The sequence below is a fragment of the Mixophyes fleayi genome, chromosome 2 (genome assembly GCF_038048845.1).
Source record: "Mixophyes fleayi isolate aMixFle1 chromosome 2, aMixFle1.hap1, whole genome shotgun sequence".
NCBI classification, from domain to species: domain Eukaryota; kingdom Metazoa; phylum Chordata; class Amphibia; order Anura; family Limnodynastidae; genus Mixophyes; species Mixophyes fleayi.
Window position 1 is genome coordinate 273,545,492 of NC_134403.1, and position 72,089 is coordinate 273,617,580.

Sequence of the window (72,089 nt, forward strand, 5' to 3'; positions counted from 1 at the left end):
TTTTGCCAGAAAGAGTCCGGCGGCAGAGAGAGAAGGACGTCGTGGGACGTCCAGAGTGGAAGAAGACAAGAAGCTGGTGTAGCGGAGATCGTCGGCGGGGAGCCCTTGTAAAGGCTGAGAGCGCCCCCGCCTCCAGAGAGGGCAGAAGACCCGCGCCGAACAGGAGAAGAGGCGCCGCCGGCTGGAGGGTCTGGAAGACCCGGAGAAAGAAGGCAGAAGACGGCGTGACAAGTTGAGATTCCTGCGCAGAGCAGGTAAGTAGCCTCAACATTAAGTCGGACACTAGGCCCGTGGCCACTGTCGGGCACAAGGCCCGTGGGGACAGTAAATTAGGGGCACAAGGCCCAGGAACCTGGGCACTAGGCCCCTATGAGTTAGTGGGCCAGTAGGCCCCAATATTGTTAACGGGCACAAGGCCCTGTTAGAGGAGTCAGGGGAGGCTCAGAGCCCCCAGGTACAAGGGCACAAGGCCCTTAGGTAGGTAGTGGCCTAGAGGCCATAGGAAGGCAAGGGCTAGAGCCCCTAGGTAGCAGGGCACAAGGCCCTAGTTAGTGGGCTCAAAACCCTGAGTTAGAGAGGGGGCTGAGGCCCATAATCAGAGCACAAGGCTCTGTGTGCAACTGGGCAAGAGGCCCATGGTGTGAAGGGCAGACGGCCCTGGTGGTCTGTGGTAGAGGTGTGAGAGCCTCGTGAGTGTAGGCGCGGTCCTGTGTGAGGTGAGCACACGGAGTTAGGAGGTACAGTGGAGCGGAGGCTCCTGTGGGTGCTGTAGCAACCGGCTGGTTGGCTAGCAGCATTGTGCTCGGGTGAGTAGCGTGTAAAGTACTGTATACTGCATTTATTTTGTCTGTGCGGCGAGTATTGTTTGTATTACGGTATTTTGGGGTGTGCTACATAACTGTGTCCAGGGGCAAGACGTCAGGCCCCCATTAAAGGTAGGCTCTTGTTCCTGTGTTTTTCTGTGCTAACCCGTGCTGTGGGGACAAGTGTAAATACCAGCGTACACATAGTCAGGGAAGAACACACATAGTTTTCCCGTCCCTTGGGTCCCTGGGGTCGCACTGGTTTCCAGAGGGGGTGACTGAGTGAGTCAGTGGCAGTACAGCACAGCTCAACGCAGTTCCAGGGGGCGTCCCGTGGTTCAGGTTGAGAGTCCCAGTCCTCAGTTCCGTGCAGGTTACCTGGCAGTTCCGGAGTGGGACACGTGTTCGATACCCGGGTGCAGACAGTCGGGCGGTTCAGTTTCGATCGGCTGTTTCGGGCGGCAGTCTGTACGCGGGTTAGCGTGCTGTTCCAGTGAGCCTCAGTTGGGCCTCGTGCAGCCGGTCCTTAGGATCCGTGGGTGACCCCATAGCAAGAAGGCAGCTTCTTGGTACGGCCTGGGTGAGGGGGTTAGGAACCGCCCTCCGGTATAGTCCGTGAACACCGGCTGGTGTTCCCCGTAGTGGTTAGTGAGCAGTTCTGTTAGTGCACCGCACCTAGGTAGTCATAGTTGTTTGACGTAGTTGTGTTGCCGACCAATAGAGCGTTGTTAGGGTCGGGTCGCTGTTGTAGTCAGTGTTGTAGTCAGTTTAGCGTTTGTGAGTGCACACCTTTAGTCTCATCGTTAGCGCAGAGGGAGGCTGTGTGTTCCTTGTCATCCGCAGGTGTCGGGGAGGTGCAGGAGAACCGGATCGGAAGTGGGAGTGTCCCGGTGAATATCACGCTTGATTCCCCCTTTCGGTTAGGCCCTCACCGACAGGTGTGCGAGGTATTTGAGGCGGGACTAGTCCTGGTCTCAAGTGTGTGTCACAGGCGTGACCTTAGTACCTGCAAGTATTGGCACTACTACACCAGGAGGCGCGGAGTCTAACACGCCGCTGGTGTTCACCAGGGACCCCCGCAAGGAAGTTTGGACTTAGCGGCAACGACGTGCAGGTCGCGGCCCTCCCAGGTAGCTACTTGCGAGATATAGAGAAAAGACGTAGTCAAACAGGCAGAGTCAGGAACCAACCGGGCAGATGAGGTACCGAATCAGAAGACAGAGAATGGTCAGCAGGCCGAGGTCAAACCAGAATATCAGGATGGGACAATGGAGAATCCGAAAGCGAGGTCAGGAAGCCGGGTCAAAACACAGGGAAGCAGTAGTTTAATATACAGGGACACTGAGACTAAGTAACCAGTTGCTCTGGCACCCTAATGGTGTCAGAGCAGGCTTTAAATAGGAAGTGAAGCTTCCTCATTGGTGGGCAGGGAATCGGCGGTCAGCTGTTCTGACCGCCGACAGGAACCAGGAGGACGCGTCCCGTTGCTATGGCGACGGGCGCGCCTGCGCACCTCGTCGCCGGAAGAGGCGTCCCCGTTGCTTGGCAACGGGGCGCTCTGCAGACAGACGTCCGTCCCTGCTCGAGGAGGAGGCGCAGGGACGGCGTCTGACAGTACCCCTCTCCTTACAATTGGGGGAATCACTGGGTACAGAACGATGTTTCAGGAAGTCTGCCAGTAGCCTAGGGGCATGCAAATCTTCTTTAAAGACCCAAGATCTCTCCTCTAGGCCGAAGCCTTTCCAGTGTACTAGGTATTGGAACCGACCTCGAACTTTGCGTTCAGCAAGAATTTGGCTAATCTCATATTCATTGCCCATAGTAGTGGAAATGGCCTGAGGGACAGTGGAGGTATGAACAAATTTGTTTAGGACCAGCGGTTTGAGGAGGGAAATATGGAAGGTGTTATGAATCTTCATCTGTGGAGGAAGTTGGAGTCGAACCGTAACTGGATTAATTACTTGAGTTACTGGGAAAGGACCAATGAAACGAGGTGCCAGTTTCATGGAAGGAACCCGTAATTTTAGATTCCTGGTGGACAGCCACACTTTGTCCCCCACTTGGAGAGCTGGCACAACTCTTCTATGCTGATCGGCAGAAGATTTATAATGCCGTCCGGATTTCAGGAGGTTCTCTTTGGTGGTAGCCCATAACTTAGCCATATCTTGAGTCATGGCATGGGCGGCAGGAACCGTGGAGGAGGTGGAAGAGAACGTGGGGAGGGTAGGATGCGTCCCATACACAGTGAAGAAGGGCGAAAACCCCGAAGAACAATGGACATGATTGTTGTGTGTGAACTCGGCCCAAGGTAGCAGAAGACTCCAATTAGATTGGTTAAGAGATGAGAAACAACGAAGGAACGCCTCCAGGTCTTGGTTTACTCGCTCCGTCTGGCCGTTCGTCTGGGGATGATATCCAGAGGAGAACTTGAGGGTAATACCTATATCTTTGCAGAAGGCTCTCCAGAAGCGAGACACGAACTGGACACCTCGGTCAGATATTATTTCCAGAGGGCACCCGTGGAGACGAAAGATTTCTTTGATGAAGACTTGTGCCAATTTGGATGCAGATGGAAGGCCTTTTAGAGGAACGAAATGAGCCATTTTAGAGAACCGGTCTACTGTGACCCAAATGGTGTCAAAGCCGCTGCTGGGCGGCAAATCAGTAATAAAATCCATCGAGATGCTGGACCATGGGCGATCAGGAATCGGAAGAGGTTGTAACAATCCAGCGGGGGATTGTCTAGGCACTTTGTTCTGGGCACAAACAGAGCATGAGGCTACAAACTCTTGGACATCCGTACGGGCCGTTGGCCACCAGTAGTGTCGTGATAACAGTGAGAGAGTCTTCTCAGTACCAGCATGACCGGCAAATCTAGAGGCATGAGCCCAACGTAACGCCTTTAAGCGTAGATGAGGTACTAGAAAGGAACAGCCCACAGGAGGAGTACGGGTGATGGCTACAATACAGGAGGGTTCAAACACTGGTGGGGGTACAGTAGTGGGTGAAGAATCGGAGACATCGAAAGAGCGGGAGAGGGCATCAGCTTTGGAATTGAGATAACCAGCACGATAAGTAAGAATGAGATTAAAGCGGGCGAAGAATGAGGACCATCTGGCTTGCCGGGGGTTGAGACACCGAGCATCCCGGAGATAGATGAGGTTCTTGTGGTCGGTGAATACCGTAACAGGATGACGTGCCCCTTCTAGAAGATGGCGCCATTCTTCGAGCGCAGACTTCACCGCCAATAACTCTTTATCCCCTATACCGTAGTTAGATTCAGAGGAAGTGAATCTCCTCGAAAAGAACCCACATGGCAGCAGTCCCCCTGAAATGGATTCTTGTGAAAGAACTGCCCCGACTCCTACTGCAGATGCATCCACTTCTACCAGGAATGGTTTATCTTGATCCGGTTGGACAAGTACCGAGGCGGAAGAAAAGGCTTTCTTGAGTGCTTCGAAGGCGTCGATGGCCTCCGTGGGCCAAACATGAGGATTAGCAGTTTTCTTAGTCAGAGCGGTAATTGGTGCGATGATAGAAGAAAATCGTGGAATGAACTGCCGGTAATAGTTGGCGAAGCCAATGAATCTCTGGGTAGCTTTCAGACCCATAGGTCTAGGCCATTTGAGGATGGCAGATAGCTTGACTGGATCCATCTGTAGACCGGAGCCTGACACGATGTAGCCCAGGAAGGGAATCTGTGGCTTCTCAAATACACATTTCTCCAGCTTACAATACAACTTATTGGCTCGTAGACGAGACAGGACCTCACTTACATGAACACGATGGCTGGTCAAGTCTGAAGAAAAGATTAAGATGTCATCCAGATAAGCTACTACGGAGATGTAGAGAAGGTCCTGGAAAATCTCATTAATAAAAGATTGGAAAACAGCGGGGGCATTGCACAACCCGAAGGGCATGACTAGGTATTCGAAGTGGCCTTCTTTAGTGCAGAATGCAGTTTTCCACTCGTCTCCTGAGCGTATACGAATGAGGTTATACGTCCCCCGTAGGTCTAGCTTAGTAAAGACCTTGGATCCTGCGATTCTATCAAAGAGCTCAGAGATGAGAGGTAACGGGTATCTGTTCTTTATAGTGATGGCGTTCAATCGCCGGTAGTCAATACACGGCCGTAGGGAACCGTCTTTCTTCTTGACGAAGAAAAATCCCGCGCCCGCGGGAGAGGCAGATTTCCTGATAAAGCCACGTTGAAGATTCTCAGCAATATAGGTGGTCATGGCCGTATTCTCAGGGAGAGATAGGGGATAGATTCTGCCCTTAGGAAGAGGTTTATCGGGTAGTAATTCGATGGAGCAGTCCCAGGGCCGATGGGGGGGCAGGACCTCGGCCGCAGCTTTGCAAAACACATCCTGATAAGCAATATATGGAAGTGGCAGTTCAACGTGTGGAGATATCAGAAGACAAGGAAGAGAGGTCTGGCTGGGTTTTAGACCAGACAAACAGGACTTAAAACATTGTGGGCCCCAAGAAGTAACCATCGCACGATTCCAATCCAATTGGGGTGAATGAAGCTTGAGCCAAGGTAATCCTAGAATGACGGTGTTGACAGAACGAGGAAGAACCAGGAACTCGATGACTTCAGAATGTAGCACCCCTACCGTCAGCCGAACTGGGGCGCAGGCGTGAGAAACAGACCCGTTGGAGATCCGATTCCCATCTACCGCGGTGAGGAATAACGGCTGAGGCAATTTGATGGTAGTTAATTGGAGTTGCGATGCCAGAGTGGCAGAGATGAAATTTCCGGCAGAGCCGGAATCCACAAAGGCTAAGGTCTCAAAGGGGCCGACAGAGGTATGCAAGGAGATGGGCATGAGGCAGTCGTTACTAGTAATGGTGTAGGGAGTAATAATTCCAACTCCTAAATCGGCCTCCCTTCCACCGATTAGGAGGGGGCGTTTCCCGGTCTCTTGGTACAAGATGAGATGGTATGACCAGGATCTCCACAATACAAACATAAGTTTTGCTTGAAGCGACGTTGACGTTCCTCGGCGGACAGCCGGGAACGGCCGATTTGCATCGGTTCTTCAGGAAGGACCGGGTTTTGAAACATGGGAGCAAGGCGAGTAGAGGACCGTCTGGAGGTGGCACGTTCCAGAGTCCGCTCACGGAAACGTAGATCAATGCGATTGCATAAAGAAATCAGGGAATCCAAATCAGCGGGAAGCTCACGGGAAGTTAACTCATCCTTAACTCGGTCTGAGAGTCCTTGCCAAAAGGTTGCTACCAAGGCTTCGTTATTCCAACTGAGCTCAGAGGACAGCGTGCGGAATTGTATAGCATACTGAGCGACGGTCAGGGATCCCTGGCGGAGGTTCAGGAGACTGGAGGCAGCCGAGGAGATGCGTCCGGGCTCATCAAAAACCTTGCGGAAGGTTTCAATGAAGGTGGTGACGTTGGACAGCATAGGGTCATCTCGCTCCCACAGGGGGGAGGCCCAAGCAAGGGCCTGTCCGGATAATAAGGACATAATAAACGCCACCTTAATGCGTTCAGAGGGAAAAGATGCAGGACTACACTCGAAGTGGATCAGACACTGATTAAGGAATCCTCTGCATCTTTTAGGCTCGCCATCAAACTTGTCCGGTGGAGAGAGTCTCAGGGCTGTAGAGGAAACCACTGCAGGAGAGGAGGAGGTGGCGGCGACTACCGCGGTAGTCACGGGGACATTTTGAGCAGAAGCCATGGAGACCTGGAGGGTCTCAAGACGAGTTGCGACTCCTTGGATACAGTGAAGTAACTGTGCCTGCTCTGCTTCTTGCTTCTCCACCCCATGAGCCAAGTGGAGTAGAAGGTCACGTGCAGAGGGTTCATTAGATGAGTCGGTTGACATGGCCAGAGCAAACTGTCACAGACGTGACCTTAGTACCTGCAAGTATTGGCACTACTACACCAGGAGGCGCGGAGTCTAACACGCCGCTGGTGTTCACCAGGGACCCCCGCAAGGAAGTTTGGACTTAGCGGCAACGACGTGCAGGTCGCGGCCCTCCCAGGTAGCTACTTGCGAGATATAGAGAAAAGACGTAGTCAAACAGGCAGAGTCAGGAACCAACCGGGCAGATGAGGTACCGAATCAGAAGACAGAGAATGGTCAGCAGGCCGAGGTCAAACCAGAATATCAGGATGGGACAATGGAAAATCCGAAAGCGAGGTCAGGAAGCCGGGTCAAAACACAGGGAAGCAGTAGTTTAATATACAGGGACACTGAGACTAAGTAACCAGTTGCTCTGGCACCCTAATGGTGTCAGAGCAGGCTTTAAATAGGAAGTGAAGCTTCCTCATTGGTGGGCAGGGAATCGTGCGCACCTCGTCGCCGGAAGAGGCGTCCCCGTTGCTTGGCAACGGGGCGCTCTGCAGACAGACGTCCGTCCCTGCTCGAGGAGGAGGCGCAGGGACGGCGTCTGACAGTGTGTTTTGTGCGTATTGTCGCTAACCAATAACGATTGTCGAACCTCGATTTGTGTTTCCAAAGCACAAAGATTTATTCGCAATAAGTAGAATAATATGCTCAAGCGAAGTAATAGTAAATACAGCCGTTACTTATCGCAGGCGCTCTGGATCCAGTTCAGTCATGCAATCCTGAAGTCTGGGGACAAGATGTCTGCACTCTGGATCACAAGCTGCTGCTTATATACACAATCAAATACAGTAATACAATGAAGATGGAATAGCTTGCATCTATTGGTCCAGGTCTCAGGAAGGTCCAAGGGGTCGTCATCATTGGCCAGTTCATACAAAGGAATCCAAAGGAGGGGGTCATCTCTGCGGGGGGTATGCTCTGCTCTTCCCGCCAAGATTCCTTAGTCTTAAGTAGTTCATAATTCCCTATCATTCATAACTTGTATATGCACTCTGCGATTCCCTCACAGAGTGAACCAAACAGTAGGATATGTAACGAGGTTCATTATGATACCACTCATGATGTGATTCCTTCAACCTGTTCAGTGTATTTCATTAATATACATGTAACTCTGATATAACATATAAATACTACTATATTTTGACATAACTGACTATGTGTTGCAACTACCATTAATGTGTGCTATTTTATAAGTGTGCGTGTTTGTGCGAATGTATGGTAAAAGACTGATTACTGTTGCTGCCACGTGTAGTGGATGCGTACGCCCTTTCACGCCGTGGTGTGCCCTTGCACGTCGATGCGTACCGTACGCATCTTTTCAGATAAAGACAGCCAAGTTTGCTAGACTTTAATTGAAATGACTTTATCCAATTTGCTGACTTCGACAGTTCCACCCTTTGATAGTGTAATAAACTATCACCCAATCACCGTTTCAAGTTCAGGATTATACAATACTTCTTCACAGACCATGATCTCGGTATCTGGTACCACCCTTTCAGTCTCTTTCTCAGTGTTACTCCTATGAGACCATTTTCCACACTTCAACACAGTAGGAACACATTTGACAACTAAACCAATTGCTAAGATGACACCCAGTATAAGGAGAAGGAGCTTCCCTACACTCGCAATCATTTCCTGTACCCACTCCCCCAGACCGGAGAACCATTTTGCTGGGTTCAACCATGAGAACCAACCCGCCACCTTTTCCCCGACCTCGTGTAACGAAGAATCATGGCTCTTTCGAAATTCCCATTTCAGCTGCAAAATTTCATCCATCTTCCGGTCTATAACCTCTTTAGGGTCATCCGTATTATTAGTAATGTACGTGCAACATTTGACACCGAACTGGGTGGCCAGTGTCACACAGTACCCACCAGTAATAGAGGTGAGATAATTTAGTACCAGTCTATGTTGCACCAACTCTTTCTTGTACGCTTGTAGCTCCCTTCCAGTATACCTGAAAGTGTCATCATACATCTCGGGGATATTATCTATTAATTTGGCTAGGTCTTGGAGATATTTAAAGTTTAATGTTCCCCGAGCGGTCCTGGTGAGATCTAGAGCAACCATAACTTGGAAACCAGCAGTTTCACTAATCAATTTTGTAGCTATGGGTTCCTTACCAAGAATCATATTTCTCTTGCCACGGTGTTCATACTGTGTGTGTATGTATGGTGGTGATGTAGTCTTGTGAATATCAACCATTTCTTCATGAGAAATAGTCATGATTTCAGGAACCAGTTTAGCTAGGAAACAAAAGCCCTTGGAACTCGCCCAGGAATAAGCTTTTCTTCCACAAACAAAATACACATCCTCAGGGAGAACATAAGGAACAGTATGCCCATGAATTATATCACACAGAGTTTTGATAAAACTACCCATGCCTAGTGTCTCCATCTGCTCTAGACACGTGTCGGCATTAATGACATTTTCACATTTATCTGTAGAGACTTTTCCAATGGATACCTTCTTATGTTTGGTTATACGCCCTAACTTGTGACTTCCATCAACATTCCTGCCTAGTAGTGACCTTGTGAGTCTTCCTCTAAAATGAGTGTGGCGAGCCATTGTCTGATCTGATAGGTCAGCCTCCCAATTCTCCAGGCGCTTTGCATGAGATATGTTTAGGCACAGCAAAGATCTGCCTATGGAGTATTGTCGAAGCGTCAGACTAGGGGACCTAGTGTTATTGTACCTCCCTTCTATGGGCCTCCCACCCCTCAATTCGAGTACTTCGGATATGTTTAGGGGGAATGGCACTAGTCCTATGTTATGCTGCCCTTGAGGCACGTGAGAGCACACCCAACACTCGGTTTGGTTTAGCACCTTACCCACCAGGGAGTGATAATCCTCCAAAGGATGCCCGCCTATATTCAGAGTACTGGGGGACTGGCATCGTTGGATGCACCTCTCTTCAACTAGGGAGTCGCAGAACTTGCAGATACAATACTCATCAGACAATAGCCCCTCACACTGCCTCCGAGTTCCTGAGCTAGCAGACCTTTTCATAACCCCTGGACCAAGTTTGATAATGGGCTGCTCAGAGTATCCTATTAACTTTTCTTCGGCCTCCATTTCATCCGTATCACTCCCAGAACTCTCCTCCGTCCTCCATCCTCCTTCACAAAAATAGAATGTCCTAGAAAAAGTAAAAATAGGAAAATCCTGGAACAAAAGAAAAACAAAAACCGCCACTCCATCGCTGGAAAGATAGTTCTGAGGCAACGTCTCTGGTTCAGGTGTCTCAACTGCAGGCTTTAGGTCTCCCGGAACAGGCTCACAAGTGACAGCTCTATGTCGTCGGTCTGAGTTTTGTCTTGCACTTTCTCCGGATTATGGACTCTCCTGCAGTGGGTGGAATGGACCCAAGTGTCTCTCTCTGCAACCTTCAGTGATGTAGTACTGGTCAGCAGCACTTGGTACGGGCCTTCCCAACGGTCTGTTAAACAACCTGAACGTAAGAAATTGCGGATCATAACATAGTCTCCAGGTTCAACATCATGACAGTTCGTCTCTGGCATACCAGGTGACAGCATTTTTAGTTTTTGTTGTTGTTGTTTCAGCTGTCTACTCATTCTTATAAGATATTGTACAGTCACTTCATTATTACACTTTAAGTCGTCTTGTGGACTCACGATCAAATGAGTTTGTTGTCCAAACAGTATCTCAAAGGGGGACAGATTAAGAGGAGGTCTAGGAGTGGTTCGAATGCTATGGAGGACCAACGGCAAAGCCTCAGGCCATGCCAACCCAGTTTCAGCCATTATCTTACCCAGTTTGTTTTTGATAGTACCGTTTACTCTCTCCACCTTACCACTGGCTTGTGGTCGGTAAGGGGTGTGAAGTCTGCTACTGATTCCCATGAGTTTACACATATTTTGGAAGATATCACCAGTAAAATGGGTACCCCTATCACTTTCAATGATTCTAGGGATACCGAACCTACACACAAAGTCTTGTACAATTTTCTTTGCAGTGAACACAGCAGTATTAGTGGCTGCCGGATATGCTTCTACCCAACCGGAAAACACATCAATACACACTAACACATACTTTAGATTCCTGCACGGTGGTAATTGGATATAGTCAATTTGTATTACCTGAAAAGGTCCGTCTGTAGGAGGGATGTGGGATGGCTCAGTTGGAATAGTTTTCCCAACATTTTTCCTCAAACAAGTAAAACATGACATTGCTTTCTTACCAGTTTGAGAGGAAAATCCGGGAGCACACCAGTATGCTCTCACCAGTTTGCACATACCTTCTTTACCCAGGTGAGTCAGGCCGTGTGCTGCTTCAGCCAGGCTTGGATAGTATGTTCGGGGAGCTACAGGCTTACCTTGTCCATCCCTCCAGAGTCCTGAGGACTCTTGACCACATCCCTTCGCCTTCCAGACCGCCTTTTCCTGCAGGGAACACAAATCTTGCATTTCAATTAATTTCTGCATGTCTAATGTCTGAAAAACCATCATAGTCTCGGTCGATACAGTCATAGGTTGCCCTGCTGCCCATTTAGCAGCTTCGTCTGCCCTGTTGTTGCCCAATGACACTGGGTCTTCTTCAAAGGTATGGGCTTTGCACTTTATGACGGCTACTGTTCTGGGTAACTGTATCGCTGTCAGAAGTCCTTTTATGTGTTGTGAATGTGCTACTGGTGTACCTGCTGCTGTCGTAAAGTTTCTAAGACGCCAAAGGGCCCCAAAATCGTGCACTACCCCGAAGGTGTACCTAGAGTCAATATATATATTGGCTGATTTACCCTCTGCTTATTCACACGCTCTCCTTAGTGCTACCAGTTCCGCCACCTGGGCTGAGTGAGGTGGACCAAGGGGTTCAGCTTCTACCACATCCTGGTAGTCTACGACAGCGTAACCAGTACATAGCTCTCCTGTCTCTGTCTGTCTATGGCAACTTCCGTCTGTATAAAACGTAAAATCTACATTTTCTAAGGGGGTGTCACGTATACCGGGCCTTGCAGTAAAGGTCTGATTCAGGTGTTCCATACAGTCATGCGTGTCAGTATTCTTGCCTAACTCATCATCAACCAGGGTCTCCTCACCTCCCACCCTTTGTGTCTCTAGAGACACATACGGAAGGTATGTAGCTGGATTTAAGGTGCTGCATCGTTTGATGGTGATGTTTGAGGGTGCCATCAGGGCTAGTTCCCATTTTGTGAATCTATCTGAAGAAACATGTCTGGTTTGGGCTGAATTTAACAGAGCTGATACAGCATGGGGTGTATAGATGGTTGAATTATGTCCTAATACTACATCCTCGCTCTTACTTACTAGAAGGGCCGTTGCTGCTACACTTCTGAGACATGTTGGGAGTGATCTTGCCACATTGTCTAATTGTGCACTGTAGTATGCTACCGGTCTGCTAGCGTCACCATGTTTCTGTGCGAGGACACCTGCTGCGCAGCCATCAGCTTCTGTACAAAATAGCTCAAAAGGCTTTTCATAATCAGGTATTCCCAATGCAGGTGCTCTTGTCAGACTATCTTTAAGATTAAAGAACGCTTGCTCTGACTCTTCTGTGTGTACAACATGTTCTGGTTTTGAAGAAGAGACTAGCTCCTGCAATGGTAATGCCAGAATAGAAAAACCTGGGATCCAGGACCTACAGTATCCACACATCCCCAAGAAAGTACGGATCTGCTTGTGGCTCTGTGGCAGGGTCATGTGTTGTGTGGCCTCAATTCTGTCGGTTGTCGGGTGTCTTAGCCCCTTAGTGAGGCAGTGTCCTAAGTATTTGACCTTAGTCTGACATGGCTGTAATTTATCCTTTGCCACCTTGTGCCCTGTTTGTGAAAGATGAAGCAACAACAATTTAGTATCATGTAAACATGACATAAAAGAATCAGAGCACAACAACAAATCGTCCACATATTGAATTAGAACAGACCCATTGTGGGGTTGAAAGGATTGCAAACAGTCATATAAGGCTTGGGAGAAAATACTGGGGCTGTCAATGAACCCCTGGGGTAGTCTGGTCCATGTGTATTGCACTCCCCTGTAGGAGAATGCAAAAAGGTATTGGCAGTCAGGGTGAAAAGGGACTGAAAAGAAAGCAGAACATAGATCAATGACAGTAAAATGACTGGCAGACGGTGGAATCTGCATGAGGATGACAGCTGGATTCGGCACTACGGGGAATTGGCTCTCAACAACTTTGTTAATTCCCCTTAAGTCCTGGACTAATCTATAGCCCCTCCCCCCACTCTTCTTCACAGGGAAAATGGGACTATTTGCTGTACTGGCTGTACGGATTAAAATCCCTTGTTGTAACAGCCTCTCAATAACAGGATATACCCCTAGTTCCACCTCCGGTTTTAATGGATACTGTGGGATTTTTGGAGCTACCCTACCACTTTTTAGATTGACCATGACAGGGGCTACGTTTGCCATCAGTCCAGTGTCCTGTCCATCTCTGGTCCATAGGGAACCTGGTATTTCCAGCAACATACCCTTTACTTGAGATGGACTTTGTTCTATAACAGGAGAGTGTAACATTAACCTTTGAGGGGTGTCCAATATGTCCTGTACCTCATGTGCAACCTTCTCGGGTATATCTAGGAACACACCATCTGAAGTGCAGTATATGACACATCCCATTTTACATAACAAGTCTCTCCCTAGCGAGTTAGTAGGAGCCGCTGCAGCTAAGAGAAACGAATGCTTAGTATGCAGAGGGCCAATAGTAACTTCAGCGGGTTTAGTTACAGGATAATGTAACACTTTTCCCGTTACCCCCACAGCTGTATTAGTTTTACTGGTCACCTCTAGATTGAAAGGAGAGGTTATCACAGATCGGGCCGCCCCTGTATCTACAAGAAAGGTTTGTTTCCTACCAGCTATGTCAACTATCATTGTTGGTTCTTTACTCTGACTCTCAGTTAACCTCACTGGCTGTAGACTACAGGTATGACCTGACCCCTAGCGCTGACTATTGATTTCCCGCGCAGCATTTGCTGCCGTAATATGCGCGGGTAGATGTGAGTCTTCTAGTCTATGTGAATCCTTCCTTGGAGGATATCTATGTGACCCACCCTTGTGTATTGAGTCTTTCCTTTTTACAATCTCTCCTGTAATGTCCTTCCTCGTTACAGTTGAAACACCTGATCACTTTAGGTTTCCTGTTATATGGGTTGTATGCTGGTGGTCGTGTATGCACCCCTTCTAGAGCCTATATACTTACCGTCATTAACTTATCACTTTTCTCTTCCCTTTTTCTAAAAAGGTTCTTGTCATGCTCCACAGCAGACTCCCTAAGAGAGTCTACAGTGACGCCTCTCCAATTAGGTAATGTGGTTTGTACTCTCGTCTTTAAATTTTCTCTAAGGCCGTCCATCAGTACTCCTACAGCTACCTCTCTGTGATGTGGATCCTCACTTATGTTGGATATCCCAGTAAATCGTGCGATCGCTGTTATAGCTCTAGCAAAGTAATCTGAGGCAGTTTCACTATCCTTTTGTTTAATGGTGAAAATCTTACTCCAATTTACTACTACTGGAAAACAGATGGCTAAGTGTTTGACAATTTGTTCTATATTCCGTTGGTTAATCTCATCAGTCAAGGTGTCATCTTCCTCCAACAAACAATCTTCAATAAATTTTTGTATGTTAGTATTGGGAGGAAGACACGCCCTCAACGCTACCCGCCAATCCTTACTGGTTGGTTCGTGAGCATTCCCTAAGTCTTTAACAAATTTCTGACATTTAGCTAACTCTTTTCTAGGATCTGGGAATTCAGTCATAATGGAACGTAATTCTGATCTAGTCCAGGGACAATGCATTGTAACATTTCTTAAAGGAACTATACCATCCTTATCCGGTTTCCCATTGGGAACCGATATTGTGCGGACCGGGAACGCACCCTCTGGTACACTGACTTCAGGGGACACTACAGGATTTACTGGTCCTAGATTTAGAACGCTTTCACTCCTAGTGATCACGCTACTCTCACCTATCTCAGCCATTTTCTCATACTTGCGCTGAGCCTCTAGTACACTAACGGCATGGGCAATGGCCGAAATCACAGTGAGTTTATCTTCATTTTCAGATACACTTGATTGAAACTGGCTTAAAACAGGGTACAATTTAGCAATTTTTCTATTTTCAGTTTTAACAACGGCTGTACTTACCCCTCCCGCCACATAAGGTGGCGGGGGCGCGCTTGCGCTGAGTTCGCCACGCTTCTCAACGGTTACATCCGCCTTGCGCGCACTTTTCGTCACGCCTACTTCCGGTTTGCATTCGCTGCTCTGCCACGTGTTGCCTTCCATTTGCCACAATTTTAAACAATCATTATGTCTATTTCTCTTTTTCATTGACTTGATCAACCATACTTTATCTTTTACAGTATTTAGTACCTCTGCATTAAAACTTCCTATTGTTGGGAAAGGCCTATCACAAGCTTTGGTCACCCCGACCCACGTGTCACAATACACAGTTGCGTATGCACCATATTTCTTACACATGAGAAACCTCGCTGAACCAATAGGGCCTTCCTTAGGCAGTAGACTGACCATCTCTAGGGAATGCTTAGCACCCACGTTGAACAATATACCTTCTACCCGGAACACAGACACACCGCAATGCTCTGTTCCTTCCGGCCAAATGTGAAATACAGACACACCGCAATGCTCTGTTCTTTCCACCTAATAATTTCAACTCTGTTGCTATACTCACCGCTAGAGATCTATAATGCTCGGTGAACGTATTTCCTTTAGCGGCGTTTACTCGCTTTTCTCGCACCAGGCGAGGATCCCTAATACAGAAATATCACTGTGGGCCCCAAGGGCTATCAGCTCCTCGATACCCTGGCTCAACCACAAAAATCTGCTGAGTTTATTATCGCTGGGAGCGCAAAGTCGATACAATCAACCTGCCTTTCCAGTATAATTCCTCCTAGCTGCTTTACCAATTCGCACTAACGGTGCGATCGGATCGCACTGCCTACCAATACCAATTATTAGCAAACCTTGCGATCTATTAGTAGCGCTTTGCGAAAAACACGTTTTCGCATTCAGTATACCTGCCCTGCATACCGTCCTTCAGTTGGGCAATCCGCCTCGTCAGACAGCAACTGAGAACCAATGAATAATAAACAGTGTATCTACGTTACAACTTCACACACTATACACCTTTTCTGCGCAGAAAATCAAAAGTTCCCAACAATAGTAATAATGTCTCAGAGGCTTTCACAAGTAATTATACTCTGCATGTATAATAACTATCAAAACGATTGTTTAACCACGTGGCAAATCTACCGGAAGTTCACATACGCTAAGCAGGAAGTACACATACGCTAAGCAATGCAATACAGTTAAAACGCACAATGACAGTAAAAAGAAACAGTTTTCTCTTTTGTCCCTAGGTTCTAGTTAGCGTGCCCTAGATAATGCAAAACGGACATTCGGTTTCACAACACAGAGTAAAATTCAGGTTTTGAACACCATGCGTTCTTACCCGTTTATGACGCGTCTCCACCCTTTGTTGAGGAACCGAAATCCGCTGGTCTTGCGTATCATCGGCAACGAAACCTCCAAAGCTCACGAGCCCCCAAATTGTTATGTGCGTATTGTCGCTAACCAATAACGATTGTCGAACCTCGATTTGTGTTTCCAAAGCACAAAGATTTATTCGCAATAAGTAGAATAATATGCTCAAGCGAAGTAATAGTAAATACAGCCGTTACTTATCGCAGGCGCTCTGGATCCAGTTCAGTCATTCAATCCTGAAGTCTGGGGACAAGATGTCTGCACTCTGGATCACAAGCTGCTGCTTATATACACAATCAAATACAGTAATACAATGAAGATGGAATAGCTTGCATCTATTGGTCCAGGTCTCAGGAAGGTCCAAGGGGTCGTCATCATTGGCCAGTTCATACAAAGGAATCCAAAGGAGGGGGTCATCTCTGCAGGGGGTATGCTCTGCTCTTCCCGCCAAGATTCCTTAGTCTTAAGTAGTTCATAATTCCCTATTATTCATAACTTGTGTATGCACTCTGCGATTCCCTCGCAGAGTGAACCAAACAGTAGGATATGTAACGAGGTTCATTATGATACCACTCATGATGTGATTCCTTCAACCTGTTCAGTGTATTTCATTAATATACATGTAACTCTGATATAACATATAAATACTACTATATTTCGACATAACTGACTATGTGTTGCAACTACCATTAATGTGTGCTATTTTATAAGTGTGCGTGTTTGTGCGAATGTATGGTAAAAGACCGATTACTGTTGCTGCCACGTGTAGTGGATGCGTACGCCCTTTCACGCCGTGGCGTGCCCTTGTATGTCGATGCGTTCCGTACGCATCTTTTCAGACAAAGACAGCCAAGTTTGCTAGACTTTAATTGAAATGACTTTATCCAATTTGCTGACTTCGACAAGTGCCTGTAGTCCCCCGTGCCTTGGCAAGAGCAAAGTGAGGAGGTGGCAAGTGAGCTTGGACTGACTGTGTCCTCGTTCTTTGCCGTATTCTCGGACAGCCCTTACCTGGTAGGCACGGCCATAATCTTTGTCTCTTTCTTAGAGGGATGTGGTTGGAGGTGACAAGGGTTGCGGCTGCGGATCTGCTGGGATTAAATCGCAGCTGGGATATCGGAGGCGGATTGGAGGTGACCATCGTTTATAAGGTAAGCTCTTTTAGGGTTGCGTCTGTCCTGTTCCCCGCAGGCGCTACATATTCTCAAAAGGACATCCTTTGACACTTCTTCTGACATGATTTTCAGATCAACATTGATGCATTGAGATTGGAACAATTGTTGCAAATATGCAGGAAGGGCTGACTGTAAAACTCCTCTGTCTGATTCTGCATTTCCTCTAATATAACTGTAAAATCTTCATGTATCTTCTAAATCAGCAACTGTATGCAATGCATAGTCAGTATTTCCTTGTCTTTAATTTGAACAGTTAGCAGGAGGGTATTTAAACCACTAATTCCTCTATTTTAGTGTCTAACTATGCTATATACTCTCCTCTATCAAAAATTTTTGCTCAAACATTTTTCAAAGACATAGTTAATGACTGTGTCATAGTTGCCTGTAATACTTGTAAAAGAGCCCTCATTTCTGTGGCAGTGATTGGGGTACCTGTGGCATAGCTGGATTGGTCAGTGTCTTCCTCCAAATCAGGCCCTGCTGAGAGTTAATTCTTATCGCTGAGGGAGTCACATCACCATCTAGAATTTGGCCAGACCTAGACGCACGGGGTTAAAAGAAGGTTGAACTTTAACCACCATATGATTTTTTACACATTTTGTAGCCCTGTCAATGCTCGAGGTATTCATACACCGAATCACAGTGTACAAACCTGGAGGCCCTTTCTCAAAAAAGACATAAATAACATAGAATAAATGGAATAGTCTCCCAGCTGAGCTCATGGCTGACTAGAAATGACGGGAGCCCCTTTAAAATGTTCCTAATGTGCAGTGTAATTTCTATGCCCCTCCTCATCTGTAAAACTCAAACTTTGATGAAGTTATGCGTGGCCACAAATGAAATCATTCTACCACACTAGCATGTGTGGCCAGCCTACAGATCTTGTAGAGTGGAGAATGCTCACAAACATAGATCAATGACACCATAATTACAATGATACTTGATATACAGAGGAGCTAATTTACAAAGTGCACTGAATGCACACCATATGACATCTTGGTTTTGCACTGGCGAGCCTAGATGGCCCAGCAGACTCCACATGAATCTCTGCTTCTCAATAAATGCTGCAAATTTTGCTCCACAAATTAATGCATTTTGATGGGAATCTAAATGTACATGCGCAAATTAAAGTGCACAGCACCACCAAAATTGGATTTTGCACTGGGTCTTTTTTTGTGCTATAATGATAGACAAAATATGTTTTTAATTACACCTAAGAGGTGTCAATGGCTAATACATAGTTTTGTTTTGTTTTTCTTTATAAGTTACACTCTTTGTCTTTGTAATTTTGTGTTTCAGCAAGTTTGAAGCCTATTTGTTTAAAGACTAAACATACTTTTTGTTTAAAATGTAAGATAAGCAGAGGTATTTTTTTTTTATAACTAAACCCTACTTAAATGCTCTCATTTAATTATAAGTCTTCTCTAAGGCTACACCCATAGAGATGAGTTTATCTGGTATGTAACAAGTGTGTAGAAGCATGTGGTACCATGTAGGAGTGTGGAAAAGTATGTTTATGTAATTTTCAAACTTCTTTACCCTTGAACATAGCCAAAATTCATCTGTGTGGCCTTATAGAGTGTGAAACTATTGTCAGCCATTCAAATTCTTTTTTATACATTCATTCACTTTATGCACTATGAGACACGCACGTCCCTAAAGTAATGAAGATTTAAATCTCCAGTGCCAATAGCTTGCCAAAAATGTGGGTGACCTAATTCTATCTGTTTTTGTGTCCCCACAGTAGGATATATGGCAATGGTTGCCACATGCAGGAGCAGTGGCTGATCCAGGAGGGGGGTGCTCGGGGCAAGTCCCTTCCCCAGCAGGACAAGCATACCTTTAAATTGCGGTCAAAACGGATGAGGGTGGGGCCAATTGGGGCCAGGGACGGGGTCAACCGGGACCAGCCAATCAGAATGAAGGTGGGGGTGTGACTATGCTAAATCTCCCACCCCTAACAATAAAATCTAGGTCCGCCCCTGCACAGGAGATAGAAGCTCTGGTTTTAGTAAATTATAGATCTTGTCTCCCACAATGCCCCTAATGTGCTTACATGATTTAACATAATGTTAGATTTCATTAAAACCTAAGCCCATGTAAATCATTATATAAATAGTGAAAAATTCTGTATAATAAACACAAATAAAGAGGTATAATTGTCAATATGTCCCCGATCATGCAGGTAAGTGGGATATTTTAAAAAATTCTCATTACCAGCATTTATTAAAAAAATTATATATATCGCAGAGACAGCTGAGCTGTACTGAGTTGCATCAGTGATACTGGGTTGGAGCAGTAAAAGTTAGTTTACAGCTCCTCCAGGCTACTTTTCATAGCTGTATGCATGTTTGAGCCATCATGCTAGCATGCTTGGTTGTAGTGGAGCTGAAGGCAGGCCCAGATTTCAGCTTTTGCTTCCACAAATGTTGGAAAAAATATAAAAAAAAACAAAAAATCCCACGCAATTTAAAAATTGATTTAATTTATTTGAAACTTGATTGCTTTAATCAAATTCAATTTTTTTTTTAACAAACGTTTTCACCATCCTGAAGTAGTGATAACAGAACTGGTATTATGGCTGTAAAAGTATAGGCTTTCCCATAATAATGTTTCTCCCTGGTGAATCTTACCGCCAGCAGGGTAGTGCTTGACCTTTTTCTTGTATTGGGCGAAGCAAAAAAGAGCCTTATCGCCAGTGAAAATACCCATTTTCACTAGTGACAGAGCTATTCATCTTTTGATAAATATTTTTGAAAAGTTTGAAGACTTATAAAAAAGTGTTAAAATTAATAACTATATATATATATATATATATATATATATATTTTTACATACTGCTCATTTGTAGTGCAGATGGTCATGTGCAAGTCTATAATAGCAGCAGTACTTTAGAAAAAGATAATTGAGTAGTAACCAAAAGGTCTTATATACAACAACAAAAAAAATCGTGCCTTTTCAGATCATTGGGATCTTCTATGACTGACCCTACATGCCATTATTATAGTACATTCCTGCTTAGTTTCACAGCATATCACTTTCTCTGTACATTAAACCTTTGAAGAGGAGTGACTAGTCTCACATTGTATTGCACACGCCTTGTTTCATTGTGTCCTGTTAAAACTGCCCCAATCCTCTTACCAGGTGAATCCTAAGACCTTGGGCCATTTATAGAAACAGATCATTATTTGGCCACCTGACTTATGAAACGAGATATTATCCTCTCTGAGTGATATTGAGACTTTTACATAATTTATTTACGTAATAATTAAAAAGCACTCTTCATATTTCCTTTATCATAATTAAATGGAAACGGCTATCCTTTTTGTTACATGTTATGCAATAATATAATACCGTCTGTATTATAGAGGATCAGCTGTTATTAGAATAACACAGTTTTATACAACCATCTCTATGGTTGTTTAAATAAGTAAAATGATACTTATTAGGAAAGTACTGAAGCCAAATGCGTCACCAATAATGTTAATGGAAAGTTTTGACAGACATTATATTGAGTCTAAAATCTAAATTGTTTCTTTTGCAAGTAGTCTGAACTTACTTTACACTGTCAGTAAGGTTTCTAGGTATGGCGCAGTTGGTGTACACACCTGCAAAGAGAGGGCTTATCAATAAAAGTAGAAGAGCAGTGTAGGCTATAGACCAGTGGATCCCAAACCTTTTCAGTTCGAGGCACCCTTGGGGTCTCCATAATTTTTTCAAGGCACCCCTAAGCCAAAATAATTACCAAGTAGTCCCCCGCCTTGCCTACCACTGGCCCTGGTCGGGGCACCCCTGTGAGATCGCCGAGGCACCCTAGGGAGCCTAGGCACACAGTTTGGGAACCACTGCTATAGACATTGCAATTCACTCCTTTGTCTCAATTGCTGAAGGATTTGATCTATCAGTCATGCAGATAACGAGGTGAATGGCCATATATACCGGTGACTTTTATGTCCCGAGCAAACCTTATGTTGCATGTATGTCCTGATTGTTCTCTTGGCAATTGTTGGTGCCCTGATGTTGCTGGATATAATCAGATTGTACTACATTTTAATCTCACAGGACCAGGCTACCACACTGTTCAATTGGTGACTACCAAACCTACATGTGGGGGTTCAGCATTAGATATGTATTGTTTGAGGAGTGTGATCTGAATACACATGTGAGCAGGCACTTAATTGCATAGGTTCTCCACAGCAAGCCTTACAAACAGCTCAAAAAGGTGATCACCTCCTAAAGGGACATTACTATGAGTAAAGATTCCCTCATCATCCAGATAACTTAAGAAAGAAAAAGACCAAGCAGGATTGACATAGCAAAGCTCACCAAATCCTTCTCAGACTCCTTTGCTAACAGCAGAGGGAGTCGAATAGACCCTAACAGAGGATAAGATGAGATATTAGCATCTATGCATACGTTTCTGCAGAGTGATATTAAGGAAATTATACAGGAAGTTCAACAATTGGAGGACTGGATGGAGCATCTAGAAACAAAGAGGCTGATGCTCATAATGAGTTGGTGGATACCAACAAGGGGACATGTGTGATAGATCAGGACAAAATAATATCTGGCTCATGGAGATCCCTGAGAACATCTCTCCAGAGCAACTTAACTCATGTTTAATGGAGTTATATTGAATAATTTTACTTGAGTGATTTCCCCTCAGGTAAAATTATTTTCACTCCTACCAGTCGGAGGAATACATTATCAGGGGCGCACGGAGGATTGTCGGGGGGGGGTTTCCCCCCGCCGACCCCCCAAAAAAAAAAGCGCAGCAGCTCCGTTTCGCCAGCGCTGTCCTATACAGCAGCCGCAGCGCTGTCTAAGAAGCATCCGCGGCGGTGCTGTATACAATACAGCACTGCCGCGGACGCTTCTTTGACAGCGCCACGGCTGCTGTATAGGACAGTGGCCACTTAGTTAGCGCAGGGGGGGGTTTCTAGAGACTCAGAAACCCCCCCTGCGTGCGCCACTGATTATGGCAGAGCTTTTTTAGCGGATTCTACAGTTTTGACTGACAATTCCATTACTGCTGTGAGTTCCCCATATACCTGATCATTGTAAATAACATTGTGCTTCACACTGCAACATTGATAGAAGAGGCCCATCAGCTCTTTATAAAAAGGGACCATATACTGGTTGACCAGGACAAAGGCAAGCCTGGATCTCCATCACATCACCTACTAGAAGACTGATCAATGGTTCCCTCACACGTCAGCTAATTCATCATTATTATATTATTTATAAGGTTCCACTGCACCCTACAGAGAGCTCACTGTGAAATACTACTTGATATATCAGGACATTACAATATAAGCAAAATAGTACAATACATAGCAAAGAGAAACCGAACCAGTAGCAATGAGGCGTTGGGTGGAGGGGGGGGGGGTATAACCTCACTATAACTTGAAGAAAGCATGAGAAGTGGGGGAATTGTAGGCAGATTAGGGAACAAATTAGTGCAAGCTGAGCCTGTACTCAGGAGGATAGGTTCAGCAAACAGGAAAAGAGCCAGTGATTGAGGAAAGGAGAGAAGACACAGGTGTGCTGTTGGCATAGGTTATGAAAGGAGGACACAAGGGGAGCTTACAATATACATCGGAGGAACAGACAAATGGGGCTGCTACAGAGGGGGTGAGGCAATTATGGTGGGTTTTGAGGAGAGCTTATTGGCTTTGGTGATGAAGTGAGTTTGAGTGCCCCCTTGGAGAGAGGTGGAGAGACTAATAGCTAGAATGAGTACATTCCAGAGGTGGAGGGCAGTACATGAGATGTGTTTGAAGCGTGAGAGAGAGGATACAGCATGCAACGGGACTTACGTCCGAAGATGAATCAGGCCTATTAAGTTCATCTGCTTCACTATTGCTATTGGATGTGATGGCTAATATGCCACGCCCAGTATAACTGTGATGTGTATGTATTCTATTTTGCAAGGCCAATGTTTTCCACTAGATTGAGGTGGACATCCACTTTGGCTTTTTCAACACTATCATTACTTTGGGAATGGTACTCAAAATGTCTAATCTTTAGTCTAAGGTGTTGAAGAGCCCAAGTCAAGAGGATGATGTTGAGGCAAGATATTCAATATAAGTATGAAATTCTCTGATACCAAATGAAAGTGCCATACCTTATAGGAGTGTGCAAGAAAACACTAACAATTGAGCAAGGGAATTTAGTAATGTCATATGCTTCTTCTGAGTGCTAAAATCCTGGTAAACAAGATGACACCTTTTAAAGGGATGTAATATTTGCTAAAAATTTGTGTATTGTATAGATTCCCCTTCTCTTATCAACACCATACATGTTCACAGATCATATATATGTAGATAAGACTTGATAAGACACAAAATGTTAATTAATAATTAAGGTGCCACAAAGAGTCACAGCACCATACATGTGTACTAATAAGCTGGTTTCATTTAATTGGTATTATACTTTGTATACTAAATTTGAGTGTATTACAAATGACTAAACCTGCAGAATTATTATCTTCAGGACTTTCTAAACACTTTCAAATTAACAACTTCCCAGAAATAAACAAACCAATCATATGGTGTGCTTACAAGGGATTAGGGCATAGCTATTAAACTGGCGGCTACAAAGAAGGAGGTCTCAAGTTACTTTTGATATTTTCACACAGCTTCAACATCTAGGGGATCTCAACAAATAGCATCCCATTATGCAGAGCAGTAGACAGTTTCTGTACTAAACAAAAACTTGACTTGACTTAAGTTTGGATAAATATGAGCTAGCAATTGAAAGACTGAAAATGGTAAATTATGTATATTATCAAATTACATTGCCTATTCAGGATTTTAGCGCTGTATTATATTACTTTTCATGGTAGCCAGGCTGCAATCTAATCCCTAAAACCAAATAAATTCCCTGTACCTGATGAAATCATAAGTAGCTACTATAACAAAATTATGTGTAATTTTAGCCAATCAGTGATTAAAATAAAAGAATAAATAAAGTAGGGCCCACAGAGACTAGCTGGCAAACTTTTGCCTGGTGCAGCAGGCAAGCACACAACACCCGCCCATGACCAGCGCCCAACCATAAAAAGTGGTTTTAGGTGTAGAACACAAGGGCTGATTTATACAGGGTGAAATGCCTTTTGCTGTAGAAATTGGTCAAAGGTCTTGTTTTCGCTTCACTCGATGTATGAATGGGATTAATGTCAGCAAGATTTTCTTATAATCTCCCTTTTCTGGCAATGTGGTACTTCCTGTTCTGGTAACGAGACACTACTCTCTGTTATGGTGACGCCATCCTCAAATTCTCAAATAGTGTTGCCAGGACAAAAACATTAAAAAAATAGATCTAGAGACTGATAAAATTTGCTATTGATGATTTACAAAAAAGCAAGGGTCTTTTCCCTGGTACCCATCTCTAGGTGCGTGGCCCAATCTTTTGGTCAGCCCCCACCTGACCTGATGCTGAGTAACACAGGCTTTTTTGCATACACAGAAATCACTGACTTCTTTTGCATGTTGCTAACAAATACCTTTACTTTTACTTGTCGATTTAGCGTTGAACTAAGATGCGCTGCATCCTACTTCAACTCTAGGATGTAAACCCTTATGTCGCATTGCAACATAAGGGCTTACATAATACACAAATGCTGAGAAAACGTTGAGTACTCCACTGTACTGTACCTTTAACAAAGGCATGCCATGAGAACTAGGTCCTTATGAGAATCTTCTAATGGCCTTAGATCTTCTTATCTTTACCTGACAGCACATGTTGTGTTTAATCTAAAGAGTCAGCCCCCACCACTGTGATTCCCTGTGCAGAACAGACAGAGCGGTATAGGAGAATAGAGAAAACTGCTTATAACTATGCTAGTTTATGTTACATGCCAAAAATTATTAAGCTTCTTAGGGGAATTTGAAACAATATAGTTTTACTTGGACTCATCAGAGATGGAAGTTAATGAAAAGGGATGGATCAGAAAAGAAACTCTCAAGATGGCATTGTGAGCTGAACACATAGATTGCATGTGACGCCTATCTCAAGAAAGAAGTATAATATAAAGAAACTGTGTTTCTCCAGGACAGATTAACTTTTTCATATTCCTTGCTCTACAGTAGAGATTGACAGGGACATAACTGAAAAAAAAGTGATGTGTATTTATGCTTTTAGAATCTGTGTTTAAACTGCAGAAAAACAGTTTGTACTGTAACTATTGTTATCTATTTTGATCCCTTAACAAGGCAGCAACACAAGAAACATTTGGAATTCAGTTTGCGGAGGTGGGAGAAAGGCATATGGGTGGCAGCATACTAACACTGGTTCATTTGTGAAGGACAAGAAAAGGTTGCAGGGTCATTCAGTGAAGAAGCAGAGAGAGAGAGAGAGAGAGAGACTGTCAGAAGAGGACAGTGGTTTTGCAGGATTTTTCTCAAAATGGGGCAACACCTCAGCGAGGAGTCTAACAGAGTGGAAATTGATGTGGCGGAGCTCCAGGAATGGTACAAGAAGTTTGTGGTAGAATGCCCCAGCGGGACCCTTTTTATGCATGAATTTAAGCGATTTTTCGGGGTGACAGACAATCAAGAAGCAGCGGACTACGTGGAACATATGTTCAGAGCCTTCGATAAAAATGGGGTGAGATTTTTAGGTTAAGCCTTGTAAAATATTACTATGTTTCTCTCCTTTAAGTTACCTGATTTACTATGGAATTTGAATGATGTCAAGTGGTCTGGTGCCACCGAAAAGGAATAAATGAATATATAGATGGGGTGCACTGTATTGGGTTGCAGGGAGTGAAATAAGGTGGTCTTTAATCCAATGTTTCCATCCATGCTGGGAATTTTATTAGCGACAAAGATAAAGGTTATGTCAAAGTTGCCAGCAGGGATCGAAACATAGGATTAAAGACCAAAAATTTACACTACCTGCTTGGACAGTGCCTGTCTCCCTGATTTTATAAAATATATGTAAATGTGTATATTACACTGCCTAAGTACATTGACCAAATAAAGATGATACTGAGATACTTGCTGGAGACCCTAGTTGCAATCGCTTACAGAAGCTCACATATCTGACATGCATGCATGTACCATGTAATGTTTTAATGTTTGTCTCTGGTATGTTGTATGATTTGCAGACAACTTGTAAAACCCCAAATAGTTAGTTTGGTATTAGCCCTTACGTTTCCAATTAACATTCTCATTTCCAATATTGGTCTGTATGCTTGTCACGCATTATGGGCGTCAGTAGGCAAAGGGGAGTTATAGTAATTAAAAGTACAATGAATACATTAATAGAAACAGCTTACAGAGAAGTGTTATAAGTGTGACAGTGTGTAGGGTTAAATACAAATTTGTTGTATGTTGACCATTTACTCAGAAAATATCAAATATGCATGTGTTTCAGCTTTGTACTTTTTAGGTATGTTACACTGGGATGTGAGTGGGGGCAGGCTGGGCTGGGGGCAGGTTGAGCTGAGGGCAGGGGGGCATCTGCCCCTTGGGCCGGTCCAATAGTGGGCTACCTTGGACTGGGTCAGTGGGCTACCGGCATTTTTTATCCTCTAAAATGTTCCTAATAGGCTACTGAATCGAATCTTGCCCCCTGGGCTGAATTTTGCCAGTCCTCCCCTGGATGTGAGTGTTACTAAGGATGAAACGCCCTATTGCATTGTTAGTCTTAACTGGCAATAAGGATTTTTTGCTTCGTCCTATTCCTCATAGGGGTTAAACAATGGTGACAAATTTTACCAGAGAAGGCTTCTTCGTGCCTTTGCATGGTGAAGTCTATTTATCAAGTATCGCATAGGTACTGGTGCCACCAAGACATATTTTCTGTTATTGCAAACAGGATGAAGTTAACAGATCCAGATTTTGACAAAAACAGTTATTTTTTTCAGCCTGAAACTTTTTAAAATGAACGGAATGAGGCTATCGTGCAGACTCAATAATATAATTATCTTTATATAAAATATATTCTATATTATATCTTTTTTATATATATATATATATATATATATATATATATATATATATATATTTTTTTTTTTTTAAAGAAAACCTTTAATTTAATTAATTTTTTTTCATTTAAACAACGGAACTGGAAGCTCAGACTGAGCTCAGATACAGCTTCCAGTCCCACGCATTTTCTGGGCACTGGCACATGCACAGTAGTGCAAATCAGGGTCCCCCAGAGCAATAAGTAATCCTTATCGCTCTGGATATTTTTTTATCATGGCGGCTGAATTGCACTGGTAAATGGCGATGATTGACGATAAAAAATCTCTCATTGCTGGCATTTTTCAAAAAAAATATTACTAAAAGCTGCCCCAGCGCTACTGCACGAAGCTTTGAGAGTTAGTTTTACCGCTTCGCCCAGCCAACTTATTTAGTTGTGTACATGTGTAAGCTGTCTTACCTGCTCGAGCAAGAAGATTTTTCAGTTCCAGAAAAAAGTACAAATTTGAAAATAGGTTTAATGTATTTAAACATCTTAAATATTTTTTAAAAAAGTAATTTGTGCATTAAAATTGATTTATTTAAGGAATAAAGCATTTTTAAAATTGTTTTGTTCTGATTTTTCTATCTTGAGACCGCGGTAACAGAACAGGTATCAGGACAGTACAGGTAACACCGCAATACATGGATTCCCCATTCAAACTGCCTGCAGGGTTATTACTGCGCTAAATTCTTTCATGTTTTGAGCGACGCATTTTATGTCAACTGTAGGGCTGTTTGTCCTTTGATAAATATGCTCCTTGGTGCCAGGAAAATGCATGGGAGTGAAGTTAGGTGCAAGAAGAGGACATAGGAGAGAAAGTGTTAGGAACCCCAACAGCCAGCAACACAAAACACGGAGTCTATTCAGAAGTCTGGTTTTCGCTGGAGCCCCTAGTGGTGGGGACAGACTTGGCCACAGACAGCCGAGGGTCGTGAATTGCGCACTGACTGGGGAAAACCCAGCGATAGCGTGTAGGAGCAATTTGCAGAGTGAGGTCCAGGCAAAGGGTTGAGGGCCGGCAGCAGACAGAATATCCAGAACACAAAAACCGGGGTCAGAGGTCACAGGCAAAACAGCAGCGTAGGAATCCAGGCAAAGAGGTCTAGGGGCACAGGCAATTAAACGAAGTCGGGTATCAGGCAAAGGTCGGCAACAAGTAATCAAATCCAATGGTAACAGGGACCAAGAATACAGCAGGCTAGTCAGCAGCAAAGCAGGAACTATAACCGGCAGGAACGGCTTGTCCCTTCCTGCCTTATAAGCATGCAGGGGCCAACAAACAGTGCCCTGCACAGCAGGGAATACTTAGCCCAGCTGGGCTATAATTATATTGCGCATGCGCACGGCTGCCCCAACGGCCGGGAGGAAATGACGTCCCGGTTGTCATGACGACAGCCGGGATGCCGAGGACAGAACAGGAAGCGAGTCGCGGCGGGTATATATTTATCAAGCAGCGGTTATTCTTGGCGGTTTGCCATCATTTAATAAAATTGCCATTTTATAAAACTGTGGAAAACCATTGAGAATTGGGGGTTTATCATAACTGCTGCTTGATAAATATGCCTAGAAAAGAAGCTCATGCATCCAGATTTTTAACCAGTGGTCAAAGTGGGGGTCTATTTGGTGGTATGTCATACCGCCACTTCTCCTACTGCCTTCATTGCAAAACTATAAACTTCCATTCACTTCCATTCCCACTACAATTTTCATACCGCCACTTCTAAATTTCCACTTTGACCACTGCTTTTAACTACATTATTTGTAATAGAAATATCTTTGGCCAATCACTTTGTTTGCACCTTGCCATTAAGAATCTAGATCTGCAGCATCTTGATGCAAAAAACTAGCCTGTCTGAAAAAGATCTATAGATTCTATATTTTTACAGTCAACTAATTTTTGCTCAGCTAAATAACGAGTAAAAACACTATTTCACATTAATAAATGTCAAAGGCTGTGTGTTACTGAGCTAAATAATATGCATGGAATAACTTTAATGGTTATACGTGTCCATTAAACTCTCTTTCACTCCTCTGTAGAAGGTTGCCATGTTAGGAGCGAGGTACTCCTCTAATACAACAGAAACACAATGAGACATAGCTCTAGAGCTCTACTGTCTGTGCAATGTAGAATGGTTGATTCATGCATGAAAACTGGGCTGACAATTGAGATGACTGCATTTGACTTGTATCATCATCAGGGCAATGTCCAAAATATGTGGAAGGAGATTCACCTGTCTCTATACCTCCTAACTTTGCCAGTCCTTGAATCGGGACATATGGTGGAAGGGTTCATGGCAATGTTTCTTTGGGGGCATATTTATGTCACGATGGGGGCATAGGCACACTCTAGTGACATGCCTAATGCTTCTAAATCACTAGACATCCACTTTTCCAACTTCTCTCCAAACATCCATTCATTGCCACATGTATCAATAGCAGGAGTGAACAGAAAGAAACTCTCTGATCTGCGGGACAAAAATGTCCATGGGCGGAACAGAGCCATCAAATCGGGTATGTCCTGTCTAAATTAGGATTGAGAGATATGTGTAATGGAGTAGGGAGGTGATACTTTACTATTTAATATATCTACAGTGGTATGTCAGTTCATCACTGAACAATGTTTATTTACCTTCATGGTTCCCATCTAAAAAATGTTAATTTTGGTATTTAGTGGACCTTTAACTACTGGTCTTTTTCATACTTCCCAACAGTCCCTATTTTTTCAGAACTGTTCCAATTCACAGACCCTGTTCTATTTCTCAATAATGTTGGCATGGTGTGGGCAGGCCCGGCGCTCCCATTAGGCAACGTTAGGCAGTTGTCTAGGGCGCCGGGCTCTGGAGGGCGGCACTGAAGCGGGGGACCCAGTGATAAGTTAGAAATAAATGCTACCGCCCGCCCGCCCGATCGATCGCCCGCACGCCCGCCCGATTGCTATAATGCGGTGCTGCACTGTAGCAGCACCGCATTTTAAAATTTACCCGGCGCCTGGCAGCGTCGTGACGTCATGACGCACGACACTGCCAGTGAAGAGGAGCCGACAGAGAAAGAAGACAGAAGCGAGGAAGAAGAGAAAGGAAGGAAAATGAAGAAGTTAAGGTGAGTACAGGAAAGAGGAGGCTACAGATAACAGGAGGGGACGGGGGACGGATGCTATACATAGGGGAGAGAACGGAAGCTACAGAAAGAGGGGGGAATGGAAGCTACAGTAAGGAGGGAGAATGGAGGCTATACAAAGGGGGGAGAATGGAGGCTATACAAAGGGGGAGAATGGAGGCTATACAAAGGGGGGAGAATGGAGGCTATACAAAGGGGGAGAATGGAGGCTACAGAAAGAGGGGGGAATGGAAGCTACACTAAGGAGGGAGAATGGAGGCTATACAAAGGGGGGAGAATGGAGGCTATACAAAGGGGGGAGAATGGAGGCTACAGAAAGAGGAGGGAATGGAAGCTACAGTAAGGATGGGGGAATGGAAGCTACAGTAAGGAGGGAGAATGGAGGCTATACAAAGGGGGGAGAATGGAGGCTATACAAAGGGGGGAGAATGGAGGCTATAAAAAGGGGGTAAGAATGGAGGCTATACAAAGGGGGTGAGAATGGAGGCTATACAAAGGGGGTGAGAATGGGGGCTATACAAAGGGGGTGAGAATGGAGGCTATACAAAGGGGGTGAGAATGGAGGCTATACAAAGGGGGGAGAATGGAGGCTATACAAAGGGGGGGAGGAATGGAGGCTACAGAAAAGGGGGAGAATGGATGCTACAGAGAATTGGGGGGGGGAGGAGGAGGCTGGAGAAAATAGGGAGACCGGGGATTACACTTAGAAATGTCCTTGAGTTAGAGACTATGGGGTCTTTATACTAAAATAGTGCCGTGACAAAATGCAGCAATGCATAATGAAGCAAAGCTTTAATTCACCTTGCTGGGGCTACACTAGGATAGTTAAGGAACCATTTATGTGTATTAGTATTTGCCCTCTATTTGGCTCTCCTTTGTTGCCCTCTATTAGTATAATTAATTTTACATCTGCAGAATACATTAACAAATGCAAATAAAATAGAACGGTCTGGATTATCTGTCATTTAGATTACCTTTCTCTATTTATTTGCATGTGTTAATATATCATCTACAGAATACATTAATAGACAGCAACAGAGGAGAGCCAAGTAGTGGCCAAATACTAAAAAAAAAAGCCAAGTAGTGGGCAGGGGGGCATGTGAGTAAAGCTGGTGTCGCCTATGCGGCTGGCATATGTGACAAGCTGATGGGCAAGGGGTGACATATGTGAGAACAAGCTTAAGCTTTGCCTAGGGTGCCGGGCAACCTTGCGCCGGCCCTGGGTGTGGGCATGGTTTGGATGGTGTAGTTTGGGCAGAGCTGTGTGGGATGTGGATACATAAAGGGCACTTTTTATTATAATATTTTTTTTGCCTTTTATTTTTTCATTCTTTTAACTATGACAGAATCAGGTGCCCTCATCTGGATTGCCCAAGCTTATTGATGCCTGACCTGCCTGCTTCTTCCTGGTGGTCGACCCTTCCCCAGAGGTTAGCCAGCTACCAGATTTTTTATTCCTCCCCTCTGTTTGCACCTTCTCTGCCCCACCACCATGCATCGCCCCCTCTGGTGCTGCCGCACATTTTGAGAGGTCTGTAACAACAGGGGGTTCAAGCTTCCTGCTGTGCGACCGCTGACACCAAATGATACAGAAGTCCAGAGCATGCAGTGGAACAGGGGAACAGCACACAGAGCATAAGGAGGTCGTAAGTGATAAGTGCAGTGAAAATATTAGTGAGTGTGTGTGTGAGTGTCTGTAAGTTTGCAGAGCAGAAAAGAGTGTGTGTGTATGTGGGAGTATGTTTGATGTAAGATGGGGTTTGGGTTATTGATGTAATGTGGGGTTGGTGGATGCTATTAATATATATGGGCTATTAGTGCAAAGTGGAGTCTTTGTCATTAGGGGAAATATTATATGTGAATGATATCAATTTAATATTGGGGATGGTTGGGGGGAAATAGGTCTGCTGTATTTAATAAATGTGAATTCAATTTAATCAATTTTTGGGCTGATTGTGGGAAAAACATACCTATTTGTTAAATGAAAATTCTATTTATTTTATTTTGTGGGAGGTTAAATGTGAGTATTGTTGGAGCTAGTTGGTGGGAAGGGGACCTAGAGTATTCACTTGTTGCCTGGCTTTCCAGTAGGTGAACAGTATCTATTGCTTTTCAAAACAGGTCACAACATTCCAGTTCTATGCTGTACTTGCCTCTTTTGCAGCATTGTGTTTCTAGTATGGATGGTTTAGGCTGAATTTTAATTGTGTATGGAATTTGCTCTCAGTTGCTCATTGTAATAAAATGTTTATATAGTTGTATAATATGCTTGTAAATATCGCACTGAACACTGATGTCACAGAGTTCTTTTATGTTATGAAATGCATGCATGCATCCCACTACGCATTTTTTCTTTACATGTATTTCTTTTTCTTATTCTTTCTTATGTATTTAATGTAATTTTCCATTCAGATGGTTGTCCTTTGTTCTGTACCCATTTACTCTACAGGACTCTTTTATGAATCTGAAAAATTAAGTTATTAACCGCCTTGCACATACATAAGTGTACCCTTATATGCTGGAATTGGGAACTACCCCAGGAAAATCACCTTGTCACTACTTTTGTGAGATTGGGGGTCTAGACTGGAAAGGGGGGGTCCTGTTGCCCTCTGTTACTGGTTGCTGAAAATGAATGTAGAGCTTCTTTGTGAAAGAGCAACTGTGTAATTTCTTTGTATGCTATAATAGTTCTGCGAGAAAGAGTGGGAACAAATTCCTAAAGCAAGAGTAGGAAGACACTTAAAGCTGGCTACAAGGAATGTTTAGAAGCTGTGATTTCTGCCAAAAGAGGTGTTACTAATTACTGACTGACAGGGTGCCAAACTTTTTCCACATAAAACATTCATTGCTTTATTTTCTTGCTAAAGAGTAATTGGCCATTAAAATATGCACAAATATGCCATGTTTAAGCTTGTACCCTGCAGAGGTTGGGTTTACTTTTTCTCACTTAAAGGCAAATTTAACAATAACCATTTTTTTGGAACGGTCATTTTCATTGCTTATCGCAATCATAACGAATGAAAGATTGTTACCATTTATTAATAGTTTCCTGCCGGGACAGCAGTCACGATAAACGGCAGTCCCGGCAAACACCTCTCTTCTATGGTTACTATCACAAAGTGGCCACCTTTGCGATAGTTACTGGAGGGGAGAGCAGGTAAGATCTGAAGATCCCTCTACCGCATTGCTCTCCCCATAGGCTTCAATGATATTCAGATGGCGCCAGCCATCGGGCAAAAGTTCTGAAAACCTTCTCATTTCAGAACTTGTTAAATATCGAAAAATAGCAGTCCCCATAGAATCTTATGGGGACTGCTATTGCTTGTGGAAAGTGGAAACAGTGGGAAAACAGAATATATCTCCAATATTTGCTTCAATCCCCTAGTTATAAATAGAGGGGATAGTTAAATTTGCACCGATCCCCCGAAAATGGTAGTTTTTGGGGAAGTAGGGGCTTGTTAAATAGGCCCCTTAGAGATTCAGCAATTTGACTAAGGGTGCCAAAACTTTTACACACAACTGTACATGTCACACAGCGCATACTCTAGGTAAACATAACACATAGCTCTCCACAACACTGGATATAATCATAGTACTGCATTTTAAAATCCCATTTTTAATCAATTTCAACAATATTGATTGAAGTATTTGCACCCAGAATACAGAATATAAAAAAGAAAAAGAGAAGTGAAAGTTAAACCTATGTAATGCTATGCATCTGTTACAATGATACATTTTTTTATTACCTAATGTATCTCTTTGAACTTTGCATTTTATGAACAAATACGGTTTTGTATTTGTCTGGTTTGTATAGGGAAGACGTAACAGAAATATGAAATATTGCATATACATGAGCATTGTGCCCTTTGTTATTTTCTCATACATCCTTCTTCAACCTGTTTCCAGATTTAGAGGACATAGATATATCATCATCATCATCATCATCAGCTATTTATATAGCACCACTAATTCCGCAGCGCTGTACAAAGAACTCACTCACATCAGTCCCTGCCCCATTGGAGCTTACAGTCTAAATTCCCTAACACAGAGACACATAGACTAGGGTCAATTTGATAGCAGCCAATTAACCTACTAGTATGTTTTTTTTGTCATTTTGCACTAAAGCCCACCACACCATGTGGCTGTACATCTATGGCCCGATAGACAGGAATGTATTAAAGTACATGTTTTACAGAATAGTTACCTATGGCTTAGTAGATGCAAACCAGTGGATAGATTGTAATTATGTGGGTAGTGGTAAAGAAGCGTACTGTATGCCCACTGGCCACCATTTCTTTTATTTTTCTTGGCCAAGGACTGTCCAGGAACACTGTGAAAGTTGTTTTATAGGATTGTCCAGAAGAATGGTTTGCTAGATACTTTCAAGTACTCTGAAAATACTGCACACATTGGAATCACTGATCTCGGTGCCTGTGTGTCTCTGTTGTTCACACTACAGCAATATAAGAAGAATAGTCTAACATGACAGAAATCATGCATGTATCATTATATGGAAGTTTGCGCCACAATTCAGTTTGTTATTGTATCCTAATAATAAAAGAGAGGTTGTCATGCTCAGGATTTTCTATACCTGCTTAGTTCCACTGTCAACTGTACTCACATAGTGTTACATGCAGGAAGCACTTCTCAGTACTATATATGTCATTTTCTTCTTGGGCTATGCAAACAAGCACCCCAATATTGATACTACTACTACTACTACTACTACTAAATACTAATGAGCTGATGGTGAAGAGGCTAGGATTAGAGAGAATGTTACTATGCACTTTAATATGGAAATTATAGTATGCCTATTTCAATTTTGCGCTCTGAAACACTATGCATCTACACATTGGTCTTGGCACTAGATATGGCTCTGTACATTAGATCTGCATATTAGTTTTCGCATCAAATATTGCTCTGCCTGTTAAACTTGGCACCAGATATGGCTCTGCACATTATTTACCTTGCACATTTCCCCTCTGGTAGATGTTAATGAAGGTATGAAAAGAACAGGTGGGCCCAACTTAATTATGCCTGTCAAGGTGAGATGGTCAGTGCTTGATGGTGCCATCAATCATTTGCATCATCACAGCACATTTACGCTCACCTACAGGAAGGTAAGGGTCTCTTATGGGAGAATTGGCTGTTGTCTCAAGAGTCTGGGAGGTCTGCTCCTGAAATCAGGGCCATCTTAACAACATTATGGGCCCCCTGGCAAAGCAGTGCACCGGGACCCCTAGATATAGATATAGATATATAGATGTATACAGATACAGATATAGATATAGATATATAGAGATAGAGATAGATAGATGTACTTGCTCAGTGACCCTTGAAGGTGTTTTTTGCAGGTTTTTTTCTTTTGCAGGATTATTTATTCTCATTAAGAGCCGTGCCTATGGGGCCCCCTTGCTCGTGGGGCCCCCGGGCAGCTGCCCATCGTGCCCAATGGATAAGATGGCCCTGCCTGAAATAGGGAGTCCTCTGGATAGATAGCTATGACACTAGTATTAGTATCGGATGTGGCTATGCATATTAGTCTTGCCACCAAGTTTGCTTCCCTTCATAGCCTACCCTGCTGTCTGAATCAATGAACCTGGAAGCTATTGTGCACTCACATGCAATTAACATTCATTCAGTGACCATAAAGCAAGCGTGATGTGGAAACAAGGGAAGCAGGAGGCAAGAGCTATAACATTAATTTTAATGATTAAAAATGTTAAATACTGGCGCAATTGACCGCTATGTACTTCTGATGCCATTATCACCATCATGGTTAAGTAACTACACATCAGGGGGTAAATGTATCAATATGCGGGTTCTTCAACACCCGCATGTTCAGCCTCTTCCGCGATTAAATTTCAAGCAGCGCTGCATTGTAAAGGGTTAACTTCCCTTTACAATGCAGCGCCGCTTGAAATTTAATCGCGGAAGAGGCTGAACACGTGGGTGTTGAAGAACCCGCATGTTAATACATTTACCCCCAGGTGTTAATAGTAAAAAAAAGACCTACAAAAATAATTTATTTATTAAATATTTTGTTTTCAGTGCAGGTCTCCGGGCCAGTTACACACTGGTGTTGCCTTTGTGTCAAAAAACACAAGCGCAAACTGCATGTGACAATGTATATAAACACTTTTGTATATACGATTCACTTACTGTGTATATGTTATATAATGTCTACATGCAGTAAGTTAGACTGCCTGAGCTGGTTCCAACTAAATTTAGGGGGACAACGAGTGTGGAAACCAGACAGGATGCACTGGTCATAGCATTAAAAGGGAAACCCATTGTGTCATGGGGGTGTTTGTGTCAAAGTGGGAACCAGCACCAACCTGCTCAGCTGAGGGATGGAGCCTCAAGGGGGAAGGGAGCCAAAAACGGCAATAACAATAGTATCTTTCTACCCATCCATGGGCTGTGGGTTCAGGGTAATGAAAACCTTTGGGATCCTCTTTCACCACTTTATTACAAAATACAATCTTTTCTCTTTTTAATTGATCCAATATCATTATGGTGGATCCAAGAAAGGGAAATACTTCTTTCTTAGTAGCCCAATGTGAGATAAACACTATAAACATTGACGCAACTGCATACTATGAGCCATGAGCGAGCGCCGTTGAACCACATGTCAGTATGACCTATACCTATATGCTTTCTTGACAATGTATAGAAAAGAATCTTTAAATTACAGCTTACATTTTATTTTTATTTAAAACTGCATATAAGTTTCTACTGATTTACACATACACAAAGTATTACTTTTCAGCACCTGACATACCAAAACGTTCAATTACAATCTGGAACGTTTGTGGGCATTTTGACAATACAAATCTCTCTTAGGCTGCCACCTTGTGGAATAAAGGCCTCACAACAGGCAAATGTCAGCCGTTTGTTGTATGATGGATTGATGATTGAATGCTTGCTTTACAGGTATGTAGAGTGTTGTAATATAATCCTGTTTTGTAGGACAATACAATAATAAGCCCACATCAAAAGCTGCCAAAGAAGCATGTCCCCGACCGTGCATAAAATAATAGTTTTATATAGTTGTAGTTTTGCATATGTATGTTATTATATTATGATCATAGTTATCAGTATTTGAATATATATATGGGGTAATTATTTGAAGAAGCAAAACTGTGAGAACTGGATCAGAGGGTGGATCACCGGGTGAGTGCTCTCTGGGTTATGGGGGAGGAAGAAGTCATGGGGCAGCACGGTGGTGTAGTAATTAGCACATCTGCATTACAGCACTGGGGTCATGAGTTCAATTCCCGAGCATGGCCTTATCTGTGAGGAGTTTGTATGTTGTTTGCGTGGGTTTCCTCCGGGTGCTCCCTATTTCATCCCACACTCCAAAAACATACTGGTAGGTTAATTGGCTGCTAACAAATTGCCCCTAGTCTGTTTGTCTGTGTGTCTGTGTGTGTGTGTGTGTGTGTGTGTTAGGGAATTTAGACTGTAAGCTCCAATGGGGCAGGGACTGATGTGAGTGAGTTCTCTGTACAGCGCTGCGGAATTAGTGGCGCTATATAAATAAATGGTGATGATGATATGAGGCTATAATACATAGTCTCATATGCTACCATATCTATAAGAAACTATAGGGCAGATTGGAAAAATCCCTATTGCTGACAAAAACAGCAATAAGACCTGATTTTTCTTCTTATTTATTGCCATGAGAGGGTCCTAATAATAAATAAAACCTTATATGAGCATTGGGTAGGTTGGTATGTTGACTATAAATTGGGGCATGAGACTACCTGGAGGCATTTTGGCTATGTGGTGCCTATACCCAAACTAGATAAATATGGGTCTATAGAGAGGAATACTGGCTCATAGTTTCCAACATTTGAAAATAATCTCCAGGGACACTTTGCATCTAAGCCTATGGTTGACTTTGGAAGTACAATTCCCATCATGCAGGGCCAGATTAACCATAGTGCTAACCGGGCTACAACCCGGGGGCCTCGGGCATCCAGGGGGCCCTTGAAAGTGCTCAACAGCATTATTGATCAGTCGGGGGCGGGGGCGCCCCTGGCCCGATCAATGCTGCTGAGCACTTTAACTGCGGTCTTTCCCCGGCGCGCTGTAGTCTCCTTACAGAGGAGATCTCGTGAGTCTCTCTCTCACGAGATCTCCTCAGTAAAGAGCGTACAGCGCACCGGGGAAGGACTGCAATGCCAGGAGAAGGAGGTAAGTGCCTTGGGGGTGGCTTGGATCACGGGGGAATGGAAGCCCCCTTAGCCCAGGGGCCTCCATTACCTTAATCCGGCCCTGCCATCATGTCATGCTTAATGACTTTAATTACAATGTACTTTTTGCAATTTAAATATACCTCTTTAATAAATATTAATACAAAAAGTTAATAAAAATAATTGGTAAAAATAGCATCTATAATTTAGAATAAGAAATATATTATTGTGTTTATGGTCTATGCTAAATCTTTAAAACCTGATACTGTCCCTAAAACATGGACATTTGGCAGCTATGCTGGCTGTGTGGTGGTGTGTGAAGCTATTTTAATGTATTTTGGGTATGTGCTAACACATTGGCAATACAGGTTTGCTTTACCTTGTACTGATCTGCAGGATGGAAGTACCGTCCCCTCAAATTGGGACTGTCACACTTACATTGTGACAGGAGATATGCATTAAGGGGCCGATTTAAAGTTAGGAGCAAGTCCAGCTAGTAGGGGAAAAATATGCACCTGGAAATAACATTATGTGCTACAAGGGGAAAAATTATAAAATACACAACCTGACATAGTGTTGTGAGAAGCAGTATGGCCTAGCCCAACTCTGCAGTGTAAAAATAGAGCTGGCCAGAAGGTGTGAGCAGCATGTAGCAGCATGCAGATCTGCAATCACTGCAGTGCATGTTTGGCTCAGCTGTGAAATATGCACCCAGGCAAACATTGCACATAACTCTAAATCATACTTGCCTACTTCCAGTAGGCGACGTCCGGGAGAGGGGCGTGGCTAGAGGGTGGGAGGGGGCGGGGTACCTTGAATTGCGTCATTTTGGTCCCGCCCCCACAAGTAAAATGCCGATTTTTTTTTCCACAGGGGGCGGGGCTAGAATGACGAGATTCACTGTGAATCGCGTCATTTTAGCAAGGGAATTTCGGGATGCGGGAGAAATGCCAGCTCTCCCAGGAGTCCGGGAGAATGACCCAAATTTCAGGAATCTCCCAGACTTTCCGGGAGAGTTGGCAAGTATGCTCTAAATCAGCCCCCAAATGTTTCCTGTTTTGTCTCATTTTATTGTAGATGACATGCTTTTCACTTCTATGTTGCAATAAGTATGACGTTTTTCACTAAACCATATATTCCAGGTATATATCACTCATTAAACAAGCTTGAATAGAGGAAATGACTCATTGTCCCATTTTGTATCACTGTGTGTACTGCAATGAGCATGGAGAAAAGAAATAAAGAAGGCCAGAGAAATGTTTGAGGAGGTCAGACATAACATTATATCCAAACATGGGCAATGTCAAGGCTACAGATCAATCTCCAGAGACCTTGACATTTCTATTTTTACCGTAGGTAACGTTTTTAGGTAGTGTAAGAACCAATCACTGTAAGCAACCTATTGCTAAGGAAGGAAATTATCCCAACCGCACCAAGTATTCAATATCCCTAGGGGTTTTCTTTCAAGAGTTTCCATCCACCTAGAATAGTTACCAGTTTATTTCTCAGTGAAGTGCATACACATACATATTAATCCATTATAACACAAAGCAAAGGGAAAAAGAATACGTTATTTGAGGGGCATCAGGGGAGGACTGACAAATTTTAGCCTTGGGGGGGAACACTCGGCTCAGCAGCCTATTAGGAACATTTTAATGGAAAAAAAAATCCAGATAGCCCAATGACCCAGCCCAGGGTAGCCCAATAGGGGACCGACTAATGTGGCTTTGTCAATATATATTTTCCACAGATTAAGGTTCCTTACACACCATCTAAAATGTAAGTAAACTACTGAAACTCTTCCACTGAAACTCAAAAAAACAATGAAATTAGGACAATTAAGGCAGAAGTCTTGATGAACACGTTCCTTGCACAATACAGACATGGTGCCATCACATCCTGTGGTTAGCTGCAGATTCAGCACCATCATGGAGTCACATTGCTGTCATTCACAAAATGGTGGAGCTGCTACTTCACAGAATACAAACATGCAGTCTATGCAACTGAAGGTCTGAGCAGCTGAGTAGCACAAAAAGATAATATCCACATCCATCCCACTCAGTCCTGATTTATGGATGGTAATTTATTTAATTGTCTTAAGTTCATTGCTTTTTGGAGTTTGAATGGAAGAGGTTCAATAGTTTTCTTAAATTTTAGATGGTGTATATGTGTAACAAGCCTTAATAGGACATGTTAAACCATAAGATATTTTGGGCTAGATTTACTAAGCTGCGGGTTGGAAAAAGTGGGGATGTTGCCTATAGCAACCAATCAGATTCTAGCTTTCATTTATTTAGTACTTTCTACAAAATGACAGCTCGAATCTGATTGGTTGCTATAGGCAACATCCCCACTTTTTCAAACCCCACAGCTTAGCAAATCTAGCCCTTTGTCTATGGAATTTCAAATCTATTTGTAAGTTAAAAATTTTAAGTTATCAAATTCAGAAGCCTAGAATTTGACTCCAGATAACAAATACTTAGCACATCTAGTTTCCATTATTTTTCTTACTCCTTAATATCCAAGCACGTTTAAAGTCAATTATATTAGACTATACCGCCTCTGTTGGATGCCTAATCTACCTGTCCACTACCATTTTGGTAAGGTAATTTTTCTTTAGCGTTTCCTCAGTGACCCAGTGTATCTGCTTTTCTCTCATGTCACTCAATATGCACACAAGTTTTTCTCCCACATGCCCACCAGCTTTTCTCTCACATGCCACCCTATATACCAATCGGATTTTCTATCACTTGTCATCCCATCTGCCCACCAGATTTTCTGTCATATGCAAGGGTTAAACTACAATGAGCCGCAAATTTGACATTGAGAATCAACAGGGGATGTTCATTTACATACAACACACTAATATTAGAATCTGTTTTAAATGTCCCACGCCTTCAGTGACATCACTTAATTTATGTATACAAATATACTATATATACAATATAGTATGTTTGTGTGTATATATCTATATATATATATATATATATATATATATATATATATATATATACACATATAACACTGGGGTCGAAGTGGGAATTTAGAAGTGCTGATATGAATTGGAACGGCTAGCACCCAAGGTTTAGGCAATTTGATCGAGTAAGTTCATTTTAGGTGCTTTGTAGTATAATATTTAAACATATTAAATGATGCAAAGTTTTCTGCCCCTCCTGTATCCTATTAACTGTCCCCTGTGTCCTGACATCTCTTCCTCGTGTGTCTTAGGTGGCATTATGGAATGGTGCAGGAATCTGTGTTCCCACCTATAGATTGTAAGCTTGTGAGCAGAGTTCTATTACCTCTCTTACCTCTCTGTCTGTATGTATTACCCAGTATTGTCTTATTAATGTTTGTTCCCAATTGTAAAGCGCTATGGAATTTGCTGGCGCTATATAAATAAATGTTGATATTGATGATGATGATGATCTCTGTAACCAAATTGATCCAAAGAGAATGGAATACTCTGGTCTGAAGGGCTGCACTTATTGCCCACCACTGTCCGAATCCAGATACATAAATATAAAACATTCACATTTAAGCATATTTATCAACTTTTTACCCTTTCCCTCCATGAGATCCTGGAGGGGAGATGAAGTATGTGGACAGAGGGGGGCAGGGCACGGTGTATTGTGTAATTTTGGCCCTGCAACGCAATGACGCCCTTTTACTGCAGAAAGTGGGCAGGTTGCGGGAGAAGGGCATTCTTTCCCGGGAGTCCTACTCGGAATTTGGGAGTCTCTCGGATGTTCCGGGAGAGTGGACAAGTATGCATTTAAGCAAACCTTGAATTTGGTGCTTGGCATATAATGAAATGACCATTGTATAACTAATTTATTTAATTTGTCAAATCGATAGCAGGTGTGCGTGCCGCAATGTAAGTGTAAAAATAAATTGTTCATGTTAGTATGTGAGCTAATATTTGCTACACACTGTCTACCCATCTCCTATTTTATAGTTTTCATTCTACTCCCTATTTATGAATAGCAATGTTAAAATAAGTGCATTTGAGTCATCTGGTGATAAGGATAATATTACTACAGCTGTCCAGTTGGGATTATACACCTGCTACACTTCTAAAAGATGTATGTACATAAAACCAAACTTTCTTGTCACTCACAAATCTGGTTTGCTTGATTGATATTAACAAACACTGTATATCACCTTAGAATGCATCTCAGTGATGGAGGCTGTGTGATCCCAGCTTGTTGTAGTCACTTACACAGCAGCACACAAGGGGCTAAGCTCTTCTGTACCTGTGCTTGTTGTTCAATGATCTCCCAGCCCTCAGTGGTACATTGTTGCTCCTTCCTGCAGATGCAGGTTTTGGTGCTGCTGAGCCGCAGACCTACTGCACTAGACAATCATACACACCCAGCATCTCTCATTGCACCAAGGAGGGTAATGAATTGTGTGTTTGTAGTGCACATAGGGAACTAGTAACTGTACTGCAGTGGTATTAATCTACAAACAATGATAGCCAGGCTATCTGTGACACAAAGTGAGACCCAAACAAGTTGATCAGAAGAAATGTGATTGAAATAAGTTTGACTGTGAAATGAATGCTGGTCCCAGACAGGATGGTTTGAGTATGTCAGAAACTGCTGATCTGCTGTGATTTCATGCACTACAGTTTCTAGAATGTACAGAAATGGTGCAAAACAAAAAACATCTTGTGAGCAACTGTTCTGTGGGCAAAAACACCTTGTTAACGAGAGGTCAGAGGAGAGTGGGCAGACTGGTTCAAGCTGACAGGGAGGCAGCAATATCTCAAATAACCATGCTTACAACAGTGATATGCAAAAGAGCATCTCTGAAGCAATTCGAACATCGAAGTGTATAGGTTACAGCAGCAGAAGATCAGACCGGGTTCCACTCCTGTCAGCTAAAAACAGGAAACTCAGGATACAGGCTTACCAAAACTGGACAGTTGAAGATTGGAAAAACGTTGTCCGTAGATTGCAAAAACGTTGCCTGGTGTAAACAACATGAATCCATGGACCCATCCTGACTTTGACTTGACAAAGCTGATCACAATGAAACGTGCATTGGCATTAAGCTGAGTGCCTTTTACTGATAAATAAGATTGTAAGTAATAAGGTGAAAAAAGAAAAATGGAAATATAACTTGATGGTATGAGAAAATAATATATAAGGTGTCATAAAATATTAATAAGGGATATACTATCTAAGACAAGAGGGACATTGCGATAATATAAAAAGTAATCAATTACTATGTTAATCGCTCAGTAAGTAAAGATAGCTGCATATATAACAGTGTTTTCTAGGAGAACAGATCTATCTATATTAAACAATTTTATAAGCTCTAATTGAGAAACCAGTGATAAACTGGATATTTGAATATGGCCGAGCACAGTTGCCTTACTTCTTTTGGCAAATGCAATAGCCTCAATAGTAAATCAATACATCCATCATGAACACTGAATAATGAGCAGTACTGATACCAAGTGATACAAAGTAACTGTACCTTCTACTCTGTAAATTGCAAAGTCCGTTGGTTCCATAATTATTACTGACAGAAAGCCTTTCCGACACAAACAACATAATATCAGCAGACATGACAAGTCTGAATAAATTCACATCCCCATTCTGAAGGGTTTACAGAGAATTTAACAGAAACAACGCTATAGAATTATAGATAGGTTTCCTCTATCTATAATCAAGATCATTTGCAGAGATATGCTAAGGAAACTTTCTACAATTATAGAAGCCTTATCATCAACATTCATCAACATTTATTTGTATATCGCCAGCAAATTCCGTAGTGCTTTACAATTGGGGACAAACACAGTAATAAACAAACTGGGTAAAACAGACAAAGAGGTGAGAAGGTCCTGCTTGCAAATTTACATTCTATCTTATGCTCTTATCAGAGAACCCCCGCAGAGAAATATATTTTTAGTAAGGTGTGAGTGATTCAAAAGTATAATATTTTAACCCAAAATTTCACCCAATTTTAGAAATAACAAACAAAAATAAGGTCCAAGAACAACTAATAGTTTGTGCGTATAATTTTTATTATTATTATTATTATCATTTATTTATATAGCGCCACTAATTCTGCAGCGCTGTACAGAGAACTCACTCACATCAGTCCCTGCCCCATTGGGGCTTATAGTCTAAATTCCCTAACAGACACACAGACTAGGGTCAATTTGTTAGCAGATAATTAACCTACCAGTCTGTTTTTGGAGTGTGGGAGGAAACCAGAGCACCTGGAGGAAACCCACACAAACACGGGGAGAACATACAAACTCCACACAGATAAGGCCATGGGTGGGAATTGAACTCATGAACCCAGTGTTGTAAGGTAGAAGTGCTAACCACTAAGCCACTGTACTGCTGTATAATCAGCATATTTGATTTGCGCATGCCCAGAACTGGACCATACGCAACTAAACGCAGCAGCATGCATTTCATCTTAGTATGCAAAGTACAGTTACTGCAGCCTACAATTTCAGGGGTTGAACGGGAAGGGGAAGGGGAATATGGGAATTCTCTCCCTCGCACAATAAGACTCTCCTCTGGTCTACAAACTTTCAAGCATTCTCTGAAAACCCACCTCTTCAGACATGCTTGTAATATTCTTCAACCACCCTCTTAACCTCACTACGTTACCCTATTACCATCCGTTACACAATTTCACAAAAGACAACTACCCCTGACCAACATTGTTGTGTGACAGGATCATTTAGCTTATGAGTCACTTTTACCTTTGCAGTCTGGCTGGACAGAAATGCAAAATGTAGACTTAACCTCATATATCAAACTCCCATTGTCCCATAGATTGTAAGCTTGCGAGCAGGGCCTTCTCACCTCTTTGTCTGTTTTACCCTGTTTCTTTATTAGTTTACTATGTTTGTCCCCAATTGTAAAGCGCTACGGAATATGTTGGCGCTATATAAATAAATTATGATGATGATGATGATATGCACGTAGTTAGTGTACAGCAAGGGCATGCCAAATTCGAGTGCATGCAGCCACGTGTGATTCAAGCTTTGGGTATTTCAAAATTACTTGATTTTCGACCATATCTCTTGCTCCAGCTACAGGGCAATTCTAAGTCCTGATTACTAGTGATGACAGTCGTGTATGATTGCTGTAACATGTGTTTGCAATCAGGAACAACTGTAAATATGTATTTTATGTTCAGTAGACATTAAGAACATCCTAATAAATATATTTCATGGGGAAACAAAATTCTATAAAAAAGTTTATCTTAACTGTTTTATCACTAATGCCTATATTATTATCAGGTGACATTAATTAAGTTATTTTTTCTTTGCGTTGTTATGCGAATTTATACTCCCCATAGGTATTGGACATATTCTGCAGTGTCTTGTATAGTAGTAGAGCTGGACAGACCTACACCCGAATTCATCAGCGCACGTATCTTCAGATCCACCCCTTGTTGAATTTTGCCTGACTTCCTTGCGTTTTAAAACAAACGCAGGTTGCACTCACTATGCGTTCCTTGATGAATCAGGCCCAAGATGTATAGGTAGGGGGAAAATTCTGAATAGCACTGTGCAAAAGTACATCAAATCAAAAGTCTAACATCCTACCGCTTCAGAACCTCTGCTTTTATTAAATACAACTTTTTATTAATCTAGCACGGCTATTGAGTATTGCTGCTCTCTTTTATTAGTAATAAGAACTGAGCCCTATTTGTTCAATTTGCTCTATACTGGTTATCAGAATGATCTCCGATCAATTGCTTTTGTGTTTTACTGCAAATTTTCAATTTGTAACAACAACCTTATACAGTATGTAACACATATAACATCAGTGCAAAAAAACAACTTTTCTATCTTTGTCATCTATAGGACAACACCATAGATTTCCTGGAATATGTGGCAGCTCTGAATCTAGTTTTACGAGGGAAACTTGAGCATAAGCTGAAATGGACTTTCAAGGTGTATGACCGAGATGGAAACGGATGTATAGACAAGACTGAGCTCCTAGAGATAGTAGAGGTAAGGTATCTGTTTGTCTATATAATAAATTCCATGTTAGTATAAACATAGCATGTAAAACACACAAAACAATAAGAAAGAGAAAAGATTTCCAGCACCTAGATATGATAATTTTGCAGCACATAGATATATTTTAAACCTAAAATAATGAAAATGATGTATCCATACAAATATAGCTACTTTATTTTCACACATTTAAAACATATTAAAATAACATATGACACAAAAAACTAGCAATCAGTTTAGATGCCAACTGTTTAAAACATGATAAGACATTAAATCATTAAATCTCAGCAATATGATGATCAGATCAGATACAGTGTAGCTCATAGAGTGAAAAATAGCAAAATATGGCAATTGAATTGAAAATTAATAGAACACATAATTGCAGTGACACAGAAAAGCTTGATTTAATCAACTTTAAATTATATATATATATATATATATATATATATATATATATATATATATATATATATATATATAAGTCCAGCTATGTAATAATCCTGTTAATTTCTTCAAGAACAATGCATATGATTTATTACATTCCAAAATTCACTCCATTTTTTTAAGACAAAATGAAAGACCAAATCTAGACTTTCACTTCCATGGCACATGCACAATTTGGCTATCAATGTCCATAAGTTCCTTATTACTACTAAATTATCATATATCGGTGCTGGGGATCCTTATTATATTTTACACAAGATTTCTCTAGTGCAAACTTAACAGAGGTTATTTACGAGGTGTAAAATGTGCAGCACAGAATAGCTTTGGTCCAGCTCTGCGCCTCCATTTGCACGAGTACACCTAACTTTCTAAGCTCATTGGAGGACAGAAGTTTTCATACGCGGAGCGAGGGCATGTATTGCTAAGTACTAAGCAGGTGCACTAGATTTTCTTTTTGCAGAATGAGATTATTGATATGAAATGAAGGGGTGGAAATGAGTTGCTTCATGTGTAAAGAGGGCCATGGCCATTTTCACTCAACAAAGGAACTTGAATCTTGCACCAGCTGTTGATCTTCGAGTCTAGTCCTATACATTTAGTCAGACCTATTTTGTGCCTTCATGTTGTACTTTCGGCGGAGAGATGCATTTATAGGTGCACAATGTGATAACAAAGTTAAAAAAAAGCTCTTATAATAAAAACAGTCCCAGTGTCCCCTCATTCTTATGATTAAATTAAGCCTTTATTGAGGCTAAACCATGCAGTATTTTAAGAGAATAGAAATCAAAAGTTTAGTAAAAGGAGTGATTATTAAGTGTCAGGCGATTGGACTTTGATGTGACATTCATTTTTTTCCACTGAACGTCCCTTCTGACAAGATCGCCTCCCCACACAACTGGATGTACTGCTAGGATAAGAGAGCAGAGAGTAGGCATGCACTTGATGTGTGCTTGTGTAAAGCCAAGGCATTTTACAGTGCACATCCAGTATCTGTAATTGTGTTGTAAATGGTGCTTATTGTGTCACACTTTCACTGACTTATCTCTGTGTATAATGTAGGCCCATATGAGTTTAAAGAAGAACTCAATAAAAAATGAGATGGAGAAGTAGGGATTCAAACCTCTAATCATAGAAAGACCATAGTACTGCGGATTGTATATGTTCCCAATAGGTATATGTAGATTCACAATTAAACTGGCCAACACAGTCAGATTCATTCATCCTGAGGTACAAACTGAAGTCAAAGGATTGTAGGAGGTAGAATAGTGATAGACGAAAGCAAAGTCAAGGGCATTGCAGAAGGTAGAATAGTGGGAGAAAGAAGCCAGGTTTAAAGGATTGAAGAAGGTAAATAGTCAAACAAAACAAGTCTTCAAAGAAGAAGCAGAGAAATCAAATACAAAACTTTGCTCCTGGAAGGTTTTGGTTGAACTGAGTGAGTTTATAAAAGCTACAAACAGGTGAGATAAATTGTTCTGATTGACTTGACCTTTTCACTGAAGGGCAGATTGCAGAGTAGGGAAACCTCCGCAGTATTCCAAGTGAGGAGATTAGCTAGACTATTGTTCTTAGAAGAGTGCTGATTACAGGGATTGAGAGAAGGTGTTTGTAGCTGTCATTGTAAACTGTCTTCTGGCAGCTGTCATCTGGAGCTAGTGTTTTGAATCCTCACCGGTATAAGCTACAGCAGTGTTCTGTGACTGAAAGAAACCATTATATAAACCAGTAATTCGCAACCTGATACAATTCAAGAGTCGCATGTGCTGCCCTGTAACCTTCTGAAGGAACGCACATTACCCTTAATCTTAGTCATACTTTAAAACAATGCTTTCGATCAAAGCAAAAGATATCAATCTATAATAGAAAGAATGTCTGTTCACATGTGTAAGTGGAACCAATAATAGACAATATTTTTGTAGCACATTAGTGCATAATAGGGCCTGCCTAAAATTTCCTTACCTTACTTTAAGGGAGTAAAAACAAATCACTCAGGTCTTGCCCACAGATGAAGGAGGACCATGTGGCGTAGACTGTACATCCTTCCTCAGGGCCTGATTAAGCACCCCTTCCTCCCCCGCCACCACCCCCAATGTATAGGCATATAGGAATACTCCAGAATATGAATATTCAGGAGTATTCTCCAGCACTCAAAATTAAACAGATTGTGCATTCTCTCTTACCTGTTCTTGCTCCTCTCTCTTGCTTGTTACTGCAGCTTTGTTGTCATCTTGCTGGCATCTGGAAAGTTGGGGTCCTGTTTTGAAAATGAAAAAAATTATCATAATGCAAAATGTTAACAAACCCTGAATGATTGGGCTCTCCATTATGATCATATAAAACTACCCCACTGCCCCTGCAGCCATTTTCCTTACCCCCCTGCAACTATTGCCCCCTGTAGCCATTTCCTTACCACCCCCTTGCAGTCATTTTCTTATTATCCCCATGCAGCTAATGCCCCCCCCTGCAGCAATTTTCCTTACCTCCCCTGCAGCTATTTTTCTCACCTCCCTCCCCCTATGCAACCATTTACTTCATTCCCACTGCAGCTATTTTCCTCACCTCCCCCCTGCAGCCACAACCTCCCCAGCCATAACCCCCACCCACCCACTCAACTTACCTTGTCAAAGCTGTCTTCCTCTTCTACATGACTGGCAGCCTGACAGCATATCCACTTGCTGTTAGCTGCCTGTCAGTCCGGGAGCAGAGAATGCTTAGTCAAGTCTCGTGAGATGTGGTAGTCTTGCGAGATCTGACTAAGAGCTCCGTGGCTGCAGTGACAATCAGCTGACAGCATCGTATTTGCTGCCAGGCTGCCTGTCTGCATAGTGACAGTTGGGGCTGCCCCCTTTAGACCAGGGGCAGCCCTGATGATGCCAGAAAGCCACGGAGCTCATTATTTAAGGATAAAAAAATTAAATTCTGACAGCGCACAACCACTCAGGATCCAGCGCCACAAGTTGCAGCCTGATCAGCCTAAAGGTTAATGGTGCACTGTCCTTCCTCCTCTGATCTGAAATGTGCTGATGGAGCTGAATGTTTTATTTGCATTGTGTGGAGGAGATCACATGAAGTTGGCTGCTCTGGGCAAAGAATACCCTCAAGTTCGAACTCGTTCTCTGTTTTTTGACCTACTGAGCCTCAATCACTGCTACGGCTCTTATTTAGTAAGATCTGGGGCCATGTGTTAAGCTTGGCAGGGCATAAAGCCAAGGATAAGAGCTTCTGGGACCTCCAGGACAAAATTAGAGAAAACGACAAACTGTATGAAGCAGCAAGGAACAGTTTGCCCCAGGTGAAGGCTATAAAGGCTGTAGGTGGCGCTAGGGCTGTCTGTTGCCCATCCTTGGTGTAAACAGTGCACAGAGAGCAATAAGTCATAGATATGTACAAACCCTAAAGTCTTCCTAAAGAAAGCTTTTGTCATGACAATATTAAGCACTGCTTATCAAGATATAAGGTATAGGGCTGTTTAAATAATATGATTTTTGTCTCTTATTGAAGAAACTCATTTTGATTTCAGTCCATTTACAATTTGAAGAAAGTCTGTCGCCAGGGACAAGATGATCGCTCTCCCTTGTTGTCCCCAGAAGAAGTGGTGGAAAGGATATTCCTGCTGGTGGATGAGAATGGAGATGGTACACTGTTCTTGTTTTAAGACATTTTACAAAATTTAGACATTTAATTTGGTTCTATGTATAGAAATAATATTCAAAGAATGTAACATTTTATTTGGCCATCCATCATTTCACTTGGCTTCACGTTGATAATAGTAGTTGGCCAGCAAAATAAATATTCTGGTTAGAAGGACGTTCATTTGTCCCTTTCAGGTAAACAAGCTTGTTTTAAATCAGGGCAAATTAAGATTTTGTTAATTTATTAATGCAATCATAATTTTCATTGAGATACTAGCAGAAGAAATGGCAGTTTGTTACCTACTAAGGCATGTTTAGGCAAGTAATTAACCCAAGGGGAATATCTGAGCATCCATTATGTTGTGATTAAAAACTTTTCTTGCCTAAAACATTTTCAGATAGTGTCTTATATTTTTAAAGCTGGTTACACACTGGAGTTAGGATTTCAAACAGAGTTCCAGTGAAACCGTATGAACGAGTACACGATTTAAAAATGAATTTGTTGTGTAGCCAGATGCGTCAAATGTAAGGATAGGTGCAGTGTTATCCCAAAGTAAAAATTTCTATTGCTTGCTTTTTAAAGAGATTGATTGTGTGTGGGAAAAAGCTTCCCAAAGAGTGTGTTCGGCTGTAGGTATAGCGGGTATAAGAGTCTCTGGGGCATGAATGGAGAGAGTAGTTTTGCCTCCATTCATAAGGCCCATTTTGGGTCTTCCAACAAGCTAGCAAGTTGCTAATAATCAGGAGTTTCACCTGATGAAGCGCTCTTAAAATGCTGCTAGACAGTTCATTCACTCTCTCAATACCTGGGGATGAGGTCAGATGGCTCCTTAGAAAATATGCAATTTATGATCTGTAAGTTCTGTTGTTTTGAATATGTTTGGGACACTAGGACTCTCACTTTAGAGAGGGATTGCCTGTGTTCAAAACAGGTTTATGCCTAAAGAACGCTAGCATTTAGTCAACAAAGGTGTGGAACCAAAAGCTTTGCTGCTTCTAGACAACTGCCCAGCACACCCACCTGCTGTCTTACTTGTGTCCAGAGATGGTAAAATTAAGGGATGTATCTGACGAAAAATACAACAACTATGATTCAGTCCCTTGATCAAGGCATAATTCATGCTTTTCAAGTGAATTACAGACATGAACATATAATCAGCCAATCATGTTGCAGCAGCTCAGTGCATAAAAGCATGCCTGGTCAAGAGGTTCAGTTGGGTAAGAGATGTGGTTTGAATATCTCAGAACCTGCTTATCATCAGGCATTATGCTACAATTTCTAGAGTTTACAGACAATAGTACGCAAAACAAAAAACATCCAGTGAGTGGCAGTACTCTGGCCAAAAAACACTTTATTAATAAGAGGGGTCAGAAGAGAATGGCCAGACAGGTTCAAGGTGACAGAAAGATGATATTAATTGATATAAACATGCATCACAACAGTGGTATGCAGAAGAGCATCTCTGAAGCCTTGAAATGGATGGGCTACAGCAGCAGATGACCACAAAAGGTCCCACGCTTGTCAGCCTGTTAGAACAGGAAATAGGGATTACAGTGGGCACAGGGTAACCAAATCTAGACTGTTGAAGATTGGAAAAACGTTGCCTGGTCTGATGAGTATTAATTCCTGCTGCAACATAATAATATTCAGGCTGTTCTGGGAACAAATAATAAAGTGTCCTCTGAGTGTATATATACAGTATTACTCAATCATTGTCTATATTGAAAAATATATATAGTGGGCATGATCCTACTATTTTTGTGTTTTAAGCTGAGCTTTGTATATATGTATTTTTTATGTTCCTTTTCTCATTACTTTATCTTCAGGCCAGCTGTCCCTGGATGAGTTTATAGATGGTGCTCGCAAGGACAAGTGGGTGATGAAGATGCTTCAAATGGACGTCAGTCCGGGCAGCTGGATCAATGAGCAGAGGAGGAAGAGTGCTCTATTTTAATGCTGGTTGGCTGATTTGCTGTCCATTGTTTTCTGAAGACCTGAAGAGCTCCGTAGAAAGTGGGACTTTTCGGTGAAGGATGAAAGCAGATATTCACTTGGCAGATGTACAGAAGATCTGAGCATAATGCCAGTAGAGTGGGTTACTGATCAGAAATTATTATTCATTTAAGGTTTTTTTTCTGAATCACAATTGCTGCTATCACTTTGCTGAGGTCCACACATTTCCACACAGTGTAATGCAGTATGACCAGGCATAATGTGATTACTGATCTTTGTATGTGGCCAAACCTGGATGATGTGGGAGGTGCTCGGATATCTTTATTTTGTAATCTCAAAACAATACTAATCATTGTTTATGTGATTTGGTGGATATAATGTTGAGGTGGAGATCACCTGTAAAATTACTTATTTCCACTCCTTAATGCTTGATGGAAAACATAGAAATGAAAAAGGGTTTTGAAAGTTATTTGTGAAATTATGCATCTTGTTGCTGGGTGGGCTGTTTAATGAATTGATGGATGGTTGGATAAGAATGAAATGGATGAAGGAGACATGGGCATATATTTATCAAGCTGTGGGTTTGAAAAAGTGGATTGTTGCCTATAGCAACCAATCAGATTCTAGTTGTCATTTATTTAGTACATTCTACAATATGACAGCTAGAAACTGATTGGTTGCTATAGGCAACATCTCCACTTTTTCAAACCCGCAGCTAGAAAAAATTTACCCTATGGTGTTGATCAATACCTTAAAAGTGTGCAGTTTGCAATATATGTAGCTAGTATATGTATATAATATTGTTCTCTATTGTAAGTTTTGCAACTGCATTCTACTTAGCCAGAAGCATTTTTTTGAAGTATACCTGTCACTTGCATACAGTAAAGGCAACCATTTTCTGGGCTAAATCATTTTTTAGGCTATCATTTCACCAGGAACTATTAATTCATTAGATACTTTGTGAGGCTATGTTAGATTCTTTAGTTCCCATTGAGTTGGTAAACTGCTTTCTCTTTCTGGTTAATATTGGATCAGCCCAGCTGTATATAGGTGATAGGTACACTTTAAACTATCTGTGAATATGTAACTTTACTAAACACTGTTCATACTGCACTTTTATACTGCACTTTGATACCGTGTACAGAAATAAAAATACATTTTAACTATGTCCTTGTCAAGAAGCCTTTCAGCAATGCAGAGTCATTTGGCAGGAAATGATCAAATGTTAAAATAGAATGTTTATCTATTTGGATGTGTACAGTACCCACTCTTTCCTTCTCATGGATGCAATACTGTCATTGTGCATGAGCAGTATAATGATATTGTAAAAATACTAACTTAATAAAGCTATTTATGTAACAAAACTATTATTGAGTATATCAAGAAATGTCCACGTCTATTAAAAGAGGTTTACTGACTTAGGTAATAAAGCTATTATCAAACAAAGAATGACAAAATAATGCTGTAATAATGTATAGAACTTATAAAGGATCTCAGACTCGAGAAATTGCAAATAGTCCAATATACTGGTTTTGTGAATATACTGGTTTTGTGAATATTTTGTGAATATTATGTGTAGTTTAGTAGAGTCAATATTCTAGTTTAGTAGAGACATTTTTTTACTGATGTGCGGCTCATGTAGAATTGGAACCATTTGTGCCCTGAACATAGCAGAAAAAGATACAAGCAATAAAATATAGATTTATGTAGATTTGGCTTGACAATATTAGTAGTAAATGTGAAAGTTGCATTACCCTAATAGTACATAATGTAATAATGTAATGACATGTCATATGCACAAAAGAGAATAGTGTCTGGACAACGTTATTAATAAAAACATAAGTTGCATTTCCCACATAAAATGCAATTACATATAAACACAATTACAAATATATTAAATACAAAACTCTGTTGTTTTTCTCTTTAAAAGCTAAATGGGATTCTTGTTTCTTGCAGTAGTCTAAGTGGAATGTCAATGTCAATTAGTCATCCTCATTGCGGATAGTCCCTCAGTACCAACAGGAGATAAACCTCGTGACAGTCATACCTGCGTCTGTGTCCACGTCTACTTGTGTTGCATTTACGTGAACACTCTCTTACTATACTTGGCCTACTCCTGCCTTCTCCTTCTCTCCCCCTTTACCTCTCTCCAGGCGTAAAGAGTCACATTTGAATATATATTTTTATTGTGCTAGATATCTACAGATTTACACTGGTTAGGACAAACACTGGCAACATATAGTGCACTTCTATTTAGGGATGTGCACCGGCGACTTTTGAGGTCTCGTGTTTTGTGTTTTGGATCCGGATTTTCATTATTTTTGGGGTTCGGATTTGTCTCGCAAAACACTTGACGAAAGGTCTCGGTTCGGATTTAAGGTTTTGGATTCGGATTTTTTTTGGAAAAAACATAAAAAGTTTAAAAATCAAGTTTTTGGGCTTATTTTCACTCCTATGCTATTAGTAACCTCAATAACATTCAATAACAAGCATTTCCACTAATTTACAGTGTATTCTGAACACCTGACAATATAGTTATTAGTCCAAAACGTTGCAACGAGGTATCTTTCTGGACTGCGTAGAGGAGTGGGTCACCACAATATATATTAAAAACCCTGAACTTGTATGATTCGCACCAATAAATGTACCTGGACTGCGTAGAGGAGTGGGTCACCACAATATATATTAAAAACCCTGAACTTGTATGATTCGCACCAATAAATGTACCTGGACTGCGTAGAGGAGTGGGTCACCACAATATATATTAAAAACCCTGAACTTTTATGATTCGCACCAATAAATGTATCTGGACTGCGTAGAGGAGTGGGTCACCACAATATATATAATAAGAAAACCATCAACTTGTATGATTTACACCAATAAATGTACCTGGACTGCGTAGAGGAGTGGGTCACCACAATATATATTAAAAACCCTGAACTTTTATGATTCGCACCAATAAATGTATCTGGACTGCGTAGAGGAGTGGGTCACCACAATATATATAATAAGAAAACCATCAACTTGTATGATTCGCACCAATAAATGTACCTGGACTGCGTAGAGGAGTGGGTCACCACAATATATATTAAAAACCCTGAACTTTTATGATTCGCACCAATAAATGTATCTGGACTGCGTAGAGGAGTGGGCACTGGGCACCACAATAAAATATATAAAAAACCTTCAACAGGTCTGCATTACACTACACATACGGCTGCTCCTCCATCCTCTCCATCATATACATGTTGGAGTTTTAGCGTGTGACAACCTCTTGTTTTTGATAATGTCAGTGCATTTTGAATATTTTTCAATTTGCCCCACACCACTGAATGTACTTTATCTATGATACGCATCTATCTATCTTGACTGCGTAGTGTGGTGGCCCCGGTACACAATTTGGTACCGAGGCCACAATATAATTAAAAAACCCTCCACGTGTCAGAATTCCACCAAAAAAGGGTATGGACTGCGTAGTGTGGTGGCCCCGGTACACAATTTGGTACCGAGGCCACAATATAATTAAAAAATTGGGCATCAACTGTCACCGTTGTTTAATATCTGATACACCTAAATATGGACTGCACAGTGGAGTGGCCCCGGTAGTAAATTTGGTGCCGGGGCCACAATACCTCCTCCAACTTCCAAGTGTAGTGTTTATAAAGACAGACAGCGTCGAAGTGTTATTAGTTGACTTTCTTAACCCTAAAATTGTCCCTGTTGCAAATATTCGTGCAATGGACAGTTACTTTTTTATTGAAAGACTCAAGCTTTCAAGTGTAGTGTTTATAAAATATAAACAACAATACAGTAGTTTTAGAGCACGTCAATACCTCTTGTTTTAAATTATGACAGGGCATTTTACTTTTGGTTTAATTTCTTGAATTTTTTTAAATTTGGTTTTACTTTTTGAACATGGCAAACGACTGTTGATTGGTCATATAATGCAAAAAAAAAAGTTCCAAGATGGAATTGTCCTTGGGCCCTCACACCCACCCTTATGTTGTTGAAATAGGACATGCACACTTTAACAAACCAATCATTTCAGCGACAGGGCCTACCAAACAACTTTGGCTGAAATGATTGGTTTGTTTGGGCCCCCACACCAAAAAAGCTATTCATCTCTCCCTGTACAGACTAAACAGGCTCTACTGAGGCAAGATGTCGTCCTCATCCTCAACCTCTGATTCCTCTCCCCCTACAGTGTGTACTTCCTCCTCCTCACACATTATCAATTCGTCCCCGCTGGACTCCACAACCACAGGTCCCTCTGTAGTATCTGGAGGGCAGTGCTGTACTTCATTGAGGAATTGATTATTCATTTTTATAAACATCATTTTTTCAACGTTGTGAGGAAGCAACCTCCTTCGCCGCTCACTGACCAGGTTCCCCGCTGCACTAAAAACTCTTTCCGAGTACACACTGGAGGGGGGACAACTCAGGTAAAATAGAGCCGGTTTGCACAGGGGCTTCCAAACTGCCTTTTTTTCCTGCCAGTAACAATATGGACTGTCTGACATGTCTACTTGGATGGTGTCAGCAAAGTAATCATCCACAATTTTTTCTATTGTGACAGCATCCAATGCAGTGAGAGTAGACATGTCTGCAATGGTTGGCAGGTCCTTCAGTCCGGACCAGATGTTATCAGCATCCCCGCCAGTGCCTCTTTTGGGAAAACTGAGCTTTTTCCTCGCAGCCATAGATGTGGAAGAAAATGAGGGTGGAGCTGTTGGCATGTCACGGTCCTCTTCAGAGGACAATCTCCTGACCAGCAGGTCTTTGCACCGCTGTAGACTTGTGTCCGCCGGAAACAGAGACACAACATACGCTTTAAACCGAGGATCGAGCACGGTGGCCAGAATGTATTCCTCTGACTTTAAAAGAGTGACCACCCTCGGATCCTGGCAAAGCGTACGAAGGGCTACATCCACAAGAGCTACATGCTTGGTGTAATCGCAATGGCTTACCAGCTCCTCCCTCACTTTCTCCAGCTGCTTCTGCAACAGCCTGATCAGGGGAATGACCTGACTCAAGCTGGCAGTGTCGGAACTGACTTCTCGTGTGGCAAGTTCAAATGGTTGCAGAACCTTGCACAACACGGAAATCAGTCTCCACTGTGCTTGACTGAGGCGCATCCCCACTCCTTTGCCTATGTCGTAGGTGGCTGTGTAGGCCTGAATGGCCTTTTGCTGCTCCTCCATCCTCTGCAGCATATAGAGGGTGGAGTTCCAGCGCGTCACAACCTCTTGTTTGAGGTGATGGCAGGGCAGGTTCATGCATTTTTGATGTGCCTCTAGTCTGCGGTAGGCACTGGCTGAATGCAGAAAGTGTCCAGCAATTTTGCGCGCCACCGCAAGCATCTCCTGCACACCCCTGTCACTCTTGAGGTAATGCTGCACCACCAAATTAATGGTGTGGGCAAAACATGGGACGTGCTGGAAATCGCCCATATTTAATGCCCGCACAATGTTACTGGCATTGTCTGACACCACAAATCCCCATGAGAGTCTAAGTGGGGTAAGCCACTGGGAGATAATTTCCCTCATTTTCTCTAATATGTTGTCAGCGTTGTGCCTCTTATTAAAGCCTGTAATACACAATGTTGCCTGCCTTTGCACGAGCAGCCATTTTGTAGTTGCTGCTACTGATGCAGCTGTTGCTGTTGCTGCGGAAGGGGATGCATCTACCCAGTGGGCTGTCACAGTCATATAGTCCTTCGTTTGCCCAGAACCACTTGTCCACATGTCCGTGGTTAAGTGGACAGTGGGTACAACCGCATTTTTTAGAGCACTGAGGACACTTGATCGTACTTCTCTGTACATTTTTGGTATCGCCTGCCTAGTGAAGTGGAATCTCGACGGGATTTGGTACCGGGGACACAATACCTCCATCAACCCTCTAAATCCCACTCCACTGATGGCGGACACCGGGCGCACGTCTAACACCAACATTGCAGTTACAGCCGCAGTTATACGCTTTGCAATAGGGTGACTACTATCGTATTTTGTGGTCATGGCAAACGACTGTTGGACGGTCAATTGTTTTGTGAAAGACTTAGCGGTCTTACGACTTCCCCTCTGGGAAGATGACCGACTAACAGCAGCAACAGCAGCAGTGGCAGTAGTAGGCGTACCGCTGCAGGATTCCTCGGATGAATCCCGTATTGAGGAGGACTCAGTCTGGCTGCTGACTTGGGCTGCAGGACTGGATCTGATGGAGATTGTGGAGGAAGTTGACGAGGAGGGTGTTGCTGGTGTGTATCCAACTGCACCACGGGATTTAGGTGTCCCTGTACCGATGAGGGTCCTAGCCCCAGTTCCTGAACTAACCACTGAACTATGAAGGTTATTCAGGTGACGTATAAGGGAGGATGTTCCTAGGTGGGCAAGATCCTTACCCCTGCTTATTTGAGCTTTACATAAGCTACATATGGCCATACATTGGTTGTCTGGATTTGGATAAAAATAACTCCAGACCGAAGAGGTGCATTTTTTGGTCTTCTGACCAGGCATGACGATGGGCTTTTTCATCCCATAGACATCAGCTGTTTCCCCCCCTGGTGCCTCATTTACAATAACCACATCACCATCCTCATCATCAAGTTCCTCCACAGCGCCAGCTACATCATCAATAGCCTCCTCCCGAGCCACCTCTTCCCGTAAAGTGATGGGAAGGTCAGGCTTGACAACCACCAACATCCTTGGACTCGCTTTGTGGATTTGTGATAATTTCTCTTTAGAAGGCAGAGTTGTTTGCTGTTTTGTTGCTGACAGCATAACTCTCTTCAATTTTTTGTAGGGGGGGGGGGAGGAGGAGGGCTAAGATCCGTGGGTGAAGCTGAACCACTAGTCATGAACACGGGCCAGGGCCTAAGCCGTTCCTTGCCACTCCGTGTCGTAAATGGCATATTGGCAACTTTACGTTTCTCCTCAGATGATTTTAAGTTTCTCTTTTTGCTACTTTTTCTTAACTTGGGCTTTTTGGATTTTACATGCCCGGTACTACGAGATTGGGCATCGGGCTTGGAAGACGACGTTGATGGCATTTCATCGTCTATGTCATGACTAGTGGCAGCAGCTTCAGCATTAGGAGGAAGTGGGTCTTGATCTTTCCCTACTTTATCCTCCAAATTTTTGGTCTCCATTATATGTAGCACAAGATACTGCAGAATGTGTGAACTTGGTAATATTGCAGTACCAATGGACTTATACTGCTGGATTGGTTTTGCAAATTTGGTTATAATTATATATTTTTTTTTTAATTTTTAATTTTTTTTTTTTTTTTACTTTTTTTTTATTTTTTAAAAACTTGGGAATAATGGGGAAATAACTATGCCCTTAGAAGCACAGAGCACATGACACAGCACCACTGGACTGAACAGGACACGGCACAGGACCCAGCAGCACTACGGAACTCAGCAGGACAGAGCACAGGACACAGCACCACTGGACTGATACTGCAGAATGTGTGAACTTTGTAATATTGCAGTACCACTGGACTTTTACTGCTGAATGTGTGAACTTGGTAATATTGCAGTACCAATGGGCTTATACTGCAGGATTGGTTGTGCAAATTTTGTGGTAATTAAAAAAAATTAAATTAGTTTTTGGTATTTTTTTAAATAACTTTTTTTTATTTTTTTAAACACAGGGGAATATTGGGGAAATAACTATGCCCTTAGAAGCACAGAGCACAGGACACAGCACCACTGGACTGAACAGGACACAGCACAGGACCCAGCAGCACCACTGACCTCAGAAGGACAGAGCACAGCACACAGCACCACTGGACTGATACTGCAGAACACAGCACAGCACAGCACAGAACTAAACAGCACAGCACAGAACTAAACAGCACAGCACGAGATCTACCAGGACAGAGGACCACCTAACACACCCTCCCTCTACCCTGATCAATGCCCGAATGAAGATGGCGGCGACTAGCGGGGAATTTATAGGATCCGAGTATCGCGAGATCCGACAACGGGATTATGAGTCAGAGCCTCAGTTTCAGATTTGAATTTGGCGCCAATACCCGGATCTGTCTCGGATCCGACTCGGATCGGCAACGTTCGGGTGGGCTCGGATTCAGGAAATCCGAGTGCGCTCATCTCTACTTCTATTGCTTGAAAATATGACCTAATCTTGGGCCTGATTCATTAAGGATCTTAACTTGAGAAATTTCTTATTTCAGTCTCCTGGACAAAACCATGTTACAATGCAAGGGGTGCAAATTAGTATTCTGTTTTGCACATAAGTTAAATACTGACTGTTTTTTCATGTAGCACATCCTTAATGAATCAGGCCCCTTGTCTTAGCTGCTCTCTGGGTAGTCTATAAAGAGTTATTTGGCTGTGGTTTAAAAACAACATTTTTGTTACATTTGGCCTTATTTTAGCTATGAGGTGAGTATATATGATTTTAAGTAAATTTCCTTGCTATTTATACCATAGATATGTGTGCAGTTACACACAGTAAATGAGGGCCCTCAATTGTGGGTTGCAAGCTTAAATTATGAAGTTAGAGCTCATATATATTAAGTTTTACAATGGTAAGGACAAACGTTGACAATTGTGTTCTTATAAGAACTATTTTGCCTAAAATAAAAATAACACCCTTAACTGTTGAGACTTATTATTATTATTATTATTATTACCATTTATTTATATAGCGCCACTAATTCCGCAGCGCTGTACAGAGAACTCACTCAAGTCAGTCACTGCACCATTGGAGCTTACAGTCTAAATTCTCTAACACACACACACACGCACAGACTAGGGTCAATTTGTTAGCAGCCAATATGTTTTTAGAGTGTGGGAGGAAACCGGAGCACCCGGAGGCAACCCACGCACAAACAGGGAGAACATACAAACTCCTCACAGATAAGGCCATGATCGGGAATTAAACTCATGTCGCCAGTGCTGCAACACACAACAAAACACATATTAAACTATACTCTCAAAATGAAAATGTAATATAAAAATAATAATAGTGATATATTTCAGAGAGGTAATTAATAAACCTCATGTATAAATGTGATTTGAGGTTCTTTAGGGCGGTTACCCTCTGAGGTTAAGAGAGCACTAGTGACAACTAGAGCTGCTCAGGCTCGGTTCCCTGAGAACCGAACACACCCGAACTTAGCAGATCCGAGTACCGAGCTGAGCCGACACGGTACTTTCGCGTGCCCCCGGAATTGAAATCGAGGCAAAACGTCATTGTTACATTCTTGGATCTCGCGAGAATTGGATTCTATAAGTACCGTCCTCCACGGCGATCCAGCGCCATTTCACAGAGGGACACAGAAGGGGTATCACAGTTCTTGGCAGTCTATAGTGCAGTTGGGCAGCGTCATAGGTAGAAAATAAAGAGGAGGGGAAGCCATGCTCTTCAAAGTCTCCAGTGACATTCAGGAGAGCTTCATTCCTCCATTGCTAATTGTCATTGCTGAAATAGAAATAATAGGTCTGGCAGGCTTGGTCTTCTAAATCTGCAGTCACATTGTACTGTGTTATATAGGTAAAACACAAAGAGGAGAGCTCCATTGCTCCATTGCTAATTGTCATTGCTGAAATAGAAATAATAGGTCTGGCAGACTTTGTCTTCTAAATATGCAGTTACATTCATCATCATCATCATCACCATTTTTTTTATATAGCGCCACTAATTCCACAGCGCTGTACAGAGAACTCCCTCACATCAGTCCCTGCCCCATTGGGGCTTACAATCTAAATTCCTTAACATAGACACACACACACAGACAGAGACACAGACTAGGGTCAATTTGTTAGCAGCCAATTAACCTACCAGTATGTTTTTGGAGTGTGGGAGGAAACCGTAGCACCTGGAAGCAACCCACGCAAACACGGGGAGAGCATACAAACTCCTCACAGAAAAGGTTATAGTTGGGAATTAAACTCATGACCCCAGTGCTGTAAGGCAGAAGTGCTAACCACTTAGCCACCGTGCTGCCCACTACTGTGTACTGTGTTATATAGGTAAAACACAAAGCGGATGTCACGAGCCGCGGCGGTGGTCAGCCGCCGCGACCCTCCTGCCTTCGTCCCGGCTGTCGCTATAATGACCGGGACGTCACTTACGGGGGTTGTCCCGGCCGTTGCCTAGGCAACGGTCGGGACGCTGTAATCGATAGCGCCGAGTCCCGGCATTAGGTCCAGCCGGGCGCCTGCGCAATGAGGCCAGTTGGTTTTTAAATACAGCCACCTGTGACTGATAGCGTTGCCCTGTCCCCATTGGCTAGTAGCTGTATTTAAGGCAGGGAGGGCTTAGCCTCCCTGCCCGTTATAGTTCAGTGCTCCAGTGCCTAGCCTGCTCCTGTGCCTCAGTTGGTGTATTGCCTTTGGATTTTTAACTACCCTTGTATGACCCTTTGCCTGCTTTTGGATATTGAACATTTGCCTGTGACCTTGACCTATCGCCTGTCCCTGGATACTGAACCGTTGCCTGTGACCTTGACCCATTGCCTGTCCTTGGATACTGTGGCCCCGACCCTGCTGGTGCTCCGTCCAGTCTGCAAGATCGCTGGCCTGCCTCTGTTCCATGTACCTGTGCGCAGCTTTGTGAGTATAAACTTATACTACTTAGAGTTTAAGACCTGGGGCATCTGAGTACCTGTGAGCATAACCAGTCTCTATGGGAAAGGTGGCTGCTAAAGGTGAAGACCTCATCACCTGTTCTATAAGTTTATGCCGCACTGCTTGCCATAACAGAGGAGAGCTCTATTGCTAATTGTCATTGCTGAAATAGAATTAATAGGGCAGGCAGTGTTGTTCTTAATCTGAAGTCACATTGTACTGTGTTATCAAAATGGATTCACAGCAGTACGCAGAAGACCAGGAGCACCAAGCAGCTGCTGGCACCAGTCACGATGATAGTAATTCCTCTACATCATCTGCTAAACCCTATGTTAAATTGCATAGTGTTTTTAAGTCAGGGAAACAAAAATGTAAAAAACACCTTTTACCTTGGTCAAGAAAAAAAGACCTGTAATGCAGGCAAAGTTATCTGCAGAAAAAAATAAAATTGTCAACATGCCGTTCTACACACATAGTGGCAAAGAAAGAATGAGGCCTTCACATTTCTCTATGAGTGCTAGTTTTGCAACTGTCACTGAGGCATCTTCTTGTAAGGTCAGTCATGACCAAGCAAGACCTTGTCATTCGGACTCCAAAAGTGGTGTCCAAATACTTTTACGTGTAAAAGCCAAGCTGGAAGAAAACAGTAAGGCTTTAGAGGAAAATGTATGTTCAGATTCAGAAATTACACAAATCCCTGAGGAGAGTCTATCCACAAGTGCTATGTGTAATCCTGACATGTCTGATAGTGTACCCATAAAGAATGCCTCTCTCAGCATTTTTGCAGATGTGTGTATGAACAGCCCAAGTGTAGCCGGTGATGCACAAATTCAGGATGCCACTTTGGAATTGCAACAGGATGAGGAGGATATTTGTGTAGCTGACGAGGGCGCTAATGAGGATGTTGATGAGGGTGATGTTGGTTGTGTAACTCCTGCCCTACTGGAAGCAGTTCTTGCACGTGATAAGAAGAAGGCCATTATCGTGTCTGGGCGTAAGACCAAAAAATTCACCTCTTATGTGTGGAATTATTTTTACCCAAATCCTGACAACAGTTGTCTAGCCATTTGTAGCATTTGTAAAGCCACAGTAATGTAAGCATGGATGTCTAAATAGACGTGTATATGTATTACCTTACACTTTGCTGCTGTTTCATCAGTATTGCACAAAGTGTTTGAAAACTGCACTTTACGTCAAAGGTACCTAACTATATTATAACTTTTTGGGAATTGGGGCTGATTTGAAGCTCAGTATTGAACTTGCTTTTTGCTGTGATTTACAATGGCTCTTTTTAATGCATTGTCTGGCACCCTGGATTGGTCTGGGTCTGATAAAAGCACGCATCCCAGGGGGGCTCAGCTCTCGTCGCCATGTATTAGCTCTAGAATTACCACAGTTATCCAAGTAACGGGTGGAGCGATCAAATGAACCATAACTGATTCATGATCCAAGTACAATTCCATCTTGCACCACTTTTCTTTTCTGCCACTGCTGTGTGACAATGTTTCCTAGATGTGCTATGAACTGCCGTGTGTTTGTGTCATTGCTCTGTCACTTAGCATCCAGTCAGGTCGCTGCAGTCTTTGTTTGAAAGTGTATGAAAATAATGTTGTGGCCTGTGAGGTGGTCAAAATTGACTGCAAATGACTTGAAATTAGTGTTATTGAGGTTAATAATACTGTAGGGGGGAAGCAATATTATGTGATTTTAGCAAAAAAAATAGGGATTTTATAAAAAAAAAAATAGAGATCCAAAACCAAAACAAGCAAGGGCCAAAACCAAAATCAAAACCAAAACATGAAGTTAATCCAGATCCAAAGAAAACGAGAACACGGGGGTCAGTGAACATCTCTAGTGACTACGCAAGCATTTGACATGTTGGGCCTGAGTCATTAAGGAAAGTAAGGCAAAAAAAGGAGTAAACTTTCTACTGGACAAACCATTTTACAATGCAAGGGGTGCAAATGAGTTTATTATTTTGCAGATAAGGAAAAGACTGGCTGCTTTTTCATGTAGCACACAAATACTTGATAGCTTTATTTTTACACTGAAATTTAAAGTTGATTTAGGACATTCCCTAGCCCAACTATAAATCTGTCCCCACCAAATTTACCAATTTGGTTTTTCCAAGGTGCAAAGTTACTCCTTTTTTTGCTTTGCTCTCCTTAATGAATCAGGCCCGTTGTGTGTAAACAGCACTTGCACCACTGTCCTTGCCTTCAATTGCAGTGAACTAGAATGAATAGAACAGGGCAACATCCAAAAGACACTAGTGCGCCTTTTTCCTTACATCCTTAAAGCTTGCAAAACATATGGGGCCTGAGACATTAAGCATAAAAAAGGAGTAACTTTGCACCTGGGCAAAATCATATTGCATTTGGGGAGGAGGTAAATTTAAGATATTTAAAATGTGAGGACAGATTTATAGTTGGGGTAAAAGGCATGTCCTGGATCAATTTTAAATTTCAGTGTAAAAATAAAGCTATCAAGTATGTGTGTTCTAGATGAAAAAACAGCAGTATTTAACTTATGTGGAAAATAATAAACTAATTTTCACCCCTTGCATTGTAACATAGTTTGTCCCAGAGAACATTTACCTTTTTTGCCTTACTTTCCTTAATGACTCAGGCCCATCATATTTGCTAAATGATTTTAAGATTACCAGTACAATAGTTTATAAACAAACTATTGCAGCCAGGGATTGGTTTGAGGAAGTGGCCCAGGTCGTAGGCAGCTGGGCTGTGGGAAGATCATTCTGTTCACTTTCCTCATCAATGTATTTATTCTGTATGTTTATTTTTCACTATGTACATATTATTCACATTTAGGGTGCATTTGCACATATGCACTGAGAAAATGGGTAAAACACACGCAAACTAACAAACGCTTTTTTGACACGTTTTACATGTTTTGTGCTTTTAGCAACATAAACTCTTGTACTGGTGAACACATGAGAAAGAGGTCATGCTACTGAGGAAAACGTTAAACATGGCATTATGGCTTGAACAAGCCCATAAGACTCTATTCTTCCTAATTTCTTCTAATTCTATTTTATTTTTAAGTGGTTTTAACAGTGAATAGGTATAAGAGATGGGGGGGGGGACAAAAATGTAACTCCAGGTGTGACAAACGCCACATAGTCAGAGCCGGATTAAGACCCCATGCGGCCGTAGGCAACATAATGGTTTTGGTCTCTATCCTGTCTCCATTTGTCAAAAAAAACCAAAAACATAGAATGGATTATGTAACCTGAGCCCCTTAGTGTCCTCTGAGCCCTAAGCAGGAGCCTAGATTGTCCACTGGATGATGTGGCTATCGTGCGAGTAATAGGTAATTGTCAGTTATATCTGCACCAATATAAATCTATGTCTGTCCTTTGCACTTTCTTGCAGCTATGTATTTCCATAATTACAAATGCAGCTTCTTTGTTGCAGCATGGAGTGATATACACAGTATCGTGCATATTAATCATAGAGTGCTGAGTGTCTTTCAGCTACTGGTGCTCTTAACTGTTAGGGAAATTCTCCATTTAATACTGTAATAAAGAATAAAGTCAGCACCTTATTATTTTTGCAATTATTCTTGCATAAATGTCAAGCCAGCAGTACTACATTAAAATAGCTGCTTTCCTAAAAGGATAAAATAGAATATTTATTATTAATAATAATAATAATAATAATAATAATAATAGTAATAATCAGAGTAGTATTTTCTGACATTTAGTCCCAAAAGACTTTGAATACCTGCCAGAACACCAAGACATTATTCTATTTCTTTATTTCTCTGAACCAAAGATCAATTTCAGTTGTATGTGCTACCAAATGTTGAATCATTTAAATGTGCTTTCAGTTCTGCTTTCACAATTGGGGCAATGTATTTAAATAAGCCCAAGAGAGGTGAATATGCTATTTGCATTTCCCCTGGCCAAATACAGTTTAATGTTGAAGATGCTTTAATTTCTTTCCACTTCGTGATGATAATTGCTTTCATCTAACTGTGTGGACAATAAGATGTTAATCCACTTTGTACATCTTCCAAACTTGACTTCACCTCTAGATGAGATGTAATCCAATGGCAATGGATTTCTCTTGATCGGATAACTTAACTGGCCCAAATTAGAATCCTAAAGAAGAAAGCGGGGTTATGAAAGGGCACAGTCAATCACAAAGGTCAGCAGCTCCATTAAATATCATGGATGTCCTTAGTACCAGAATTGGGAGATAAATCTGATACTTTAGATGAGTCTGGTATAGGCTATGGCACAGACAAATGAGGAGGTATTGCCCCAGTTGTTCTCTGAGTCGTTGTGATTACTAACAATAAATATGTAACATATTAACACAGTTTCAATAATATTAATCATTTACTAAAATTATTGTGTGGGAACTTGACAACATCAGCACTATTTCCGATTTTATCTGATAGTGACCTGTACATTCTGTACACACTGAAAATACTTTGAAATGCGAAGGGGATACTACTGTCTAAGTTTTAAAATATGAGTGGGTATATTGTAATAGTATAAAAAGTAGTGCAAGAAGATAGCACTCTACAATTGTATAGGGGCAACTGTCTGCACAAAATTTCTACTCACTAAAAAAATTGAACTTACAGAATAACCCTCAAAGTTCAAATTCATTTGTATGGATTTGGGAAATGTTATTTTCACTCTGTGGAATTCTTAATGGATGATTAGTGGTTTACAGTCATTACATTGGGAGGCCTGGGCCAGACATTCAGAAACAGATATTTAAAGATATAGAACAAGAAAAGCCACTCATCTGGTGACTTTAATATTGGTATTCAAGTATTTTTACAGTTTGTGGATGGGCTGAGAAAGGGCCACCTCAAGCAGCAGAATGCTAGACACAAGTCTGTTAAATAACATTTACCTTGGATATTTAACAAGAGTGTATACATTTTCAAAGGATAACTCAACCAACCTCTATTCAAATATTATTCAGAGCCACACAATACTCCAAATAGCCTTCCAGGACCATTAACATTTACCTCAGTTACCACTTCTCTATATATTCTGCGTGCCTCCAAGTTTGTGAGTGAGAATGATTCTGTGTTGTGGATCTTAGCTGTTCAGGTGTCCAAGAAGCTGGAAAACTGATCGTTTGTTTCATCACTAATTAGGCAAGCCGTGACCATCTGAGATCTGACACAGAGGGAGAAATTCCTCCGAACTATCCACAGAGATACCCCACATTGATGTTGAGGATGAGGATTCCTATTGGCCTGCAGTGTGCACAGCCAGACATCGCCGTGCTGTATGGTGGCACATCACGGCCAATTGAATCTCCCCCACAGACTCAGCCATATTCACTTTATTATTTAGATTGGCAGATTCATTGTCTGGCATGCTGAACTATGATTTGGTCCTTATTGCTTATTTTTAAATTTGAAATTAGGATTCAGAAGTTTGGTGTTCAGTAAAATTGCTTTGGATTTGGTATTCAATTAAATTGAATGACACATGAAGAGGTGTAAGTGGGTCTGTATTGTTAAATCCCATATTCAGGATATAATATGAGGCCCAATGAGTGGAGGTGGTCAATGACTAAACACATCTAATGGTCATGGTAATCTCCTGAAAGCAGTTTCTGGCACATCTGATTAAAATTTGATTTCATTGGAATCTCAGATTATTTTGGGCCTTCACACGTGATCCTTTGCATTGGTCATTCAATGTACAATACAAATGACAGCAATGTAGACAGTAATAGACCATCACTTTTTGGAATAAACCAATATATTTGGACTATTAATTTTACTTTCCAATTCAAACACCAAAAAGAACAAATGAAAAACAAAATGCAAATAAATAAAAAAAAACAATTGTGCAGTTGATATTTTGTTCTAAACCCTTTTATTTTTCTTAATAAAACACAAATTGATGGTAAGAGGTAGGTTTATTGTCTTTCATTTCTCTTTGTATGAAATATCACTAGTAGTGTATTTTCCATACAGACAGTAGACCACAATTAACAAAATGTAAACAAAAAAATGATAATTCACAAAACTGCAAAACACAAATGAGCCTAATTCAACCCCTGCACATATATAGTTGCACATCTACTTTCTGCTATTAGGATGGACCTATATGCAGTTGTTTTGCCAGATCATTTGCAGGTTTGCTGTCTGAGATAGGAATACACATGACATAAAGGAGTCTATTTATGAAAGGGTGAAAAGCCCAATATATGGCAAAAACTCCCTTAGTGGGTGGAATTAAGGCTTCACCCTATGTAACATTGTCCCAGGCCAGCGGTAGCTATTGCCAAATATTGCCAGGATAGCTTTCGCTGGGGGGCCTCGCTTTGCAAGGGTAAGCTTATTACACAAAGGACAGTGGTGATACAAATACCGCCGCTGTCTCCTATCACTATCACCATCTCAGGGTAGCGATAGAAAGGGCACAAGAAAAAATGCTTTATTAGTTAAATAAAGCATTTTTTCTATATTAAAATAATTTAAATATTATTTTTTTAACTTTACATTATATATATTTTTTTTATATGTTTTATATTTTTTTATTGAAAGTGGAACTGGACACCCAAGTCCGGGCATTCACATGTATGTATGTGAATGCTCTTTCCTATATAAAGAGCACATGGATGGGGCAAAATACATCCCATTGAAAGTGTTGGCTGATGCTGATCCCCAAGACACCTAAAGTACGAGGATGTTTAAAAATCAAGTTGTTTTGTGGGGATAAGAAGGTTTTGACACTACCCGTTAAACTGGGAGAATACTCATGATCTACCACTTAAAGTTCATTTTAATTTTTCTTCTTGCAACATGAAATCTCATTTTTGCATTTAGCGTGCAATGAAGAGCATTATTACACATAGCCCACATTCAGAAAAGAACACCCTAATGTCCCAGCGCCCCTTATCAGAATGATAACATTTTTCACCCCTCATATTTGATGTGATTAACCATACTCTTTCCCATACAAACAGGGCAGGAGCATAGCATAACAAAAGGGGGACCATTAGCTTCTGCACTATGCATCTGCTTTTTTGAAGCTTCATAAATGACCTCAGAGTATACAGAGAAAAGATTTAGAAGGAGGCACAGAACAAGACTGGGCATAGTGCAGCTTCAAGATTATCTGAGATCACAGTCAAATAACCCCATTCCTACACCTCATAAAACTGATGTTGTCTATATATATATTATCAATACCCATAAGGTAAATAAAATACTTTGTGTCGCACCATGCACTTTAGTTCTGTTACCAGGTCCTATCAGCCATTCTTGATAGACAATATGTGTCCTGAGTACACACATCAACACCAGGACTGCAAACTACATGCCAGCAAACCATACAAGTGTAAAGTGTCTGCTTTTTTTGTTAGGAAGCATATAGCTCTTTGCAAAATTACAAAATGACCATGTGCCAGGCAAACATAAATTGTAGATGGTATTGGTTGAGTAATGTTGTATTACAATAATTACATCATAAGATACACCTTTGGTATCACTCCTGTACTACAAAACACTATACAGTTTACTGTGTACTGCACAATTGTGTTATCCTCCATCAACAAAAAGGATCAACTGTCCCTCATGAGGCCAGTTCATTCGGCAATTTATAAACCCTCTATGGACTTCTAGGGTTCTAATAAGTTTGGTGATGTTTGCCTAGTTTTTTAAAGTGCCAAATCATTTAGTGGTGGCACTTGAATCCAGGACATGTCACAGGAAAGGTCCAGGGAGGAAGACACACGTTCAGCTGACTCAGGGAACTGAGCTTCCAGTCATGATTTCCTGTCGGGGTCGCTCTGAGATTTCCATCCTTTTACCATCGTTCTGGATCATATGGACAATATGTTTCAGGTCCAAACTGCGAGTCAGCACTTCCAGGAGTAACTCATCTTTTTGTACACCTTCCATAAATTCTTCCAGTGATAATTCACCTGCGAAGAAGGACAACAACATGTAAACAGGAAATGAGGAATTGGGAATAAAGAACTAAGCGCACACCATCTCTTAACTGCTACACAAGGCTCTAAATATTATTTTGCAGCACTAGGCCACTTTTGTTATGTCAATTCCCTTCCCCCCATCAGCACTGAACTCCATTAGTAACCCTGGAGTTTTTATGCTGCCCAGCAAAAATAGAGATAAATACAGTTACATATAAAATGACTATATGTATTAAAAAATGTGGTAAGATGGTAAATTGTCACCCCTGCCACAATTCTGCTACACCTATTCGGCATGTCTATAAGTATGGGGCTGCCGCTAAACAAGAACGTCAAGGGGACCTACTGGCAGGAAAATACCACACACACAGACTGGTCCTGTCACCTGGCCCAAGCACAGAGTGACAGGATTAGTGTCCCATTTAGCCATGCATGTGGCAAGGTTGGACAAGAGGCAATCACTTGGTACAAGGGAAAAGTTCTGAGTCTCTGGAGCATGTTACTGCTATCAAAATATGACCACACACAAGCCAATAGTGGTTATTTTGCAACTGCATTTATCAATATGTCCGATATCCTGATCTAATTCACTTGTCATCAGGCATTGGACTCATTTTGGGGCCACTCATGTTGTAATAGTAAGATATTTGCAGTTATTGCTGCTGATATTACAGTGCATGTGGACACTGTAAGGGACAGAAAGACACAAGTTCCCTATAGAGTTGCTGAATCTATTCAAGCCAATTCGAAATTCTATCAAACCGGCCTGGTTCAAAGACCTCAAACTTTTGGTCAACCCAAAAAGGAACTGCTAAGCTGTTATCTTCAATTCAGCTTAAATTTAAACCTCGAGTTCAAAGTCAATTTTTCCTGCTG

General features: G+C 42.0%; 2 protein-coding genes across 2 annotated transcripts in view; one reads left to right on the forward strand and one right to left on the reverse strand.

Moving 5' to 3' along the window:
* Positions 1–25,134: 25,134 nt before the first annotated feature.
* Positions 25,135–54,043, forward strand: GUCA1B (guanylate cyclase activator 1B). The gene is made up of 4 exons (XM_075196233.1): positions 25,135–25,964; positions 46,494–46,643; positions 50,614–50,728; positions 52,553–54,043. The coding sequence occupies exons 1-4, from the start codon at positions 25,764–25,766 to the stop codon at positions 52,678–52,680; spliced, it is 594 nt and encodes a 197-aa protein (XP_075052334.1). The 5' UTR covers positions 25,135–25,763; the 3' UTR covers positions 52,681–54,043.
* A 15,129-nt stretch (positions 54,044–69,172) lies between these two features.
* Positions 69,173–72,089, reverse strand: part of GUCA1A (guanylate cyclase activator 1A) — a 17,352-nt gene continuing 14,435 nt past the window's right edge. The window contains exon 4 of the mRNA XM_075196234.1: positions 69,173–71,204. Within this exon, the coding sequence (XP_075052335.1) occupies positions 71,026–71,204 (179 nt within the window). The 3' untranslated portion in view covers positions 69,173–71,025. The remainder of the gene's footprint in view (positions 71,205–72,089) is intronic.

Coding starts and splice junctions, on each gene's coding strand:
- GUCA1B (XM_075196233.1), top strand. CDS start 25,764: ATGGGGCAACACCTCAGCGAGGAGTCTAACAGAGTGGAAATTGATGTG. Junction 46,644..50,613: donor AGCTCCTAGAGATAGTAGAG/GTAAGGTATCTG, acceptor TTTTGATTTCAG/TCCATTTACAATTTGAAGAA. Junction 50,729..52,552: donor GGTGGATGAGAATGGAGATG/GTACACTGTTCT, acceptor CTTTATCTTCAG/GCCAGCTGTCCCTGGATGAG.